A 70843-nucleotide genomic window follows, 5' to 3' on the forward strand; every position below is an offset into this window, starting at 1 on the left:
CAGCCCAGGTTGCAGTGGTCGAAGGCCAAGCTCCTTGGGGCCGTGCCAAGCACCACTTCGACCAATCAAACCTTTGCAGCAAGGGTGTTAGGCACTGTTCTTTGAGGGTTGGTGAAGCAAGATGGCACTACGTTTTTGAAAAGTGGCCCAGAATTTGATGATTGGTGTTTAGGTCACTCTTGAAGCGCAATATTTTGATGGTGCTCCGGTCAATGAAATCTTTATATTTGTTGCACTCGTCAAAGAACTTTGAGATGAAGGATGCCATCAATGAAGATTTAAAGATTCGTGTGGGTTTGAAAAGGGTTTGTGGGATGTGAGCTTGAGACTTTCTGGTTTTGAGAAAGCAAGAATGGCGAGAGGAGGTTCAAAGTTTCTGAAGACGTAAAATGCAAATGAAGGAAATTCAGGTATTTATAGGCATTTGAGAGGAAGGTCAAACGTTTGAGGATTGAAGGCGTTTTGATTTTCAAAATTTGAGGGAAAAATCGACCAGGAAATGGCCAATCATTTCGGATATCTCGGGAATCTCCAAGGATAGGATTGAGGTTCTCGAGGTTTTAGGACGCACGATTACGTGCGGCGGCGGATTTAATGCATTGATGAGGAAAAGACGCTTCGGCGGGCTCACATTTTCAAAGGCCATGATTAAGGGCTGTTAGGGTTATCAGAGAGTCAACACGTGGCAGGACATTGGGAAAAACAAAGATTGTGCAATCCTATTTCATAAATGCGCATGGTGATGGTTACTGAGGCAATTAAGTCTAAAGGCAAAAGGTTATCGAGGCAGTTAAGTCTAAAGGCAAAAGACGTTTTCGCTTCTTCAAGGTCGAGATTCGATCGAGGATTGGTGGTCGACGACCTCAAAAGCAAGGGGGTAATGTTTGGGCCCAAAATAATATTGTTGGGCCGAGTGTAGGTTTATGCTCGGCTCAAAGCTGTTTCAAATATACTATGGGCTGCTTGGTGATCCCAAGCCATTTAACAAGGATGGTCGAGTCCTATCGCAAGAGGGAGTAGTTCGGATGAGCAAAAGGGTCGAATAAGTCCTAGTGCACTTTGGATTCTCGACCAACAATGAATATAGCCTAAAAAAGGGGGTGAGTTCAAAGTCCTAATAAGGGCAGGATTGGTCGAAGTAGAGTTGGAACAGAACAAGAAGTCCCAATCCAAATATGATTTTGACTCGATCTAATGAGGATTTGGTGTTATAAATACAAGACATCATGCAACAATTGGAGGACTTCCAATTCAACACACAACTGCCCTGCGCAAAACCTCTCAAACATCTTGAGATTTTTTATTTTCTTTTTTCCGCCGACACATCTTCAGTTTGGATAAACAACACTGTGAAGGCAACCGACGAACACCTTCAGTTTGGATAAACAACATTGTTGTCGTAGAATTAGCCGACCAAGGAGCACCTTTAGTTTGGATAAACAGCACTGCGTCGAGGCCGATTGGTTACCTATCCAAGTTTCTGTCAAGAACGGTCTCCGAATCCTTATTGGCAGAGGTCATCTTATTAGCCTTCTCGGCGAAGTAAGGTGTTACGAGTTACGACATTCGGCACATTGAATGCCGAGTGATTTTATAATTGGATACTCACAAGTGAGTTTCAGAGTTCGGCATTCTGACGGTCGAACCATATTCACCATCAAGACATACATCACCTTTGAATACTTGTGTCCATATAGTCTGGTGTCGATTCGACATGCTTATACTCTCACGAATATAATCACTGTGATTGAATCTGACGCCGACGATTTGTGAACTTCGCAGAACTAGCAGCTTTGTCTTCAGGCTCGAGAATCCGAAAGCCGAGATTTGTTCCTTCCTCGAACGCAGTCGCAAGATAAAAAAGTCAGCAACGTGCTCAACGCAACATCAACAAATTTTACTCTTCGGCCGACGAGTTGGCACACCCCGCATTCAACCGAATGACGTAGTTAGCTTATTAGTTACTCGGCCTGTGCGCCACGTAGGCTTTGTAATTTTTAGGATCAACAATAATACATTTCGGTATTGACATTTAGGTACATTAATTCAATATAATACATTTCAATAAATAAATTTAGGTTCATTGTAATATATGTAGGTACAAACATTTCGGTTTTGTCATTTTTGTACACTTATGCATTTACATATTTGTGTGTCACTAATTTCTTTTAATATTTTCTCATTAATGTTCATTTATAATTGAAAGAACCAATATGTGCATATCAATAAAATTAAAATTTTAATGTGGAGACATTAAATAAAAATACACATTAAATAACAAAAATAGAATATAAATTTTAATAAAAGTACACTTTAAGAGATTAAATTGAATGTGTAATCTAGCACCAATTTTTTTTTTTTTTTTTTTTAAATTCTAATATTTTACAAGGACTAATGTTCAAAACCCTTTTATAAAATTAGGCACAGAGATTGTGACATATGCCCTAGCTTCCAATTAGCTAGTATAAATAAAGAAAAAGTCACAACATTTTCAAGCCAAGCAAGCACATAATCACTCTAATGGAGCAGAGGAAACACCGAAGAGTGATGCTCTTCCCCTTGCCTTGTCCTGCATCACATATAAACCCAATGCTGCAACTGGCCAACATTCTACACACCAAGGGTTTCTCCATAACCATTATCCACACCAACTTCAACTCTCACAAGTTCAACCCGTCAGCCCATCCACACTTCATGTTTATCTCAATCCCTGACAGCTTATCTGAATCCGAGGCGGCCGCCAATAACATGGTCCATCTTTTTTCTCTTCTGAATGTCAAATGTGTTGAACCGTTCCGCGAACGCTTGGCTAGCTTCTTATCTGCTGACGCTAACTCGTTATCTGCTGACGCTAACTCAGAGGAGCCTATTGCTTACTTAATTTCTGATGCTATCTTTCACTTCACAAAACCTATTGCTGAGAGCCTCAAGCTCCCAAGGCATGTGCTAAAGACAGCGGGTCCCACTTGCATTGCTGTTTATACTGCATTTCCTCTTCTGCGTGAAAAGGGTTACCTTCCCATACAAGGTACAACCCTACAAGCAATTTCATTCTTAACATTGCATATCACTCAATTCAAAAAATTTATGTGTAGCACAGTCACATGATATTACTAATTCATGTATACTAATTCGACAACTAATATTTAGTTATTGCTTTCCAAATAGACTCTCGACTAGAAGAGCTGGTGAAGTAGATTCTCGACTAGAAGAGCTGGTGAAGGAGCTTCCACCTCTCAAATTCAAAGACCTTCCAGTGGTCAAAGGGTACGATGCCGATAAAAATTTTGAGTTCGTTGTTCACGTGTCAAGTAAAACTCAGGCCTCAGATGGACTGATTTTCAATACTTTTGAAGACCTTGAAGAAACTTCACTGGCCAAAATAAGTCACGGATATCTACGAATACTTCGATTTTCTTAAAAGAAAACTAATGAAAAGGGTTTGAAAACTTTGAGTTTTAATGATAAGGACAAAATAAAGGGTAAAGTTACCAGGATTGACTTTTTAGTGTAAAAATGTGGTTTTTCATTAAAGTGAGCAGTACCGCATGTTTTTCGTTAAAACTCCATTTTCCCAATAGGCCCATTTCACAAGTATTCCCCTTCCCCTTCTTCAAATAGCCTATTGTCACAAGACCAAAGTTGCATTCAGGGCTAAACACTCAAGCACCAAAGTCAGTTGTTTATGTGAGTTTTGGGACCGTTGCCAAAATGGAAGAAGCTCAATTTTTGGAGATAGCTAGGGGACTATGCAATAGCAACCAACCCTTCTTGTGGGTGGTTCGACCTAATTTAGTCCGTGGATCGAATTGCCTCAAACAATTACATAGTGGGTTTGTCGAGACTTTGAACGAGAGGTAACACATTATGAAATGGGCGTCACAAAAAGAAATGATGGCCCATCTAGCAGCTGGAGCCTTTTGGACCCACAATGGTTGGAATTCTACATTTGAGAGTGTTTGTGAGGGGGTCCCCATGATTTGTACGCCAAGTTTCGCTGATCAAATGGTTCTTGCAAGATATGCGAGTGAAGTTTGGAAGGTCGGGTCGCAGTTGGAAGATGGGATTGAGAGAGGTGTGATTGAAAAAACAATTAGGAAAGTAATGGTGGAGAAGGAAGGGGAAGAGATGAGAGACAGAGCCTTGAAGCTAATGGAGAAGGCAAATCTTTGCCTCAAGCAAGGTGGCTCATCAAACCAATCTTTGGATGGGTTGGTTAAACACATTTTATCATTCAAACCATTTGGTGTTCTACAAGAATAACATATAAATAGTGCATCAAAACTGTTTTGTTCCTATTTTTTTTGTTAAACAATAGATTTTGTTAGATTAATCACTGACGGAATTTGAACCCACGTCGTTATGTAAGGGCTCAACACATTTCCACCACTATTTCTATTTTAACTTGACATTTCTAACAACAATTTTTATTTTATTTTTTGTCACAAATTAACATTTATTTAAAAGGAAAACTAATGAAAATGGTTGACAAACTTTGAGTTTTAATGATAAGGACAAAATAAAGGATAAAGAGATTAGTACCAATATTGACTTTTTAATGTAAAAATATAGTTTTTCGTTAAAATAAATAGTACCGTAGGTTTTTCGTTAACACCCTCTTATTTAAAAACGAAAAAAGGGGTTCCACAGGGCAATCCAAAAAAGGCAAAAACCCAACGGAGATTGTGGAAATCCAAGTAGGCCCAGCTCAATAAGCAAAAAGAAATGAACAAACTAAGAATATATATATATATATATATATATATATATATATGTATGTATGTATACGTTTTTTCTTTTTTTGACAACGATAGCATTAATAGGTCAAATTATTACTTGTTAAAATGTGAAGAAAATCGGTAGTGATTGAACCAGTATGATAATGCATTATCAGGAATGAGGATCATCTTTGGATTTACTTTGTGAGAATCTAGGGGATTATTTAATCGTGTCTGTTTATCGTAAATCTTGTGGTCAATTTTTGTAAAGTACTATTTATGTTTAATTTTAAATAAAATATTTAAAATAATTTCTGACCATATGATATATGATGAATAGATTCAATTAAAGAGTCATTGATTCCTAAAAAAGGGATCCGGTGAGTATGCTCATTCCATTATCAGAATTACTTTTTGCAAATGGGATCCAAGATTTCCTGTACTATCTTATTTGCGAGTCTTAAAAGTAGTGAGCCTGTAGTTCAGAACCAAATGAACAAAGCTAATTGAAAAATACAAGAGTTCCTGCTCTTACGTAATAACGAAATTTTTTTCAATGTGATCGGAACATGACGTGGTACATCACGTCTCACTATATAAATAGTGAGGTATGTGTATTAAAAAATTAATAATTTAAAAAAAATACAATTTTCCAACATTTATATCCGTTTTCCGGTCACAATGAAAAATTTCTCTCCAATAACAGCTTAACTAGTATCTGAGTTGTTTGTTCAGCTTATCAAGTTGTTATTGGGTGAGAGCTCCTGCTTTTTTTTTAAAAAAAAAAGTAACCAAGCTTTATTCATTCCAAATTCATATGCTATGCAAACAACAAACAATCTCGATTCAAAAATGGAGCAAAGCAAAGGCAGGAGACTGATCCTTTGCCCCCTGCCATTGCAAGGGCATATAAACCCTATGCTGGAACTGGCCAACATTCTCCATTCCAAGGGCTTCTCCATAGCCATCATCCACACCAACTTCAACTCCCTTAATCTTTCAACCCGAAACCACACTTCTCCTACCATTCAATCCCTGTTGACTTGACAGAAACCGAGGCCTCCATCAAGGATCTCACCGTTGTTCTGTCTATTCTAAATGCTAAATGCTTGATCTCCGACCCTTTCTTCGACTTCACTCGATCGGTTGCGGAGAGCTTTAAGCTGCCGACGATCCTATTAAGGACCGGGGGTGCCGCCTCCTTGGCTGTTTATGCTGCACTTCCACTACTCAAGGAAAAGGGTTACCCACCAATATCAGGTAAAATCTCAAGCCAACAAAACCCTGTTATTACATGTGTTTTAATTTCATCATTGCACATCTATATAATATGAATAGAATGAGGACACTATATCGAGACTAATGACTCGTTTAGAATTCTTTCTATTAGGGTTCGGTTCGGTTCAAAATGGTTCGGTTTTTTGCCAAAACCGAAACCGAACCGAAATTTCGATTCGGTTCGGTTCGATTCATTTTTTTTTCGGTTTTTTTCGGTTCGGTTTTGGTTTTTTTCGGTTTTTTATTTTTATTTTTAAATGATGTAAATGGAAGGAACCTACCTATCAACCTCCCAGTTCTCATATATTAGAGAATTGAGAGCCTCAAAATCCTGAATGTATTCAAGTAATTCAACTACTTGTGATCAAGCAGAACGAATTCAAATTTTCAAAAGTTAAGCAAATACATAAACATATATTCTTCAAGGAAATGTACATCTCCAGGATTCAAAATTCAAAAACTTTAAAATTTACAAAATCATGAAATAACTCAACAAATTAACTGATCGATGCAAATCGGAAAAAAAAAAGCAATTGGGCTCTTCTGAATACCATAATCGGACTTCAATAGCACATGCCCAGTGCCCACATTCAAATTCACAGTTAAGTCCACAATAGATCTAGAAAATTCCAAAACATATTCAGAGAAAAATACAAACTTTTTCACCTTAAATTACATAAATTTCAAATGGGTAACCATACAATTAAAAACCTATGAACTGACAAATAAATAAAACCACAACCTTTGTTGCAGCAATATCGCCATGATCGTCGCAAGCTCTTTCAATTCCTCTTTTCGTCCGATCTCGAAAAGGACGAGGGAAAATCATGGTTTGGAAGAAGGAATCCGCAAGGAGGACAGGAGAAGACTGGAGATAGGGTGATTTGGAGGAAGAGAGGAAGGAGAGGGAGAGGGAGGGAAAGAGAGAGAGAGAGAGGAAGCAAAGGCAAAGAGGAAGCAGCGGACGAAACAGAGAGGTGTTTGAGATCTGAAATGAAATGGGAGTGAGACGGCTAGGGTTTGTAAAGTTAAGAAATTTTATAAAGCATTAAACATAAGAAACCTATAAATAAATTACTGGTACAATTATAACAACACAAAGCCTACAGTCAAGTTGGCTTGCAACAACCAACCCCAACCCGCAAGGAAAGGGTTCAAACCCTGACGGCAACATGTATTTTTTAGTATTTATATATGATTTTTTTTCGGTTCCGTTCTGTCCGGTTCGGTTTCCAAACCTAAAAAACTTTAACCGAACCAGCCAAATTCGGTTCGGTTCGGTTTTTTTTTAGCCTCAGTTTGGTTTGGTTTTCGGTTTTTTTCGGTTTTCAGTTTTTTGAACTCACCCCTACTTTCTATAAGTAATATTGTTGTTTTTTTTTCGTAAGAGATTATAAAATGCTTTGTTATAAACATGTCTAAAATTTTATTAAAAACTCAAGTGCTTCTTGGCAAAAACTTCAAAGTGATTCTTCTTCTTCTTTAGAAATAACTACAGATCCAAAAATGTTTTGGTAACTGCAAAACACTTTTAACTTTTCTAGAAGCGATCCCAAATTGGTACATAAACAACTTATGCAGATGTGGAGTAGAGCAATGCTAATCTTACCATCTATTTATGTTATCTCTCTAATAGAGGTAGAACGTACCAACACATGTGGTCTCATCTCTATTAGAGAGATGATACAAATGATGGTATAAATAGATGGACCATCTATTTCTGTCATCTCTCTAATAGAGGTAGAACGTACCAACACATGTGGTCTCATCTCTATTAGAGAGATGATACAAATGATGGTATAAATAGATGGACCATCTATTTCTGTCATCTCTCTAATAGAGGTAGAACGTACCAACACATGTTGTCTCATCTCTATTAGAGAGATGACACAAATGATGATATAAATAGATGGATCATCTATTTGTGTCATCTCTCTAATAGAGGTAGAACGTATCAACATATGTGGTCTCATCTCTATTAGAGAGATGATATAAATGATGGTATAAATAGATGGTAAACGTAGTATTTTTGTTTGGATTAAAATAACTATCCAGGTTAGCATGTTTAGAGCATCTCCAATGAGGGACTCTATATAGAGCTAGAAAAGTAGTGGATATAGCTCAATTTAGAGCTTCAAGAAATCTTTAAGACTGACACATCCCGACTTGGACCCCCACCACATCCCGGGCTTGACTTTACCATAGCACAATATTGTCTGCCCAGGTGATGAAGCCAGCACATCTCAATTCGGAGTCCTAGTGGACAATCCGGGTCAGGATGTGTCGAAGAATCTAAAAATGAATCTCTCACAGTAAGGGGCTATATACCTTTCTAGCTCTATACGAGGCTAAATACCTTTCAGGCTCTATATAGGCTATATATTTATTTATGTAATAATTTGATTACGCTGTAAATTTATTGTTATCTTAACTTTTCTTAAGTTGGTTTTTGAACGTGTTATATTAAATATTTTTATGAACTTTTCAACCTAAAAAAATTTCAAATTTTGACAAAGTTAGATTTCATCACCTATGCACCGTTAGATTTGGTCTTCTTATCTTAATCTCATCCGTTGGTTTATGTTTGATTTAAGTTTCATCACTTTTCTTTTTATGAACTTTTCAATCTAGAAGATTAAGCAAAAAGCACAACATTTTTTTCTTAATTAATAACACACAGAATATAATCGTTGTTTGTTTATATTTTCTTGATTAATGAAAGAGTTGAAAATAAATTCTTAAAATCAGTTTTTGGATTTATAAATGGACCCCATTTCTAAACTAAAAAACAGAAAAGAAACCAAGACTGAGCTCTCAATTTGGTGTGGGTTCTCTTGCTTTTTGGTGCCGGATGTAGCTTTTTTTTTTTTTTCTTTGGCTACCCAAAGAATGAAATTGTTAGCCCTTGTGACAAAAGTAGCCTCATTTTCTAGCTCATTGGAGGTGAAATTTTTTATTAAAGCTACAAATATAGTAGCCTCAAGAAGAATCAAACCCCCGTTGATGATCCTCTTATCCTGTGATCTCCCTCCTCATAAATTAACATTTTAGAATATGCACTATCTTGTTAAAAGACAAAATATATGTACTTACTAGAAAACTTGTGTTTGGCTTTCTATTTTGACAGAATATATATATATATATATATATATATATATAGAGAGAGAGAGAGAGAGAGAGAGAGAGAGAGAGAGAGAGAGAGAGAGAGATAGCCCTTAAGGGAAGGAATCCCTGTTGTTCAAAAAAAGTGAGGACATCATCTTAATCATTAGATTTGGCTTTAATGTAATCTCGTGGTTGAGATTCTGTGGTTTGTGATTTAATCTCAACCACATAATTTCATTAAAGTCAAATCTAATGGTCAAGAGGGTTGTAGACATCAAAATTTCGGTGAAATGAATGTTGACCAATAATTAAAATTTCAACGCTCACGTGTCATATAAATTTTACATGTAGCGTGTGACTCAACGAAAAATCGAAATAAATTGGAAAAGTCATCAAATGGGACACGTGTCAATACCTGGCAGAAATGATTTATTTCATCTGATTATTTAAATCCAAAAATCAAGTTTTGGAATTCTATAAATAGGAAGCCAAGGCATTCATTTTGGGGGAAGAAAGGAAGAAAAAAAAAAGGAAAGAAAGAAAGAAAGGAATTTACATTACACCAAAACTTTGAAGCTTTGAAACTCTAAAGCTCTCAAACAAATCTCGAAGGACCAAGAAAGCTATCTTCGTTCTTCGTCAAATCTTCCTTCAAGATCAAGCCCCGACGGCCCTTGAAGAGAAGTGTTCATCATTCATCATCCGTTCATCCTAAGATCAAGCCCCAACGGCCCTTTGGATCAACAACCTCTACAAATTCACACATCCAATCGTTCTTCAAGATTAAGCCCAAAAGCCTTGAAGATCCGTTCATCCATCAACCTTCAAGATCAAGCCCAAAAGCCCTTGAAGAAATCCACACAACCATTATTCAAGATCAAGCCCCGACGGCCCTTGAAGAAAGTGTTCATCGTTCATCATCCGTTCATTCAAGATCAAGCCCAAAAGCCCTTGAAGAAATCCACACAACCATTATTCAAGATCAAGCCCCAATGGCCCTTTGGATCAACAATCTCAACAAACCTATACACCCATTCTTCAAGATCAAGCCCAACGCCCCTTGAAGATCCATTCATCAACTGTTCATCCTTAGATCAAGCCCTGACGGCCTTTTGGATCAACAGCTCATCCACAAACCCACACCCTACGAAGATAGAATCAGAGGATCAAATTACAAAGAGATTGTAACCCCAAAATCATTAAACACAAAAAAATATATTTTGTACACAGTATTCTCGTTTCTTGTTGCAGGAATTTTTCGTGTTTACAAGGATGTCCACATAATTTCATTAAAGTCAAATTTAAAGGGCCTATATATATATATATATATATATATATATATATATATATATATTTTATTATTATTATTTTATTTATATTTATAGACAATTAGTCTTTGTATTAATCTTTTTTACATAATATTACCAACTCGCGTATTATATAAAGAACGTACCAAGATTTAGACAATTTATTTTTGACCTTTTATTTTGACAATAATTAGATTCTCGGCTAGAAAAACCAGTGACAGAGCTTTCACCTCTCAAAGTTAAAGACCTATCAATGATGACGAATTGCGACCCTGAGGTTTTTTATCAAGTGATCACCAACATGGCAAATGAACCCAAGGCTTCTTATGGACTAATTTTCAATACTTTTGAAGATCTTGAAGGACATGCACTTGCCACAATTCGCCAAGAATATTACCCCAATGTTCCAATTTTCTCACTAGGTCCATTTCACAAGTGTGGTCCCACAACCTGTTCTTCTTCAAGTAGTTTATTAGCACAAGACCTATGAAATCTCATTCCTATATTTCACTGTTATAATCTACGTATTTATATTATTGAGATTTTATATTATTTGTTGAGAAATTATATTAATTTATTTGAATTTAGATTTTAATTAAACTAGTTATGAAGTTTGAAGTTTGGAAATTAATTATCTAAAATTTGTTGACCTTTCGAGGTGACAAGTAACGTTTTCGAATGGATCTTGAAACCACGAGCTCATCAACGAAAACCGTTTGTGAGTCCGAATTATAACGGTATAGATACGGACATTTGAAGTTGCGTTACTAAACTATAGATTTTAAATTTATTTTAAACTCACACCTTGTGGGAAAGAGACCAATCATATTTATGTTAGTTAAGGGACCAATCAGCTCAAAGGGAGAGGGAACCAATCAAAAAGGGGAACAAGGAGGGAAAGGAGAAAGGTGAGGAAACACCCAACCAACCTTGACCCGATTTCAAACCCCGAACCCAACATCTTTGTGGTATTATATTTCTCAATTTCTAACCCACTCTTACAAACAGAAGCCACAAAGTCCACGATTTTCCGGCGGTTTTCTCATTTTTTTCGTTGAATCAGACAATGATTACCGTCGACCACCACCACCAAAAGACTTCCCTCAACCTCAACAACAAAGCCCATGCATTGGATGGGGCGTCGGAGTTTGTTTTGACATCGAATCAAGAACACCAAATTCTAGGGTTTCGGTAGTTCATGGGCAATTTGAGTGTTTCCCGGCCAAACTGGCCTTAGTCATGGGTATGAAACTTTCTCTTCTCATTGAGATCTACATTTTGTGAAATTTGGTAATTTTTAGAGTTAGTGGGAAAATTGGGTTTCTGTTCGTAGGAAATCGCCACTCGCGGCGGCACGTGGCTAGTAGGTTGACAATGCCTTTCTAAGTTCAATTAGATGTCCTGATTTTGTATTTAATATTCGTATGACGTGGTTTGATCATTTGAACCTAATTTCAATATGAGACATTACTTGATCAAAATATGAATCGACGATCCGACCGTTGGATCGTCACAAATCGTCACCAAACTTTAATATGTAATATTTAAGGATCATAGAAACTTACGGACCGGGGATCCGACGTACAGATCTTCCCAAATTGAACTTTTAAGTTTATAAAATTTCAAAGGTCCGGACTATGTGCCTTGGTGGACTTGGTGGAAAGGATCCGGAGATGATCCTTTCCCGTCTGCACCATGTGTATGCTTTTAGCAATGGATTTTTCAAAGATTAACCACACTTTTTTTAAAAACCATATATATTGTGGATATTATTAATATGATGTTGATATTGAAATATCTATTTTTGTCTTCAATACACTCCTCAATTCTAGCTGTTAGATTAAATGAATTGAAGAATCAATAAATAAAAATTAACAAGTATTTGTGAGAAGTAAAATAAGTACGTAAATAGCACTACCTTATTGGTAATGTTGATGCTTCAACCTTGTAGTTGTTCATAAGCAGATAGGCCTACTTAAGAATATTATATTTTTATAAAACGTCTTGAGAAAATCTGTAACTTTTGATCATTAAGTTTTTAACAATTTATTTTTTATTTTTTTTTATAAATAAAGTTAATATTCAGTGAAAAGAGACGTATATCAGCTGATTGTGTTAAAAATCCAAAATATTAAAATCTCTCTAAACTTATATTATCTTTGCACTTGAGTTCCTAAATTTGATTGTAATTCCTATGATATTTGTTTGTATCAGACAAAACCCATTTTCCCGATATCGGTAAAATATCAGCCGATATTGCTGGTTTTTTAATCCATGTTGACATGAAAATATTTCTCTGTCTATGGAAGCAAAGTCATATTCAATTTGTCATTTTCGTGTTGGGAAAACTTGGATTAAACAATATAACTAATCAAGTTTGCTGGTTGATAATATGACATCGTGAGTTCATTTCTAAGAAAATTTTATTTTTTTATTCTAACAAAGTATGGATATTTATTTTTTAATTTTTAATAAATAATAACATTAATTAATTAAATTGTTAAAATACATAAAACCGATTACGGAGAGCCAACTTCAGCCGAACCAAAATTTCCTCCTTTTATCTTATCCACGAGTCTTAAAAGTCGTGAGCGTGTGAGTCAAGAAAAAATCAACATCAGTGACCCATCAGTCAGAAAAGATTTTACGAGTTGCGTGAGTAAATTTGAAACGGCTGCTCTATAGGAAGGGAAGAGGTCATCTCCTGAGCATAAGATGAGAATCTCTTGACTACAAAATTTGGGTTATTTAATTTTAATCTAACGGTTGTAATTATTATAATTTTTTTAAGAAACTTTCTATTTAGAGCTGTTGGATTAAAATTGAACGGTTCGAATTTCGTGATTAGGAGGATCCCCATCCTATGCTTAGGAGAGGATTCTCTTCCTATATGAAGCATCGTCAAACACCGGAAATTAGTGTATTCTATAAAAAAATATGTCGTCAGTTCGTCCTTGCATTAGGATATATTACCAAATTCATATGCTACGCAGTCACACAAAACCATCTCGATTCAAAAATGGAGAAGAGCAAGGGCAGGAGACTGATCCTTCGCCCACTGCCATTCCAATGGCATATAAACCCTATGCTGGAACTGGCCAACATTCTTCATTCCAAATCAAAATAATTTCTGACCTCATAAATACGATATATGATAAATAGACATAATTAAAAAAATCACCGGAATCCTTCCATTATCAGAATTACTTTATGCAAATGGGATCCAAGATTTCCTCCACTATCTTATTTGCGTGTCTTAAAAGTCGGGAGCCTGTTGTTCATAAAAGAAAAAAAATCAAACATCAGCGACCCATTCAATCAGAAAAAGTTTTAGGAGTTGCGTGCGTAAATTTGAGACAGCTGCTCTAGTTTATATAAAAAAATTGTCTTCAGTTCGTTTTTTAAGGATAATACCAAATTCATCTGTAGATTAAAAAAAAAAAATGCAAATTCATATGCTATGCAAACAAACAATCTCGATTAAAAAATGGAGCAAAGCAGAGGCAGGAGACTGATCCTTTGCCCACTGCCATTCCAGGGGCATATAAACCCTATGCTGGAACTGGCCAACATTCTCCATTCCAAAGGCTTCTCCATAGCCATCATCCACACCAACTTCAACTCCCTCAATCCTTCAACCCGAAACCCACACTTCACCTACCATTCAATCCCTGTTGACTTGACAGAAACCGAGGCCTCCATCAAGGATCTTACCGTCGTTCTTTCTATTCTAAATGCTAAATGTGTTGAGCCTTTCAGAGAATGTTTGGCCGAGTTGTTATCCGATGGCATTAATTCGGAGAACCCCATTGCATGCTTGATCTCCGACCCTCTCTTCAACTTCACTCGATCGGTTGCGGAGAGCTTTAAGCTGCCGACGATCATATTAAGGACCGGGTGTGCCGCTTCCTTCGCTGTTTACATAACATTTCCACTTCTCAAGAAAAAAGGATTACTTACGAATGCAGGTACAATCTCAAGCCAACAAAACCCTATTATCAAATGTCATTTTATCTCATCATTGTTACCAATCCACATAATATGAGTAGAATGATAATAGTACAACCGTACCGAGACTGATGACTCGTTTAAAATTCTTTCTGTAAGTAGCATTTTTGTTTTTTGTTTATAAGAGATTATGCAATATAATATGTGCTTTTATTATAAGAGAAACTAATGAAAATGGTTTGAAAACTTTGAGTTTTAACGATAATGAAAAAATAAAGGGTATAGTGAATAGTACCAGAATTGACTTTTTAGTGTAAAAATATGTTTTTTCGTTAAAGTAAACAGTACCGGGAGTTTTTCGTTAAAGTTCCCTTTATTATAAACATGTTCCAAATTCTATCAAAAATGCTGCTTGAAAAAAACACTTGAGAAATCATTTTTTTCTTCTTTAGAAACAACTCTATAGATCCAAAATGTTTTTGTTTACCAAAAGCACTTTTAATTCTTCTAGAAGTGAATCCAAATTGGTACTTAAACAACTTATGTGGAATTGAATTAAGATAATTAGCCAGGTTAAGCATGTTTATCCCTTGCTCTCCCTCCTCATAAATTAACATTTTAGAATGTGTAAATGACCAAATATATATACCTATAGAAAGCTTATAGTTGGCTTTCTATTTTGACAATAAACGTATACTTGCTACAAGTGTTTTAATTGCCTAAATATATAATGAATGGATCCTGACTCTATGTATTATTTATTAGTGCACATAATTGAGTAAGGATATCTAGTGCTAGTCATAATTTCCTTGTAGCGGTTACAATTGCCGAAATATTATTGTCTTTTTATTAATTCATTTTTATATAATAATATCACTTCACGTATTATAATAAGGAACGTACGAAGATTTACACAATTTATATTTGACTTTTTATTTTCACAAAACTTAGGTTCTCGACTAGAAGAGCCAGTGATCGAGCTATCACCTATCAAAGCTAGAGACCTACCCACGATGCCCAATTGTGACGCTGAGGATTTATATCAACTAATAACCAACATGGTAAATGAATCCAAGGCTTCTTACGGACTCATTTTCAATACTTTTGAAGATCTTGAAGGACATGCACTTGCCACAATTCGCCAAGAATATCACCCCAATATTCCAATTTTCTCACTAGGTCCATTTCACAAGTGTGGCCCCGCAACCTCTTCTTCTTCAAGTAGTTTATTAGCACAAGACCAAAGTTGCATTTCGTGGCTAAACGCTCAAGCGCCAAAATCGGTTGTTTATGTTAGCTTTGGGAGCATGGCCAAGATTGATCAAGCTCAATTTTTGGAGATTGCATGGGGGTTGGCCAACAGTGGCCAGCCTTTTTTGTGGGTGGTTCGACCTGAATTAGTTCAAGGGTCGGACTGGCTTGAAACGTTGCCTGACGGGTTTTTAAAAGCTTTGAACAAGAGGGCTCATGTAGTGAAATGGGCTCCACAAAAAGAAGTGTTGGCTCACCCAGCAGTTGGAGCCTTTTGGACTCACTGTGGTTGGAATTCTACATTGGAGGGTATTTGTGAAGGGGTCCCTATGATTTGTACACCATGCTTTGGTGATCAAATGGTGAATGCAAGATATGTGAGCGATGTTTGGAAGGTAGGGATGCAGTTGGAGCATGGGATTGAGAGAGGTGAGGTTGAAAGAACAATTAGAAGACTAATGGTGGAGGAAGAAGGGGAAGAGATCAAAGACAGAGCCTTAAAGTTGATGGAGGCGGCAAATCTTTGCCATAAAGAAGGTGGCTCTTCATACCAATTCTTGGATGGCTTGGTTCAATATGCTTTGTCGTTATAAATCGTTTGTTTCTAAAACTCAGCATTATTCAATAAAATAAAAATGTATTGTTGGCTTGCAGCCTTGCACCATGTGTATTAATATTGTTGATATTTCGATAATTTTAAAATTGCTAATATGCAGACATCATGCCGAGTTAACAAATATTAGATTTTTTTTATAAGATGTCTTAAGAAAATCTGTAACTTTTGATTAATAAGGTTTTCTTTTGCATATTTTTTAAATAAAGTTAATCTTCATTAGACGTGGAAAGAGACGTATAGCAGCTGATTGCGTTAAAGATACCAAAAATTTAAAATTTATCCAAACTTTTAATATCTTTGTATTTGAGGTATAAATGTAAAGATATAAAGGGTTGAGATGTTGTCATGTGTCAGAAGATGGAGCAGGCAGTTAGTCTCTGATCGTATTAATTAGCTTACTGCTGGTTTGGTATTTCTATGCTTTAAAAAAAATTATTTATGCTGTGCTGTGAGAATAAACAGCTGTGAAATAAAGTAGCAGAGTATTTGGTAAACTTTTTTTGTAAAAATGCTTTTGAAAAAAAAAAGTTGTATTATAGTGTTTGATAAACTTTTATGTAAAACAAATATGAAAAAAGTTGGTTTTTCAAAGCTGGGTTTTGCAGCTTTATGTTTTTGCCTTTTTTTTGTTGTAACACAAGCAAGATGACTAAACCAAAACAATCACACAAAGATATGAACAACGGAAACTCACTTTATTAATTAATAAAGGATTACAAAAGAACTCACATTAATCTTCACAATAGTTCTCTTGCCTCTCAAGTCTCTCAAATTCACACACCCTAACGTTAAGGTTTACACATATTTATACTAGACAACCTAGCCACAAACCTAATCCTAAACTAAGTTAGAATCCAAACACCACCTGGAAACTTGCGTCCAAGTTTCCTATACTCATTACAACTAGGATTCCTACTTTAGTTAGGAATACAATTCCAATTTTATACCAAATCCAACAATCTCCACCTTGGTAAGAAATTCCATTAGAGACTTCATCTGCTTCCGTCGCTCCACCATTGCCAAGTTTCAAATTTGTCTAACATGCACCAAATCCAAGCAATGCTTGAACTTTGATACACCAACTACCTTTGTTAACATATCAGCAGGATTATCAGCCGTAGCAATCTTCTTAACATGAATCTCACCTTCAGCTATAATCTCTCGAACAAAATGATATCACACATCTATATGATTGGTCCTCGCATGATGTACTTGATACTTTGCCAAGTAAATGGCACTTTGACTATCACAATACACATCCAACTTGTGTTGATTTACACCCAAATCTTCTATCAAACCAAGTGTCCAAATGGCCTCCTTAATAGCCTCAGCCATCGCCATATATTCAGCTTTTGTGGTTGATAAAGCAACGGTTGGTTGTAGTATTGATCTCCAACATATAGAACCTTTCGCCATAGTGAATACATACCCTGTGGTAGACCTTCTTTTGTCTAAATCACTAGCAAAATCAGAGTCCACATAACCAATGGAGAACTTATCAATTTCTCCGTCATTCTATTCAAAACAAATTCCTGTATTCCTTGTTCCATGAAGATATCTCAGTATCCATTTAGCAGCATCCCAATGCATTTTTCCAGGATTATGCATAAACCTACTTACAATTCCCACTGCATGAGCAATATCGGGCCGAGTACATACCATAGCGTACATCAACCCTCCAACCAAACTGGAATAAGGAACATCTTTCATCCTAGCTTTTTCTTCATCACGCTTAGGGCATAGTTGAGTGCTCAACTTAAAATGAGGAGCAAGAGGTGTACTCACAGATTTGGTTTCCTCACTAATGCCAAACTTGTGTAGCAGTTTTTCCAAGTACTGTTTCTGCAATAAATACACCAAACCCTCATTCCTGTTTCGAGTGATCTTCATCCCCAAAATCTTCCTTGCTTCACCAAGATCTTTCATCTCAAACTCTTTCTGCATCTGACCTTTGAGCTTTGTAATTTCGGTTATATCACTAGAGGCAATAAGCATATCATCCACATAAATTAATAAGTAGACATATGTACCTTCACTTAATTTCTTGTGTTACACGCAATGGTCGTAATGACTTCTAGTGTAGTCCTGATCCTTCATAAACTTATCAAACCTCAAATACCATTGCCTCGGTGATTGCTTTAAACCATATAGTGACTTGTTGAGCTTGCAGACTAGACCCTTTTTTCCTTGTTCTTCATAACCTTCAGGTTGCCTTATGTAAATCTCTTTAGACAGATTTCCATGTAAAAAAGCAGTTTTTACATCTAACTGGACTAACTCAAGATCAAATTGTGCCACTAATGCAAGTAGAATTCGGATGGACGAGTGTTTCACTACAGGAGAAAAGATTTCGTTATAATCTACTCCTTCCTTCTGAGCATAACCTTTAGCCACTAGTCTGGCTTTGAACCTTACTGGACTTGCATGATCTATTCCATCTTTCTTTGCATATACCCACTTGCACCCAATGGCCTTCCTTCCTTTAGGCAACTCCACCAATTCTCAGGTTTTATTCTTCTTGAGTGACAACATCTCGTCATCCATAGCTTCATGCCAATACTTTGCTTCTCCACTACTCGCTGCTTCAGTAAAACTTGTAGGGATATCAACTTCGATTACTGGTAACGCGTATGCCATACATGCAACACAATCTTTGAATCTGGCAGGAAGCACAACATCTCTTTTTCCTCTCCTCTTGGCAATAAACTCTTCTTGAATATCGTCAACCACAACTTCTTCGTCTTGTCTTTCTTCTTGGTCGTCCTTATTTTGTTCGTCATTCTCAATGCTTGATTTTTGAGAATTATCTGTTGATAGCTCCACCTCATGGACAACATTCCTGTCCTCTCTAAGTTTCATATGGGATTCATTAAACGTCACATCTCTACTCACTACTACCTTCTTGAGTTCTGTGTTCCACAACCTGAATCCCTTGACGCCACTATTGAACCCTAAAAAGATAGCTTTCCTTGCTCTTGGATCCAGTTTGTTTTCTTTCACGTGGTAGTAGCATCACACCCAAAACCCTTAGTCTTTCATAGTCTTAAGCTATTTTTCCTGACCATAACTCTATTGGAGTCTTACCATTTAAAGCTGCAGAAGGTAGACGATTCAAAATATGGCATGCATAATTTAATGCTTCTGCCCAAAATCTCTTATGCAATTTTTCTTGTGAAAGCATACATCTCACCTTTTCCAGCAATGTTCGATTCAACCTCTCTACAATGCCATTTTGTTGGGGAGTTTCTCTAACACTAAAGTGACGAGTAATACCTTCCTTTTTGCATATCTTGAAGAAGGGATCAGAAGTATATTCCCCGCCATTATCACTTCTTAAGACTTTCAACTTCTTGCCAGTTTTCTTTTCAACCATGTTTTTCCATTCAAAAAAAAAATTCAACACCTCCATCGTATAAATCCATGATCTCTGTGAGCAATCATCAATAAAGGACACAAACCATCTCTTCCCTCCTAAAGATTCAATCTTTGCAGGTCCCCAGACATCTGAGTGTACATACTCCAAAATACCCTCAGTTTGATGTATTGCAGTGCCAAATTTTACCTTTATTTGTTTGCCAAGAATGCAGTGTTCACAAAAATCTATTTTTCCACTTTTGGCTCCCTTTAAAATCCCTTGTTTAATCAACCCTTGCAGTGTTTTGTTTCCCACATGCCCCAACCTCATATGCCATAGAGAAGATGTATCCTCTTGATCACCTTCTACCACCATAGCCACCTGTTTTTCCATGGTTTTGCCCTCCAACAAGTAAAGCAAACCTCTTCTTGGAGCCTTCATTATCACTAACGCCCCTCTAGCTACCTTAAGTATATTATTCTCAGAATAAAATTTGCAACCTTGGGATTCAAGGGTGCCTAAGGAAATTAAATTCTTCTTGAGGTCTGGTCAAGGGTGCCTAAGGAAATTAAATTCTTCTTGAGGTCTGGAACATATCTTACTCCTTGTAACTCTCGAACTACACCATCATGATGCTTAATCATAACACTGCCAATCCTTTGCGTTGAACATGGATTATCGTCACCCATATACACAGTTCCGGTGATACTTTTGAAAGATGAGAACCAATGACGTTGGTAAGTCATATAATGAGTGCATCCAGTGTCAAGCACCCATTGATTTACATAGTCTATGTTTTCCGCTGCTGTTAGGGCACAAACAAAATCCTCATCATCAGCTTCAACAATGTTTGCCTCTAAATCCTCATATTTCCTTTCCTTGTTTTTAGCCTTGATTTTAGGACAATCCTTCTTCCAATGTCCCTTCTCATGGCAAAAAGCGCACTCATCTTTATCTAAGAATTTTCTGTTGCTTGAGTTACCTCTTGTGCGAGACTTGCTTTTCTTCCTATTTGCAGACTTTCTTTCTTTTGATCTTCCTCTCACCATTAGTGCTTCAGAGTTGTTCCTCTCTTGTCTATCAAGATTTCGAACTTCATGATTCATCACAGCAGTTGGGATCTCATCAAATTTAATAGTTTCTCTACCATAAATCCATGTCATAACAAATGATTCATAGGATTCAAGCAAAGAATTCATCAAGATCAACGCTTTGTCTTCATCCTTGATCGTCTCTTCTAAATTCAACAATTCAGCAATCATTTTGTTAAACTCCTCGAGATGATCAATCATCTTCGTTCCTTCCTTATATTGGAAACGATAAAGCTTACTCTTAAGATAAAGTCTATTTTCTGCACTCTTTTTCAAATATTTGGACTCCAGTGTATCCCATAGTTCTTTGGCCGATGAAATATTCATCACACCATACTTTTGTGCCTTGCCAAGACATAACCGAATTGTGGAACATGCATGTGCATTCAGCCGCTGCCATTCCTCCTTTTTCATCGACATAGGCATATCTTCAAGTACTACAAGTAGTCCTTGTTGTATCAACCCATCTTTAACTTCGCACTGCCACATAGTGAAGTTATTAGTCCCGACAAACTTCTCAATCTCGAACGTAGCACTTTGCACCGATGTTTTGGTAACCTCAGTGCCCCCATCATCTCTACTCTTGCTAGAGTCTTCAGGTTTTGTCATTGTTTTGGCTTAATCACTGAACCAAGCTCTTGATACCACTTGTTGTAACACAAGCAAGATGACTAAACCAAAACAATCACACAAAGATATGAACAACGGAAACTCACTTTATTAATTAATAAAGGATTACAAAAGAACTCACATTAATCTTCACAATAGTTCTCTTGCCTCTCAAGTCTCTCAAATTCACACACCCTAACATTAAGGTTTATACATATTTATACTAAACAACCTAGCCACAAACCTAATCCTAAACTAAGTTAGAATCCAAACACCACCTGGAAACTTGCGTCCAAGTTTCCTATACTCATTACAACTAGGATTCCTACTTTAGTTAGGAATACAAATTCCAATTTTATACCAAATCCAACATTTTTTTCATCTAAAACTGTAAAAAAAATTTGAAACTGAATGTTTTTTTTTTTTATAATCATTTTATCAAAATCACATCAATATCAAATTAGCGCCTCGTATGTAAGTAAATGGAAGCTATATAAGCTGTTGTAATGAACTCATTTGTACAGTGAATGCAATATGCAGAAACAATTGATTCCTTCTCTCTCTAAGTTCTCTCTCTAATATTCTCTAAAGGATTCGTCTTTTGCAAGATGTACATGGTATCTATGCCATGGATGGAGCTCTCTTGATTTTGGCTGAGCTTCTTCCATCCCGATCTCTCTACTGCTTCCGCATTCTCTCTTTCTCTGGTATCTCTCAACTCTATCTTCGATCTTGTTTATTCTTTGGAACTTGTGCGATTCTATCTGGAAATTGTGATCTTCTTCTTAAGCTTTGTGCATCTTAACTGTTCGATGCAATGTCTGAATGACTTGATCTTTCTCTAAGGCTGTGATTCTGCATTTCAATCTCTGTTAATTGATTGTTCTACGAATTTCTTTCAGAATCTGTTTCTCAGTATCTTTAACACATCAAAGATGTTCGGGATCATTTGTCAGCTGCTGGTGTCCCCTTTGAAGATGATGATATTGTGATTTTAGCACTTAAAGGTCTGCCTTCTGAGTAAAATACTTTTCGAACGGTAATCAGAGGCAGAGATAATGTCATCTCCCTCAAGGAATTCAGGTCTCAACTTCGCGAACAAGAGGCTACACTTGATACCACTTCTAGTCCAGGCACATTCTTACCTGCAATGCTAGCTAATGATTCTTCTTCGAAAGGAAAAATGTTTTTGCTTAATGAAGGTTCAAAGTTCAAACAATTTTTGTTTGATAAGGGCATAATTCATCACAAATCGTGTCCTTATACACCTGAACAGAATGGTCTCGCTGAAAGAAAGCATAGACACATTCTTCAAATAGCAGTCACTCTTTTGCAAACTGCTAAATTGTCCTCCCAATTCTGGTTTCATGCTTGTGCTATTTCAGTCTATCTTATTAATAGAATGCACTGCCAAATTTTAAAAATGACGTCTCCTTATACATATATGTTTGGCAAGCCTCATGTGTTATCTCATTTAAAAGTATTTGGATGTGCATGCTTTCCATTTCTCAGACCCTATAATTCTACAAAACTTCAACAAAAAACAACAGTGTGTCTTTTTAGGGTATGCAGGGCAATATAAGCGATATTTGTGTCTTAATCCAGTTTCAGGGAGAATTTTTTGTCTCACGGCATGTTCTTTATGATGATTCTGTTTTTCCCTATACATCTTTATGTCCTCTTCCTCACACACACATACATTTTAACTTTTATTTTTTTTTTGGCAAAAATCTTATCATTTTTTAATTGGAGTATATTTCTTTAAATAATTAGAGTTTTTAATGTTTTAAAATGAATTTTTAATGCTAAGATAACGAAATAGATTACATTGGCTAACGGTATAAAATCCAAAGACTACACTAAAACACATGGATTAAATTGACTAAAGAGTTAAAACACAAAGATCATTTAGGCCATCTCCAACCAAAGGGTTCAGATGGTTGAAAATAGTCCGAAAATTGTATCCAACCGAGGGGTAGGCCAGAGGGCTTGTGGGCCCCATGGAATCTGAAAGGGCCAAAGGGCTAGTCGCATGCAGTAAGCCAGGGGCTAGCCAGAAATTCCAGCAATTCTGTCGGATATAACCAACAGGAAGAATGCTTAAACAAAAATTTGAAAGCTATTGCCATTTACCGTTGGATTTAAATTTTTGGGCCCTTTTTTTTTTTTTTTTTTTTTTTTTTTTTTAGTTCTTAAAAATTCTATTTTTTTTTTTCCTATAAATACCTAAACCATTCATTCACCATTCCTCACAAAATTTTCACCATTCCTACACCATTTCAATTCTCATATAAGTTGTTGTAGTTTTTCAATTTAAATAATAAATTATGTTTAACCCTTGGTTGGAGATGTTTTTTGTGACAGAGCTAAAACGAGCGTTATGACCCTTTGGCCCTTGGTTGGAGGTGGAGCCAAATATGGTTCTGTACTGTTAATTAAAATATTAATATTTTAAAGAACCAAAAGGTTAAAACGAGCGATCTGGCTAACCCTCAATTAGAAATGGCTTTAGACATTTAAACCTACTATAAACAGTAAACCATTGGGCTTAGCAAAGATACTTACAATAAAGTACCTTGGTCTTAGCAAAGATACTTACAATTACGTAATGAATCCCTTAATCTATGGATTATCAGCATGATTTATCGTGTAAACACTTCATCACTTCCCCTCCAATCGAAATATAGTCGTGGGTTGTGCTTGCAATTGTCGGTTAGGGGCGTACGGCCACCTATACGATAACAATTAATAATGGATTAAGATTCTCTTCCCTCATTTTTCTATCCCCTTTCATCATCTCTTTTCACATTTTTTATTTAGTTTTTATTTTTCTATAAAAAAAAATTAATATAAGATGTTGACGCTGCTTAATCGTGACCGTTTAAATAGGAGGGGAGGAAAGGGAAGAGGAAAAAAAAGGGAGAGAATCTTACTCCACTATGTGGGGTTAGCTGTATAAATCTTAAAATGACATTGGAATCGATTTTGTGCAAAGTTTTTCGTTTGCTCCAAGTATTCTACGTCATTTCTTAAAATTTCTTTCCAAATCTTCATCTACCTTTCTATTTTTGTTATATTGATAAAAAAACGGTATGAATGATCCCTTCTACAATTAATCTTATGTTACCGAAGTCATAATCTCATTATGAACCACCTAATGCACGCTACCAAATTAAATATGAGACAACAACTTCTCAGTCCTGCATGAAAACTACAATAATATTAAAGGACCACAACTTCTCAGTCCTGCATGAAAATTACAATAATATTAAAGGACCTAAGAGCATCTTCAAAGATGTGAAAAGGTAAATGTTAAATGTTGATTTGATGGCTGACGTGGTAATGTCAAAATTTTTTTTTTTCCAATCGATATATATTTTTTTTTGGGTTATAAATTATTATTATTATAATTTTTTTTTTTTGTTATAAATGACATCTTCTTTAAAGATGATCTAATATTGATATATTTTATCGTTTTGTGTTGTACGTAGTTTTGCTTGACTAATCTTATGCTACTCGTGCTAGTGTTTTTATTATATATATATATACACAGACAGTGACATATGGGGTTTGTCTTGTATCACCTCAGTGTTGATCACACTGAAAAATCTCTCATGAAGTAGGATTTTCTTCCTTCTATTTTTATTCCCCTTTCTCTCCTCTTCTCACACTTTGCTCTTTGTCTTATTATCTCCACACAAAAAAAAAAAAAATATATATATATATATATATATAATATTATCATGATATAATCGTAACAATTCAAGTAAGAGACAAGGGAAAAATGAGAGAATCGTCCTCCTTGCCTTATAGGTACAGAGGTAGATATAAGTGATTAACTACTAAGGAGAAACGAAGAGAGTTACAAACTTACAACAATGGAGGAAAGGAAGGGCAGGAGATTGGTACTATTCCCACTGCCCTTGCAAGGCCATATAAACCCTATGCTAGAGCTGGCCAATATTCTGCACTTGAAAGGCTTCTCCATAACCATCATACACACCCACTTCAACTCCCTCAACCCTTCAACCTATCCCCATTTCACCTTCCACTCCATCCCCGACGGCTTATCCGAATCCGAGGCCGCCACGAAGGATCTTGTTCTCCTTCTTTCTCTACTGAATGCTAAATGTATTGAGCCTTTTAGGGAGTGTTTGGTTAGGTTGTTATCGGATGCATCGGAGGAGCCAGTTGCTTGCTTGATCTCTGATGTTATCCATTTCTTCACTGAATCTGTTGCTGACAGCCTTAAGATCCCAAGGATTGTGTTGAGGACGGGGGGTGCTTCTTCTTTTGCTGTTTTTGCCGCCTTTTCGCTTCTGAGGGAAAAGGGGTACCTCCCTATTCAAGGTTTGGTTTTCTTGCTTTTCCTTCTTTCTTGGTAATTGGTTGGTAAGATGCAGATTTAATGGTAAAATTTGTACCACCTTAAAATTGCCTCAGGCCTAAGGTTGATATGGTAGAACCTGATGCGGCCAAGTTAACTAGAAACAGTGTGAGCGCTCTTCTTTCCACACTAGAAAAAACTGATCTAGTAAAACCCATGAGTCCGACAAAAAATTTCATCATTATATGCTATTAGCCTTTTACATGTTGCGTGAACTAATCAGTTAGGCCGGTTATTCATGACAGTGTACATACTCACTTGCATCCAAACTCAGATGTCTCTCCTTGTAGATTAGAGTAGTTTAAAACATTGCACCTTGTCAAAAGAAATCTAATCATAACTTATTTACCATAACAATAGGACAACTAATTTTCCTTTTCAACTGTGTTCTTCACAAATAATCCCCTCAAATCTACCGTTCATGGGCAAAGCCACTTAAAGCCCTGTTTTGAAGGAAAATAACTAGTGAACTCATTTGTTATTGCACCCACTTGTTATACTATAAGTGAAGGATGCTTCTGTAGTTTGAATCTTTAAATGTTTCTCACTAACATCATCATATCGCACGAACTAATTAAGTATTTTTAATTTGTCTTAAGAGTCTCGACTAGAAGAGCCGGTGATAGAGTTTCCACCTATCAAAGTCAAAGACCTTCCATTGATCAACAGGTGCATCACAGAGGAGTATAGCAAACTAGTTTCTGGCCTGTCAAACGGAGCCAAAGCTTCATGTGGAGTTATCTTCAACACTTTTGAAGACCTTGAAGAACATGCACTGGCCAGAATAAACCAAGAACTCCCCAACATTCCAATTTTCCCAATAGGCCCGTTTCACAAGTTTTACCCTACATCTTCTTCAAGTGACTTATTCTCAATAGACCACAGTTGCATTTCGTGGCTAGACACTCAAGCACCAAAATCTGTTGTCTATATTAGTTTTGGGAGCATTGCTGCAATGAAGGAAGCTGAATTTTCAGAGATAGCTTGGGGGCTAGCCAACAGCAATCAGCCCTTCTTGTGGGTGGTTCGGCCCGGGTTAGTCCAAGCATCAGAGCCGTTTCCGAGCGGGTTTCTCGAGACTTTGAATGGGAGGGGTCACATTGTCAAATGGGCACCTCAGAAGGAGGTGCTCGCCCATCCAGCAATTGGAGCGTTTTGGACTCACAACGGCTGGAACTCGACACTGGAGAGTGTTTGTGAGGGGGTCCCTATGATTTGTATGCCATGTTTTACTGATCAAATGGTGAATGCAAGATTTGCAAGTGATGGTTGGAAGGTAGGGTTACAGTTAGAGAATGGGACGGAGAGAGGTGAGATTGAAAGAACAATTAGAAAGCTAGTGGTGGAAAAAGAAGGGGAAGAGATCAGAGAAAGAGCCTTAATACTAAAGGAGAAAGCTAATCTGTGCTTCAAACAAGGTGGCTCGTCGTACCAATCCTTGGATGGCTTGGTCAAACACATTTTATTGTTAGAATCAGTTGTCTTTCAATCTCAGAGTCATTAATGGGGAGAATCTATCTTTTAACCGGTTCAATGTCATTTTGTATCACATGGAGAAAAATACATAAATAAATAAAAAGAGATAAAATCAAGAATAACTAAAATCTCTGCAAGGAAATCCTAACTCGGTCTTTGGAGTTGTATGTTGAAAATCAGATTACATGTAACGAACGGATGAACAAACGGATTACAAAATTAGAATATTATGAAAAACGAAGGAATACTCCAAATTCGTCGAAATGGTTACATAACTCGAATGGACTACATTATGAGTGACTTGTTATTGTATGGGGTTACAAAATATTTATTATATATATATATATAACTAATATAATCCTCGTACGCAAGGAAACGAAACCCTAATACTAACGGGCTAGGCCCAAAAAATCAAACATTAAAATAAATCGAAATACTAATATTTTCAAATACTAATATTTTCCAACACTCACATCAAACTTATTGTGGTACACAACATGAGTTCGCCAACAGACAGATATGGATATAAATTTCCTTATGCTAACTTCCGATGCTAATTCTCTTACGAAAGTTAGTGCAACTGCAAGATTCTGGTGGCAATGCCAATGCAAGATTTTGACGCTAGTGCTAGTGCAAAATTCTAATGCCAATACCAGTGCAAGTGCCATTGCCAATTCCAATACCAATACTAGTGCAAACTTCCCTAAAGCTAAGTGCGAACTTCCAAACAAAAGAAAACGTTTATTCACCATGTACAGAACGTCATTCAAGTGGTCAACATTCCACATTCGAACAATCATTGTGTTAGAAAAGCAACAACAAACTTCGAACAATTCAAGCAAATGAGCAACCAAATCATTCAAACAAACTAACAGCATGCGTGTGGGCCTTAGGTCATCTCCAACGATCCGGCCAAAAGGTCATAGGGCTAAAAATAGCCCGAAATGACACAAAAACGGTCTCCAACCCAGGGTTAGGCCAAAGGGCTCGTGGGCCCCACGGGGACAAAAAAAGGAAAACAGGCCAACCAGCTGGCCCAAGGAAGCCAGCCAAGTAGCCCAGGGTTGGCCCAAAGGGTGAATCCAACGACTACTAACGTGTAGCCTCGGGCTAGCCCAAGAGGTGAATCCAACGACTACTAACGTCGGCTAGCTGTTAAATTTGAATATTTTTTTTTCTTTACAACTTTTTTTAAACAAAAATTAAAAATTCTAATTGTTTTCCTGTAACTACCTAAACCATTAAACAACAGTAAATAACATTGAGTAACATTAAACAAAATTAAATAACATTAAACTTAAACAACATTAAAAAAAAAATTTAATAACCTAAAACAACATTAAGTAAAATTATTGACACGTGGCACTCGAAATCCGAGACGTAAATTTATTGAGATTCCAATTCGAAAAATTATTGACATTCCGTCTTGAAAAATTATTGTGGTAGTTTAATTTAAGTAACCATATTAATTCAATTAAAATAATAAATTATATTTAGCCCTATGATCCTTTAGTCTCCTCGGCTGGAGATGATTTTTTGTCACAGGGTTATGGTTGGTCTAAGGCCCTCTGGCCCCTCAGTTGGAGATGGTAAGAAATATGGCCAGCATTGTTCATTAAAATATTAATTTCTTAAAAGGGTATAAGGCTAAAACGAGTCATCTAACCCTGCTTCAATTGGAGATGGCCTTAAAGATTCAAAAAACGCCAACCTTTTCTCCTTGCTAGTGTGGGTCTCAAAACCTCAAAAACAAACAACTATTTTTCTATTTTCATTGTCTTTTTCCTCCTTTCTTCCTCCCCTCATCTTTCTTTTTGTCTTTGAAAAATGCAAGAGAGATTAAATGTGTGGAGTAAATTTTGTAAAGTTAAGTACCATGAAAATTGATGATTGAACTATTACTCAAGTGTTGATTAATGTGCTTATTTCTTATTGATGGGTGACACATCATTTAGTTTACAAGTTTAATCCCAAACATTACTCTTTTTCTTTTTCCTTTTTTTTTTCTTTCCTCTTTTTTTTTTCTTTTTTCCTCTTCGTTGCCTTTCCTTTTCTGTTTACAAGTGCAGCATCAAAGCAACTCCAGTGCAAAACGAGTGAGGTGGAAAGGGTGCAGATGTAGTGCGGGAAATAGTGTGGTGATGCAGCTGGTGACGTGCATATCAGAGTGGCGACGATGCGGAAGTTCATCCGATTGAAATGGTGGTAGAACGAATTTGGGTACAAGCAGACGGAGAGAGTGCAGAGGGTGAGGACAAACTCGATCCGAGTTTGTGGTTTTTGGGTTGAGCACCAGCGGTTGTGGGGCAGCGGATACAGGCGACAAGCAGATTGATACCAAACAAAAGAAGCTCAATACCACGCTGACACCAAGTTGAAAATTTGAGTAGACATAACGTATTCGTCATTGGCATTTAGATTTTAAAGTGGATAGAGTGATAAGACAATTGGGTGGCTTAACACCACTCTAATTTTATGTTTAATTTCATATATGATTTTTAACTAATCTCATCATGTCACATGTCATTATCTAGAATAATAATTTTGCGGTTAGATCGTTAACTAATTCTATAGCATCATGTATCATGTTCCTGTAATTTTTATTTTTTTAATACTTTTCTAACCAAATTAATATGGACTATTAGATTTTTTTTTTCCTTTTTCTTTTTTGCAATCTAACAACTCATATTGTGCCACGTGGGCCCACCAGTAAAAAGATAATTTTTTGAATTTTTCTTTTTCTTTTTTTTTTTGGAAAAAATATGGGCCATAGGATACATAGCCGTTGGCTTTTTGCAAATCTAATGGCAGTTAGGGTGAGTGCGCCAACGTGGCCCCAACGCCTGGGTTTTGGGCAATTGACTCACCATCACGCGCACGTGAAGCATACGCACATGACGTAAAAAAAAAAAAAAAAACTATAATGTGGTTGACGTCAGCCTGATATCTCATTAACTCAGGCGCAAACACAAACAACTCTTACTCGATTGCGTGGTCAAGAATTGATGGGCGCATGAATAGCCCGACTTTTTGAACTGGGGTGGAGAGGGTGTTTTGTGTTTTGGGGGATTCAATTGCCAATTTCCTCGGCAATTGGAATGGGGTAGAGCTCTAAATGATAATGCAACTAGGTAAAGACATATTATCTTAGTATTTGCTTATACTTAGCTCACATATCCTTTCAATTGCTTATACTTTGCTCACACACACATTCCTTTTTCTCGTATTTCTATTTAACTTTATCTCTTGATTTCTTCAATTAAAAAGCTAAAAATAAGCAAAAGTGTATTACTAAGACTCACTCTAATTCTTAGAATAAAACTCAAAATTTAGCTTCTAAACTCATCCCAACTCACTCAAACCTTTGAGCCAAAATTGAGTTTTGCGTTAAAACTTATTTTTGGAGCAAATTTAACACAAGAAATCGGCTTGAGTAAAAAATATTGGCCCACTGTGGGCGTAGACACGCTGAGAAAAAGAGAGAGCGTGCTAGTTGACGCGCTAAAAACATGGCAACACGCCAAAAAGCAAGAAAATGGGACAGCTTTGAGGGGAAGTGAGGCCCAACTTGATGGGTTGTCGGCCACCCATATGCAATCCCATCTCTTATATTTCTATCAGATGACATAGATTATTGAGTCGTTGGATCACCAACAGTCTAGATTCAAAAGTATATAATTTTAAATTTTGAATTTACAAATACATTAAATCCAACGAGTGAGATTGAATATGATCAAATCTAACGATCCAAAATTAAATCAACAACTAGGTGCAATGCCTTGTTTCGTCGGTTTAGTGATTTTTCAATATTTATCGGAATCTAAATTTTTTTAGGTTAAAATGTTTACAAAATTAATTATGATAGTGTAACAATCAATTCCTAATTTTACAACTTTATAAATTTTAAAAATGTGAATTGATGAAAATGCCCTAGAGGCGAGATTATTGACTTCCATTGACCATTATTTCGTGACTCGTATGAGCCATTATTTTACCGTATTCTCGAAGTTCTTGATGATACGAACACGTACGCGCAGGCGGAATGGAAATCGAAGTTACGTTGGAGGCTTTACAGAACTACAAATCCGAATAATACTTTTGTAAAAATTACTATTTATTATTTCTCATAATTATTATATTATTATTTTAACAATTATTGTTGAGATATTTTATTAATTTAATATTATTTTTGGCCCGTGGGGCCCACACATCACAAACTCACCACTCACTCTCTACCGCGTGTTCCCCTCTCCCTCACTTAATCTCTCTTGTTTTCCCTTAGCTCTCTGTCTTTCAGACACCCTCATGTCCTCTCCATGGAACCTAGCAAGAACCGAGACCACCGGCCCTCCAACTTCAGTGAGAGTTAAAGACACCCAAGCCACCAACTCCTACTCTGTTTCCTTGTCCAAACACTAAAACCAGAAATGAAGCTTGCTGTGCTCAATGGCCATTGTCACTATTCATAATAACCTTCAGCAAATCCTTCACGATTCGAGTTACGATAAACCTAGAAATCGACGTCAATCATCTTTGATCACTGTTTTGTATATGATTCTTGCCTTATTTGAGAGAAATGTTGAAGTTTTGATGCAAATCAATTCGAGGAAAACTTTCCCCAGTTTTCTGGTGAGAATTCGACGGCTTTGAGCCATTTTCCGACCAACTTCGGCCACAGCTGGGCCTTGAATGGATATAATTTGAATCCTTATCTCCCTAGCTTCATTTTGGTTTTTTTAATTTTTTATTGTAGTTGAGTTTTGAACCTGTTATAGCCATTTGAAGTTTTCCGGCCATCATTTGTAATTCTGGCATTCTTTTTCATTTAGCCCCTGCGGGTTCAACCCGCGAGCCCAAACGAGTCAACCCAACCCGATAGGAAAAAAAAAAATCCAAACCCAGATTCAAACCTGGATTTGACACGAGCCCAAACCCGAGGATCCGACCCGACCTACTTCCCAAAACCAGATATGGAATATTCCTGGGATATTCTCTATGTTGACTTTTTTTAATGTTCTTGGAAACCCTCCTAGGCTAATTTCGATGCCTTGAGTCCATTTTTGACATCCATTTAGTGAAATTTTGAAGTTTTAACGTAGTTGATCGGCTTGGTGACTTAGTTGACTTTTTAGGATTGACCATTGACTTTTTGTTGACTTTTTACGAAAATTGTCCGGGACCCTTCTACGCGTATTTCGACTCCCTGATTCCAAATCCACACTCTGTTTTCCCAACTTTAATTGTTTTAGTTGAGTTTTACTGACAGAACCCAATATTATGCATAGGTGTGATCACTATCGGAGACACCGGCCTTCTTAGTTCGAACTGTTGCGACCTTGCAAGTATCTGTGAGTGGGTCTTTTCTTTTATATAGTATATATAGTATATTTCTTTAGTTTCCATATGTACTTAATAATGAATTTTCTACGTGATACCATAATTAAATTAACGTTTATAAGAAATGTCATATTGATGAGAATTAGGAAATTATTATAAATCCTACGTGATGCACAAGTATGTGTACTATTATGGGATGCTTTAATTATATTTACAACCATGAATAATACCATATTGACTAGAACTATTGGATTTCTGTGGCAGGACCATATTCACGTTATCTGTTCATAGTTGCTACATTGGTGTTTGTACTTGCTCGAGCTAAGGCCAGACTTCATGTGTATGTTCACATTGCATCGTACGCTCACCTTGGATCCATTATAGGTGCCAGTCATGTCCTAGATTGTTATAGCTAATTAGGACTCGTATGTGAGCGCATAGCACCAGTCTTCACATGATTGTAGTATTATAGCGTAAATCATTATTACACCCAGTCTTGTTTATGTCACAATATCTCTGCATGAACTCGTGTGTCAGCATATGTCGATGAGCACTCGATATGATATGTTTATTTCTACGAGATATTGTGATTACTAGAAGTTATATGCTTATTTACAAATTATTGTGAAGTATTGCATTTTTGAGGTATTGATGGCTACGGAGTATTTTCATACTATAAGTAGTATGTTATAATTGGAAACTATACTTGTCTCACGACGAGGGGTTATACGTTTTCAAAAAGGTTTCTACAAAACTTTATTTTTAGGACCACTTACCCTTGCTTTTCGCCTTTCCAAGATTTAGTGGCAGTGTTCGTGTCAACAATGATTTCTAGCAAACGTTGATATCATAGACTACTCTCGATGGTATAGCTCTTATTCTAATTTTACTGTACTCTACTTGTGCTCTGACATCCCGTGTGAAATGGGTTCATTCTCACTCACAAGCGCACTCTTATATTTAGGCACTTTTAGGGTCAAATTTATTCATTTTTTCCACATCACTACACTTTATGGCTTCGTCAACTTCTTGGTGTCGGCTGGCATAGCTCGATCCGGAGTCTAAGTGGACATCCCGGGTCAAAGTGTCAGATAGTCTACATAGTTTTTATTTAGAAAAAAATTACCTAAATTTATTCTCTAATAATTTCAGACTAAAAATTTAATCCAAAATTGATTGGAGCAGAAAAGTTTTTGAGTTAAAGCCTAAATTTTATGGCTGAAATTTTTTAGATTTTAACCCAAAAAAATGTATGGATATTAGGGGTGGGCACTTTGGAACCGAAAACTAAAACCGAAACACGAACCAAATTGAACCACACCGAATAGTTTGGTTTTAACCGCAATGTAGGAAAACGGTTTGGTTTCAATATTGGCTTTTGAAAACCAAACTGGACCACAAATATATGAAGAACCTTTAATTGAATAACCATATTAGATGTTATGTTTTAATTAGGTGTTTGTTACACTCCATACATTTAATTATGTTTCCTGCTTAGTGCTACTCTCGGTCTCATTTGGCATTGGGGACAAAACATTTTCATAAGGGGTGTGATATCCACACACTCCATTTTACTTCTCACACATCCTTTTAATATTTCGATCGTCAGATCGGATGAATTGAAGAAGATCAACGGACAGAAATTAACAAGAGGTGTGTGAGAAGTAATTTGGGGTGTGTGGATAGCACATCCCTTTCATAATATCGGTTCTTGTGTATGCATGTAAATCAGATTCAGATATGTATGTTTTTTGTCCTCAATTGCTCTGTTTGGGCGATTATTACTTTTTTTAGACGCCGATGGCGGGTTCTGGATAAGGTAGTAAAGGCTTCAATAATAGTTTTTCTGGGTGATGAATGTGAAATGGTAATAGATATTGACTATTGTACATTAATTTGTAAAAATTGGTTTATTTTGGTTGAAAATATTTTGGTACAAAATGATAGAAGTGTATCAATTTGTTTCATTGTTATTTACTCAAACTCTATCTGATTTGGTTAAGCCTTTTATGATACTTGCAGACTTTGCCTATTTGATTTGGTTTGGTGTGTAATCAAGGGGCAGAGGAATCCTTACGACACTTTGTTGTGGTGGGGAGTGACAAGAGTCTAATTAGTAGTTAGCAGTAACACCTCTCTCTTAGGGTGTGTATGCTTTGTTTAATATTTTTTGTGAGAGAGGGGAGAGAGAGAGAAGACAAAGAGAAAAATTTTCATTTTGTATGTAAGTGGTTTGAAAACCGAACCGAAACTGTTTGAAACGGCACCAAATCGAACCAAACGATTTGGTTTTATTTTGATTTTAGCTTCAAAATCGCACCGAATCGAACCGTAAAAAATTATAGTTTCGATTTCGATTTCACTCAAAATCGCATAATCCAACCGTGCCCACCCTAGTAGATATTGCTTCCCATAAACAAAACCGTTCAATTTCAATGGTGGCAATTCCAACTTGCCTCGAGTCGGAGTCGCATTCAATGTCCAATGGATTTTTTAACTAACAATTATTTTTGTGGGCTCAAAAGGAACTAACCCAATTTATTCATGGACCTGAGAAAAGAGCACTAGCTGCCGTTCTTGAAATTATTATTATTTTTTTTTCAAAAAAAAAAAAAAAAAAAAAGGCGTTTCAGGAAGTCAATGGAAGCTCGTAGAACTCTCTGTTTTTCGCTCTTTTCTGGATTAGTATGGAACTTTCCGTAATTCTCAAAGATCCACGAAAACGCCTGAATCTTCTTTGGAAACCTATAAATACACCCAGTCCGTACTCAGCCTCGTCAGATAAAGATCGTCCAAAGCGTCTAAAATACTTCTAAGTTTACACCCAGCAAAAAACCCAGCACCATGGCTCTCAGTCTCTTTGGAAACGGCCGACGAAGCAACGTCTTCGACCCCTTCTCTCTCGACATCTGGGACCCGTTCGAGGGCTTCAGCACTCTGGCCAACATCCCCTCCTCCGCACGGGAAACAACCGCCATCGCCAACACCCGCATCGACTGGAAGGAGACCCCGGAGGCCCACATTTTCAAGGCGGACCTCCCGGGGATAAAAAAGGAGGAGGTGAAAGTTGAGGTGGAGGATGGGAGGGTCCTGCAGATCAGCGGCGAGAGGAGCCGGGAGCAGGAGGATAAGAACGACAAGTGGCACAGGGTGGAGAGGAGCAGCGGCAAGTTCATAAGGAGGTTCAGGCTGCCGGAGAACGCGAAGATTGATCAGGTGAAGGCGGCGATGGAGAATGGGGTGCTGACTGTGACTGTGCCGAAAGAGGAGGAGAAGAAGCCTGAGGTGAAGGCCATTGACATCTCCGGCTAAACTAGATTCGCATAACCTCGGCTGCTTTTGGGCTTAATTTAAATGTTGTAATGTTAAATAACGGTTTGTTGTGGTCTTAATTTCTGTCTTTCGCATTTCCGAGTCTGTGTGTACTTGAGATGAGTGATATGTTGCGTCAGTTTTCATGTATGGTTTCTTGTTCTGAAATGTTATAAACCTCCACAAAAGTTTGAGTGCGTTCTTATTGAAAGACCGAGTCGTAAATCCTCTTCCAATACAAACTCTTCAGTTTGTTTACTTGGTCAGCATTTTGATTGGTTAGACTTTCTGTTATTATTATTCGATTTTTTTCAAAGTTGTTGTAATTAGTATTCACCGTGTGTTCAGTTGATGGTTTATCTTTGAATTTTGAAGTGCACTCTACGTTGTTGAGGGCACGCAATACAACGAAGAAAAACCTTGTGCCATATTTACATTCTTGCAAAATCGGTTTAGTGGAAACGTAGTTCTATACAAATTCTAGTTCTTTATGGTATACCCACCAAAACCACCCACCTGCATTTCCTGCTGCCAAGATGGCGTCTTCCATGACTACCGTCGTCAGTATTAAGCTGGATAAGACTATCCCTTGTGGTTAGCTCGGATCGTTCCAATCCTGAAGAGTCGTGATCTTATGGGTTACGTCGATGGTGTATGCCCCCCCAAACACCTTGTTGGGAGCAATTCTGTCAATCCCGCCTACAACATGTGGATGCAGCAAGACCAAATGATAATCAGTTGGATAAATGGCTCTCATTGCCTCAGTTCTTTCGATTGTGGCAAGCAAACGATGGGAAGCACTGGAGCAAAGGTATGCATCCTCATCCCAGAATCGAATTCTTTTCCTCCGCAATAAACTACTCCAAAGTAAGAAATGTGAGTTATCTGTCACTGATTATCTTGATAAGATGAATGTGATTGCTGACAATTTGGCTTTAGCTCCTATGGACGATGATGAACTTGTCCAAATCATTTTGAACAACATTGGTTCTGCGTTTGAAATGATTGTCAATGCTGCTCAGGCACATGATACACCTATCACGTACCTAACTCTTGAAGCTCTTTCACTAGTTGAATCGCCCCCGGTGAATGCTTTTGTAGGGGCGAGAGGACGTGGTGGACGTTCTCGTGATACTGGGCGCGGTGGTTTTCCATCCAATCGTGGAGGTGTCAATCCACGAGTCTCTGGTTCTCGCAACAACAACAATTACCAGCGTGTTCCTGGTGGTAATGGTGATCCATTTGGGTCTGGAGACAGTCGTATTACCTGCTAGATATGTGGAAAGGAAGGGCATCTAACTCTTGATTGTTACCAACACATGAACGCCGCGTATGAAGGTCGTATTCCCACCAAGCGCCTAAGTGCAATGGCTTCTTCACCGATCATTTTGAATCGCCAAAAGAATGGCTCATGGTTGCTCGATATAGGAGATATTCAGAAGTTGGTGAATCCCAAAGAGTACAATGGTAATGAAAACATTGGAGGTGTAGGTAATGACACTGGCATTTCTATTGCTCACTCTGGTTCGAATCAAATAAATACTATTTCTTGCTCATTCAACCTTAATAATATTTTGCACTGTCCATCTGCTTTAACAAACATAATATACGCTCATAGATTTACCCTAAATAACCATTGTTACCTTCTAATTTTTCCATACCATTTTGTTGTTAAGGACCTCACGACCCGGATGATGCTTTTCCAAGGGAGGTGTGAGAATGGCTTATACCTATTTCAAAGTGGCAGTGGAATATCCAAGCATCCTTTGGTTGCATTCGTAGGAGTTCGTGTCTCAGTACAAAAATGGCACTCTCGTTGAGGCCATCCTGCCCTTCAAATAATCAAGTTTTTAGTTTCAAATAATCAAGTGCCAGTTCATGGCACTAATGATGTAAAGTTTTGTCAGTCATGTCCATAGATTTCTAAATTGTCATTTAGTACCTCCAAGTCTATTTCTAAATTTCCATTAGAACTTTTGCATTCCGATGTTTGGTGTTTTCCTGTGGTTTCAGTTGAAGGATATAAATATTATTTGCTTTTTGTGGATGATTTTTTATGATATTCATGGATTTTTCCCTTTAAGCAAAATTCTCAAGTCTTTGAAATGTTTGTCATGTTTAAAAAGAAAGTGGAAAATACGTTTACTTGTACTATTGAAACTCTTCAATGTTATGAGAGAGGAGAATATAAGAGTCAAGCTTTTCCTTAATTTCTTGCACTACATGAAATTTCTCAAATATTTTCGTGCCCTAAACACCCTGAACAAAACAGTCTCGCTGAACGAAAACATCGTCATATTATTGAAACGGGTTTAGTCATGTTGTCTCATGCTCATGTTCCTAATAAATTTTTGTTCGATGCGTTTCAAACATCCACTTTATTTATAAAATAGACTTCTAACTCGTGTTCTCTCAAATATTTCACCATTTGTAGAGGAAGCCTAACTATAAGATGTTTAAAGTGTTTGGTAGTTGTCATTTTCCATGGTTGAAACCATATAATAATAATAAACTTGAGTCCAAATCAAAGTCTTGTGTGTTTTTAGGACATTCACTTAACCATCAAGGATATAAATGTTTGGATTTATCCATGAGACGATTTATTTGTCCCGCCATGTCCTATTCGATGAGGACTCTTTTCCTTTCCAGGAACTCACACCTATTGAGGATTGCATGGATAAAATAGGTTTGATCTCTTCACATGATTTGTTTTTTAGTTTCCCATCTTCTCAACCTGCCTCTCATGAGATCATTAACCCCATTGAACCCATGCCAAATCCCATAGTTCCACAAACAAATCATGTTGTACATAAAATCCTAGGATAGCCTGCCATAGTGCCTTCCAATCCTATGAACAATAGACCACCTTTAGAATCCATAAATGAGCAAAAAGTAGCGTCGTCCATGCAACAAAATGAACCAGTGAGTGCATCAACTAGTTCCATTGCTACACAAACTCCAATTCATCCCATGATAACTCATAGCAGAGGCAATGTTCAAAAACCCAATCCTAAGTATGCATTGCATATGACTTATGATCAAAAATGCTTGAACCAACTTGTTTTACTCAAGCAGTGAAGCATCAAGAATCGAGGGATGCAATGGTGAAAGAGTTCAATGCCTTACAAAGATGTGAAACCTGGAGGTTGATGCCTTATCATTCTTCCATGAACTTGCTTCCTAATAAATGGGTTTACAAGATCAAACAGTGTGTTGATGGCTCAATTGAATGTCATAAACCAAGGTTAGTAGCTAATGATTTTCACCAACAGTAATGGATTGACTACAATGAAACATTCAGTCCAATTGTCAAACATAGTACCATTCGGTTGGTTCTCAATCTTGCAATTTCGAATAAGTGGTTGGTCCGTCAACTGGATGTTCAGAATGCGTATTTGCATGGCTATCTTGCAGAGGATGTTTACATGAGGTAGCCATCAGATTTTATTGATCAACAGTTTCCCAATCATGTATGCAAGTTGCAAAGGAGTTTATATGGTTTGAAACAAGCACCTCATGCTTGGTTCCAACATTTTTTTGGATTTTTTGCTACAACTAGGCTTCCAGGAGTCGAGATGTGATTATTCTTTATTTGTGTTTAATCATTGTGGAGTCTACTTGATTTTATTAATCTATGTGGACGATATATTAATAACGGGAAGCAGTCAAGTTCAAATGAAGAATTTAATCACGAAGCTTGGCACCTTGTTTTCTATGAAGGATTTGGGGCCCTACATTACTTTTTGGGAGTTGGAAGTTACTTATTTCAAGAATGATATGCATCTCAATCGAACAAAATATGCTCTTGATTTGTTGAAGAAAACCAAGTTCACTGATGTAAAGCCTATTTCAACTCCAATACCTTCTGGACATAAGTTGAGTGCTCATGATGGAGACCCTCATCCTGATCCACAAACGTATATGAGTATTGTGGGTGCTTTGCAATATTTTCACGATCACGTGTCCTGACTTGTCTTATGTTGTTAACTAGGTTTGCCAATTCATGCATTCACGAAAGAACACTCACTCGACAACTGTAAAATGCATAATGAGGTATTTGAAGGCCACTTATGATCATGGGTTGGTGTATAAGCCTGGTAGTATGCAACTTAGTGCCTTTTCTGATGCGGATTATGTTGGAGATCTAGATACCAGGCATTCTACGGGTGGCTTCTATATTTATTTGGGGTTTAATTTGGTTTCATAGAGTTCAAAGAAGCAAAAGACAGTGTCTCGTTCTAGTACTGAGGCTGAGTATAGACAATTAGCGTATAAAGTTGCAGAGTTATCATGGTTGTGATCCTTATTCAAGGATTTGCAACTACAGGTTGGTCGGCCAAAGATATGGTGTGACAATATTTCTTCAATTTCCTTGGCTTCCAATATTGTTTTTCACTCACGCACAAAACATTTGGAGGTAGATTACCATTATGTTAGGGAAAAAGTGGTTCGTGGTGAACTTCTCATGAATTACATATGTTCTCAAGACCAAATTGCAGATTTGTTTACTAAAGGGTTGTCCTTTATACATTTCAAACTTCTTGTGTTCAAGCTTCCAGTCGTTCCTCGGTCTGTTAGCTTGTGGTGGGCTGAAAGACTGAGTCATGAATCCTCTTCCAACACAAACTATTGAGTTTGTTTACTTGGTAAGCAATTCTGATTGGGTAGCTTTTCTATTATTATTATTTGATTTTTCAAAGTTGTTGTAGTTAGTTTCCACCGTGTGTTCAAGTGATGGTTTGTTATTTTTGAATTTTGAATTATACCTTGTAAATAGGATTTTGAAAGTCCTAATGCAATCTAAAGTTGATTATAAATAGATTGCACCCTATGTTGTTGAGGGTATGCAATACAGTGAAGAAAAACCTTGTGTGATATTTACTTTCTTGCAAAACCAGTTCTCTATAAAACCTAGTTCTCTATAAATCCTAGTTCTTTACTTATTTCAAAAATTTTAACGGATAATTTAAGCAAGAAATATTTACAAACTTGCGTAGCGTCACGACTTGGATACAATGCTAATTGAATCCAGTAAGATACAATGCGTTTTGAATCGTAAATCTCGAGTTCTATATTGTATAGCTCTCGAGTTTGTGTCCCCCCGGCGTTTTAGTGATTGTGCCACCTTTCAAGGGTCATGACTGTTTGCTGGTCTAACTTTGTTCGGTGATGGTTGCAGACCTATGGTCGGTTCTGTGATCAAATCGCTTTCCATGGCCAAATATGTGAGACACCTTGTTGTGGTCGTGGCAGGTGCAATCCGGTTGCAGACGTTCGAGATTAGTGCGCCATGCGTTGTCGTTGCGGAGATGAGCAGACCGTAATTTATCTCTTTAGTTGTATTTTGTGTTTTTTGTGCGCCTTTTTGGATTTTGATGTGTCACCACTGATCTAGTGTGGTTAATTTATACGGTCAGTTTTCGCATTTCCTTGCGCATTGTAGTTGTTGTATAAGCGATTAATTTTGTTTGTTTGTTTTGCGCTTATTCTCATCAAATCAAGAATGCTTAGTTGATACTTTTTTTGTAAATTACTATTATCGTTGTATTAATAAATTGTCGCCATCACTTCTTTAAAAGAACCAAGACATTAAACTAATTATTGTATATACCCTGCTCATTTTAATAATTAGGAAGGCTAAGATATAAGGGAGCGTGCATTTATTTACTAAATTATTGGCAGAGGCCAATTTGCTTCCTTCGACAAAAAAATATAATTTCCTTCCTTACGCCATTTCAACTAGACAAAAAAGCCTCATCAAATCTTTGCTAGTTTATTTTTCCTAGGCATTTGCCGAAGTCTTTTGAGAGAGAGATTTTTCAATGTGATCAATACATAAGGTGGTACATTACGTGTCATTATACAAATGGTGAGACATGTGTGCTACATAGTTAATAATTTAAAAAATAAAATTTATCACCACTTCTATAAAAACATGTGATGTTATGTATTCCCGTTACAATGAAAAATTTCTCCCTTTGGTGGAGTTTTGCCTACGTAGCACACAAATTGGACTTGTCTTAACATTTCTAGGCAAAAACACATAAGTTCGGCGTTTAAACATCTCTGCTTAACTTTAGGATTTTGTTCTCTTATTTTTTTAATTGAAATGCTAGAAATGTCTGAAGTGTGTAAGAAGAGGAGAACGCAAGGTCTTTAGTGACCTATTCTTGTGAGTCATCCTCACTAATCCAACGAAATGGAAGATTGGCCAAAGTGAACAGAAGGGTAAGCAGGGGCTTGAGGAATAATGCGTATACTGCTAACTATTGTGAGACTTAGGCAACTCTTTCACCTTTATCTGCATGAACGAACAATATGTATAATTAAGCAATATCTGAAATATGTAAGGCAAGAAAAAATTTGGAGTTCATGCATAATTGGTGGATGTTTTCATGTTGTCAGGACATAAAATATCCATTCCATATTTTAAAATAACCTTGATGAAAACAGTAAAAGCTTTTTCAGTGTTAGTTGCAAAAAATCCTTCCGTTCCTTGGCGCAAAACGTGTTGTAGTATGAATTCAGTGAGAGAAGAAAGAGAGGGAGCAGCCAGAGAAAAGAGAATGGAGAGAATGGCCTGAGGAATTATATAGACCCAAACAGAGTAGTTGGGTTCGTTTTCTGGATCCAACAGAGAAAACCCAAATTTTACAAGGAAAACTAATAAAAATAATTTGAAAACTTTGAGTTTTAATAATAATAAAAAATAAAAGGTAAAGTAAATAATACCATAATTGATTTTTTAATATAAAAATATGATTTTTCATTAAAATAAACAGTATCGAAAACTATTCGTTAAAACTTCCAATTTTCTAAGTACTAATTATGTTTTGGGCCGAAAAAGAAAAAGAAAAGCACTTTCAGGAAGTTGATGGAATTGGAATCTGACGGAACTCTCTGTTATTTACTTCTTCTTTTTTTTTCTCTTTCTTCTGGATAATTGCAGAAGTCTCTGCAACTCTCGGAGAAATCTTGTATGCTATCCTATATATACATATATACACCCCACCCTGATCAGATAGAATCGTCTAAAGCAACCAAAGCAAAAATACGTCACTCAAATCCTTCAAATTTGATACCCAGCAGCAACCCAGCATCCAATGGCTCTCAGTCTCTATGGCAACGGCCGACGAAGCAGCGTCTTCGACCCCTTCTCTCTCGACATCTGGGACCCGTTTGAGGGCTTCGGCACTCTGGCCAACTTCCCCTCCTCCGCCCGTGAAACCACGGCCATCGCCAACACCCGCGTCGACTGGAAGGAGACCCCGGAGGCCCACATCTTCAAGGCGGACCTCCCGGGGATCAAAAAGGAGGAGGTGAAAGTGGAGGTGGAGGACGGGAGGGTCCTGCAGATCAGCGGCGAGAGGAGCAGGGAGCAGGAGGATAAGAACGACAAGTGGCACAGGGTGGAGAGGAGCAGCGGCAAGTTTATAAGGAGGTTCAGGCTGCCGGAGAACGCGAAGATTGATCAGGTGAAGGCGGCGATGGAGAATGGGGTGCTGACCGTGACTGTGCCGAAGGAGGAGGAGAAGAAGCCTGAGGTCAAGGCCATTGAAATCTCCGGCTAAACTAAGCTCGCATATGTTAAACCTCGGCTACTTTTGGGCTTAATGTCGTGATTAAGTTAAATAATCATGGTTTGTTTTTTGTTGTGGTGTTAATTTCTGCGCTTTGTATTTCCAAGTCTGTGTGTGTGAGACGAGTGATATGGTGTGTCAAACTTAATGTATGGGTTCTTCCTCTAAAATATTATATACCTTTATCAAAATTGCGTACATTTTAAATTTGTATTTTTTGAATTTATTTTCTTACAATTAGGAGATTTATTTGAATATATATTTACGAGGTTTATTCGAATATGAAATTTAATCCTGAAAATACAGCACCGAGTCCCTTTTTTCACTTCCCAAAGCCTTCGTATATTTCTTTGTTTTCACCATTCAAGGCCGACATATATTTCAAAATAAAGAAAATTTCTATCGGAGCAGGTGCTATTTGAGAACATTTATCCGATTTAAATTTGCGAGCTATTATAAATTATTTGTTGGTAATATGAAAAGAATTAGGAGAAGAAGCGCCCACGGGTAATAAATGAGAAGACCGAAAAGTTAGGAGGGATTTTTTATTAGGCGCATACGCTTGCAAAATTACATATCAACTTACATTTATTCCATTATGAAAATACCGGTTAATACAAAAAAAAGAAAAAAAAAAAAGGGAACCGATCAAACACATACATGACGCATAAGCTGAACTTATTTTATTTAATTTCGGTAATTAACTGTTAATAGACACAGAAAACTTAAATAACTAATTAATCAACCAGAGATCTCAATGGACCTGACATCCACCTTCTTGGCGTTCACCTTAGGCACAGTGATAGTCAGCACTCCGTTTTCCATCCCCGCCCTCACCTCCTCCACGCTCGCGTTCTCCGGCAGCCGAAACCTCCTCGTGAACGTCCCGCTGCTGCGCTCCACCCGGTGCCACGTGTCCGTCTTCTCCTCCTGCTCCCTCTTCCTCTCCCCGCTGATCTGGAGGATCCGGCCGTCCTCCACCTCAACCTTCACCTCCTCCTTCCTCAGTCCCGGCACGTCCGCCTTGAACACGTGCGCCGTCGCCGTCTCCTTCCAGTCGATGTGCGCGTGGGCGAACGACTCTGTTTCCGACCGGGACGACAGGTCCGCGAGTGAGCGGAACGGGTGGTGGACCTGGTGGTCCCACAGATCGAGTGAAAACGGGTCGAACACGCCCGATCGGCGCCCGAATGGGTTCGGAATCAGCGACATCGTTCGAGAATCTTCTGATCAATCAGGCAATTTGCAATTTGATTTTTCGGATAAGGGGCGGTTTCGAATTTGGGCGAATTTCATAAGTCAGTGATTAGATTTCTAGAGAGTTCGATTACGCGGCACGTTCTCCGCTTTCATCGCACGAAACATACGGGCCGTTACATGTTGGCAACTTTGTAAATATTACGAGGTAAAAAACTCTATTCATCAAGGCCCAATGGCCCAAGCCCATGCCCACTTATCTCATTTTTATTGAAAGTATGACGTGCAACATTAATATCTCATTTCGTTTTGGGGAAAAAGTTAGACACATTAGAAAAATTCAGTAAGAAGCCTAATTGTAATTGGAAGCCCAATCACTATATATTCGTAGTAAATCAAGCTCAAATTTATGCGTAGAGTCCAAAACGAGGGATACGCAAATTCATAATTCGAACATACGAGCATTTGAAAAATTCACACTTACATATACAAAACTACACGTATTCATCATGTCAGGATCTACCAAAACAAGCTTACAATATTATGCATTAAAATTTTAATTCGAATCACGCCGACTTACTTTTCACACAACACTATTAAGTGGGCCCAAGTCACATAACAGGGTTTGTCAAAAGAGTTGTGGTGTGAACGATTATAAAAGTTCGTTGGGTTTACGTGGAAGTCAAGCTTGTGGAGATTTTAGCCTGCTTGGAAGCACCAAAATTTTAGGCCCACAACTTTAGTTTCATGGGTTAAGGCTATGAGAGATAATTCCCTATCGATTTCTTTACAAACCAACTAAAATACTTCAAACCTAACCGAATTCAGAAACTTAATTCGCCTAGATTTATGCGTTGACAGAGTATGATCTTCGGATGTGCACCTCGTTGTAACGTGCTAGATGAACCTTACCATTTTAAGACAGAAATGAAATCAAAGAAGAAAATAGAGGAGGATAGCCAAAAATGAAACTTTGTTGTGGGACTTGGTGTAAGAAAGAAGGAATTCTGGGCAAAATGGTTAACCTAGCCTTCACGAGGCTACTAACTCTCTACAATACTACCTCAAAGAGGCATGATGTACCTACAACAATGGAAAAGAGAAAGGAAGACTTAACAAAACAAGAAGAAGTGAGAAACCTAAGGGATTCTCCGGTTAGGATTTTGAGGAATTCCCCCGTTGATCAATTGAAGCCTTCAGCACGCTTGAATGGGGGGATGGACCAAGCAGGCCAAACAATCTCTAAGTGCTGGAAAACCCTAATTCATGAGCTTTAGCCTTTCCTTCATTATGACCTTTGCCATCAGCCTCCTTTACCCTTCAAAATTACCCATATTAGAAACCCTAATTAGGCACTTCAAAACCAACAACCAAGGATATCTCCCTCACGCTAAACTAGGGGCCTTTTAGCTCCCACATCACACATTACTTATGCAAGTTATAATTTGTTGTTATAGTTATTCAGTCATTGCTAATAGGGGTTGTTGGTTTATCTGGAATATCTCCTAAGACATGATTTTCTTTTGAGGTATCTCAAGGCCTGGAGTCCGAAACAAACCAAGGGAGTTAAGCATCCCAAAGCCCAAGTTCTGCTTGATCAAAAAAATCCCTAACAACAGAATGTTTGAAGAGTTGGATAAAGAGTCACTAAATCTAGAGTCTCTAGCACATTTTCTAAATTTGAAGAATCATTCGACAATTTTGTAGGAGCAGAAAAAATCAAATGTAGGTACTTCAAATTTAGTTTTGTGAGTTCTCTTGGAGATGCTCTTATCTAACTACCAAACATCAAAACTACATAACAAACAATAATTGTAAGATTCGCTCAGTTTTTTATTTAGTGATACTCTTCGTAAAACTATGTACAAAACCAAAAAAATCATGAATTTGCAATTCTTAATCGCTGTTATCGTTGTCTTCTGAATCATATTCAACGTTGAGTGCGGCGACTTTTGAAGCACTAATTCTCCATGAAGCGGATCGAATTTTGTAGGGCAATTTGGAATGTGCACTAGTGACCATGGCACCACATTTGCCTTCCTTTTCTTCTTTCTTTAAGTCACCGGGAGGCAAGAAGCAGTCCATGGACAAACCCTTTATGTTAAAATCGACTTCCTCGATTTCCCAAGCCTCCTCCATTCGTGTCCTTGAATGGCCTTCCGTGCTGTCACCAAACCTAAACAACGATACACATGTCTTGCCCCCATGCGCAATGCTGATGCCTTCGACATTCCGGTAGTCTTGGATGTAGGACTCCATTGTGGTCTCCCAAAAGATGCTGTGGTCGCTGCCGGCGGATTTGATTTGGAGGAGGTGGGAGTCCTCTAGTTGGACAAGGAGGCCAGTTTTTTGGCTGAAGTAACCCCAAACTGTGTGCCTTATTATCTCAACGTTGGAGCTGCTTCTTGCTTTTAGGGTTGAGGGTTCGGCTTCTAGTTTTAGTATGAAGCAGTCTTCGTCCTTGATTGCTTTCTCTCCAATGCAAACTGAGTTGCTGAATAAGTTAGCTGTTGACCTTGGATCAAGACCCTGTTTAGTACAAAAAATAGTATGCTTATTTTGTGTATTAAGGTATTTAGTTGTCCCCTTCTTTTTTTTTTTTTTATAAAGAAAATGACTTTTGAAAACAAGAAAAGATAAAAAAAGGGCTATGTAGTTAGGTAAAGAGTGGTAAGAGACGTGCAGTTTTGGCCCACATGTGGGCCATAGAATTATGCTATGGGCTAATTGGATGGGGACAGACCGACTTAGAAGTCGGTCTTCTCAAACGCAAAGTCAAAAAAAACCAAACTAGAGTGTGGAATCCATAAAGCACACAAATCACCATTAAAATTAGTGAAAAAAGTCCCCAAACACGCGCTTTTGCTAGAACTAATGAATTACCTAAAGAATCAAATGTTATAGATCGTAAGACTCACATGCATTAACAATAGATAATAATTTAATTATGTCTGGTAAAAATACTTATTTGTAATTCATAATCGTTAATCGATATCAGACTTAAATGTATCAATGATCTACAATTAAGTTATGGAAGCCTGAGTGGTAATTAATTTTGTTCAAATGGTGAAAATAAAAGAACAACCAATTTTATTTTAAAAGAAAAAAACTACCCGGAAAGGGAGAGGTGGGAGGGGTTAGTACCTGAAGGAGACGCCGGAGAGGACGAGGCGGGCCTCGAGAGGCATGAGAGTGGTGCCATGGCGTTTGGCGCCAAGCCACCTTTCCATCACTCCCTGCACTGATCTTGCAACCAGACACCACCAATTCCAAGCACCAAAGCTCTGGTCTTTTCTGCCACAGCACAAACCCACCCATCTCGCCGCCGCCGCCAACTGATCTCAACAAGCTCTTAACCTTCAACTTGTTCTTACCACCATTCAGGCTCCTCTCTCCAGTACAAAACTCTGACGCCGCCATCTTCACCTTCCCCATTGCATACATGCTGTCTACTGAATTCAAAGCGTTCTCTCCTCCCACTGCAGCTATGTATTGCTTCATTATGTACTTAGCCATCGAAGATTCCTACAAATCATAAAACACAAAAATAATTAAGGAACTTCATATGTGACCAAAATTATTTATATGCAACAAAACTTCATGTGACTTGTCATCATACTGTCTTACAAGTTATAACATAAGGTGTTTATGTCGTCAGACTGAGAATCTGAATCATTAATAGTATTCGTTATTTTCTGAAAGTGCGATCCAATTTCGGTCTAGCAACATAAGCATTAATAATTAGGTATAAGTGACTTACAATGGGTTGATCTTTCATGGCGTGGCTAATGGGTTGCTGATCGTTGGGAATTGGTAATGGAATCAGAGGGGCTCCAATGACTCCAAGCAAGAGCTGGACTTCGGCCTTTTTGCTTCCAAAAACGGCGTTGACTGATTGTGATCGGTCGTTGTTTGAGGGTTTCACCCACGACTTCATGTTGTACCATGAAATGGTGGCGTTCTTGTGATTGCCTGAAACATACATCTCTTCGGGGATTGGGACCTCGAGGACGGTTTCAAGGCCGTCTTCACGGTCCAGATTGGGACAAAGCTTCCTCATGACGATGACAAGAAAGAGCAGAGCAGATTAAGTGGCGAAAGAGAGTTTAGGAGGAGGGAGGAGGGTGCGGGATTGGATAATATTATATGGGATGGGAGTATTGGGTTATTGGTGGAGAGAGCTATTCCATGTAGGACAAGGAATACTAAGAGGAATTAAGGTGGCTGTGAGTTGAGTCTTGGATTCAAAGGGTCCTGTAGGGAGGGGTCTTTGCAGTCTGCAGCTGTTAAACATTACCAACCGACCAATGGCTCTCACTCTAACGTGGTTTGCTTTGTCCATATCGTGTTTGCACGCTCACTCTCTCTCTCTCTCTCTCTCTCTCTCTCTCTCTCTGAAACTTGGTTTGTTCTGATTTTATAATTGATATAGATGGGCATCCAATGGAGTAAAACTTCTCATCTAAACTCAAAGAGTGTTGAATTAAAAATGGGTTAAAAGGAAAGTAGTGTTAAAGCCATTAAAGGTAGAGTTATTCATGTGTGTGACCTTAATTTCAACTACCAACCAGGTTTAATTTTTTTGGAGTTGGATTAAGACGACTTTTCGACGGTTAAAGTCAGTGAATTTATAAAATTTTTATTAAAGCAATAAGTGTTTTTTCGTCAAGGATTTTAGGAATGGAGAAAAGGAAACAAAGAAATCATGGAACTTAGGAATGGAATGAGAACCTACTTGATCCAATTTATGATTTTGAGGAATAGAGAATAAGAACTTAGTAGATACAATTCCTGACTTTGATTAGAATATCATTATATAAAAAATTTACGGATTCTGCAGTCATATTTACATGCAATTTTTTTAAGAAAAGCAATATTGGAAAAGAAAGAATCGAATATAGGCTATCAAGCGTAAGACGGTTCTTATCATTTGAACTATACCTTTTGAATCCATGTATTTTTACTTTTTTATTTTTCTTTTGACAAATAACAAGATAATTTATACTAAATTTATCTAAACTACGAAAGAGAAATTCGAACAGGGACCGTATATTTTTATATTCCCCTATATGTTAGTAAACGAGCAAAAATCGGACGTGAATGATTCTCTCATACAGTAAACAAAGCTCATTCACGAATCACAATACACCCAAAAAGAAAAAAGAGAGAAAAGATAAAGCAAAAGGGGTATATAGCTCCAATAACTGCGGCATACACTTCGCATGCATGTATTGTCCCCATCCATATAACTGTGGCATACACTTTGCTGCCTTTAACCGCAGCATATAATCTGACGCAAAAAACTTTTTACGCATTAAAACGGATAAGAACATAATCATCATCCAGATTATCATTGGATGCTTGTGCCGGAGCATGCGACCGACATTTTGATTGAGTCAACACTCGATCCAACTTTGTCTCTCAATTCCAATATTTTTGCTGCATGCTGCTGCTTGTTGCTGCTGCATTGCATTAGCTGTATCTGTACGTGATTAATTGTTTTATTTTATGTTTTTAGTTAATTAGTTTGCTTTGTTTCCCTAATTGAGCAATTTGTCTTTTGCAAGACAAGAAACTGGAAGATACAAAGCTCCTGGATTAAAACCCTAAATTAATTGACACGCGTTGCTAATGGCTGCTCTCAATCATGTCCAGCACGTTCCTATGAAATCTTGAAAATATTGTTTTTTTTGTTTTTTTGTTGTTTATTTATTTGGATTAACTTTTATGATCGATTGGAGCGGCAACGAGGTAACAAAGTATTGTTGTCACAGACATGCTTAGGGAGATGAGAAAACTGACCTACCAAAGATCTGCAACGCTGTCTTGCATTCTTTTTAGTGATATGCATATCTAACCAACAATAAAAAAAAACATTAAAAAACAAAGCGTGAGGCATCTCTAAGAGATTATATTAGATGAGTTCATTATCTGAACTAAATGAATATTCCTTCTTATACATTTTCTATTTAATTATCCATATTAATTTTTTTTAATACAAACATATTGAGGTGATCATTTTGACAAGTCACACAATGAGTCAACAATAATTTAATATTAAATTTGGCATTGGAAGTATTTATTTATTTATTTATTTTTAATTCAAACGATGGTTCTACGATTCTAAGATAGACTAAGAAAATGAAGGGTGTAACTTTGAACCCATAATGTGGTTTTTGTTTCTCACTTCACCCCTTGCTACTAGGGGTACTTCTACTATCAAGTTATTGAGCCATTTGATTATTATTCTTTTCCTGTTAGTAAAAGCAAATTGATATTTTAAGAAAAACGAAAGGAGAACGAAGAAAATTTTGAAGGAAAATTTCAATGATTTAGACGTGGATTGTTACAGAAAACGAAGAAAAAAAAAAGCCTAAGGTTTACTTTCCTGCTGGACCACGTGATGAGGTGAGAAATAAAGACCAATCTCTAAATAACACTAATTAATGGGCAGTATTTAGATATTATCATGACTAATCTGTTATCAAAATGCACACCCTAACACCCTTCAGGAACCTGTATCTAACCGTATATACCCCTTTGAAATCTCATTTACTTTTGGAAGTTTTAACGAAACATTTCCGGCATTGTTCACTTTTAAAGAAAATAGCATTTTTACTCTAAAAAGTCACTTATAGTACTATTTACTTACAACACATTTTTATCTTTTTTATTAAAACTCAAAATTTTCAAATCATTTTCATTAGTTTTCCTTTTAATTTTCTTAAAATCATTCATTCTTTCTAACTAATTGATTGGTGAAAGGTCTTTGAAAAACACCACCTCGATAAGTTTCTTCGTACACTGAGAATGCAGCTGTCAGTGTTTGCTTTTCTGTATAGAAGTTGTTATCCAGCTTGGAGAACGGGGCAATCTAATACTGGATCTACGGTGAGTGAATAACTTTTATTATATGTGTGTCTCGTAATCATAACGTTTCATGTCAATAATAAAATAGCAGTTTGTATTGTAATATTAAGTATACGTCACGATGTCTGGTGTACTATTGTCATGAATGTTTTTGCTCTAGAGTGCACTTACTATTAACCCCTTAAACTATAATAGGCACTCAATGCAACTTAAGAGCATAGCAGGCGTCACCACCAGTGCAGAGCATCATAATAACAAACAAATAATTACTTCAATTTGTTTTCTTTTCCAATTTTTGGCGTTAGGAAATTATGATGGAGGCAGATTGTCTGCCCTGTGCACTTCTCATCCCCTTTTAATTGTGCGGTCACGGTTAAATCACGTCAACATTTTATATTCCTATTGCTTTTTATCTTATTATCTTTATAAAAAAATCAATATAAAATGTTAATGTAGTTTAACCGTGACCACACAAAATAAGAAAGAATGGGAATGGCACCTAAACAGAAAGGCAAACAATCTGCCTCCAATTATGATTGATTCGTCCACCTAAAAAAAGAAAAAACAAAAAACAAAGAGAACAAAACTGAATGATCGAAAAATAATATTAAATTATATATCAATCATAAGAAATCCCTACCCTAATAATAAGAGTTGGTGATTATTTTGGAGTGAGTTCCCACCTGCACGAGCTGTGTCTGTGGCCTATTAAGATTGTGATCGCCAATCACGGCACCTTCCACGCAGCAACTCGTGCATGGACCTCAAACCCTGACTTTCCCCCAACAACTGATATATTGAATTTGGTTGCAACTTCATGGCGTGTTTGCTTCGACTTGGGAAGTCATGAATGAGAAGACTTAAGAATAAACGAGAAAAAGAATGGGAATATGATCGACTATACTCCTCTAATCGATCTATGGAATTCACATATATTTATGTATATGTGCTAGTTAGGACGGACAAGCAAACACTCTTAACAGCTGGAGCTGCAAGCTTCTTAAATGGTCTCGAAAACTTTAAGCAATGATATCTCATGAAGCATGCCAAGCTTCTGCACTAGTATCCTTACCAACTTTTTTGTCAAACTCTTTACCAAATTTCAGGGTCATTGATAGAAACATCTGAGCAGTAATCATTGAGCTTGAATGTCAAACCATATTATATACATTTGACATTGTCGATGGTCAGTTCCAATGGCCAATTGCAAGAACACTACTCAGTATCAGCAAATACATTGCTTGCAGAGTCAATGGAACTCAATATCCAAATTTGAGTAGAAATGCCCCTGGATTCCCTGATATCAGTCAAACTTTCACCCAGTTCCAATAACTTTTGCCTCCAAGAGTTAAAACTCATACCTTGTAGGATAAGAAATCTCCAAACTAGTTTGTTATGATCGGGAATGTTCTATTTAATACATGCTACCCAAAAAAGAAAAACCGGATTGGACGCAGACTCCAAATACACCCCATGGTAGAAGAGAAACTTCGGTATGATTGCCTGACTAGGGCAACTCTCATACCAATGAGATCAGCATGGGGTAAGATGAGGCCAAAATGCAAAGAGTCTCTTGCTTTTAGAAGAGCTTCCCTTCGGATGACCTAATCCAAAAGCCCCTCTACAGAGTCTTACCTGCTTATACAACAATATAACATAGTGAAGCATCTGCCACAAATCTTTAAATATAATTGGTTATGTTTATCTAATAATGCATCTTGAGTTACTAGAAGAAACTACTCTGGTGATGCAAATTTAATTCAAGTTTAAACTTTTAATAGTGGAAATATAAATTACACGACCTGCTGAAGCTAAGGCTACTAATATATGAACAAGTAGGCAGAGAGAAACAGCTAACTCCAACATAGTTTTTGGAGGCACAGGTACAAGGAAGGTACTGCTGAGTGCTTGTTTGCTACCTCTCTATCATCACCAATGGAAATGGGCAACCCTCTACACGAGTTTTTCATGAGGGCACATTGAAGTGAAACAGCCACGAGATGACAAACGCAAAGACCATACAAGCTAGCAAGAAGTTCAGGAAGCGGTGACCCTGCCAGAAGTTTCGGCTCTCTGCTGTCTGCACAGGGGCACCTCCTGCTGTTGTTGCCAGTGCAGCTTCATCATGCCACTGCTCCGCCAACTCAGCTTCACTCAAACCAGAAACATTACGTGCGGTTGATCCACAGATCTCACAGGTTCTGCAATCATATATATTCAGTACGAAAATTGAGCAATAATAACGTAGACATGAAGATGGAAAGGATACCCCAAAGAAGCATGTGAAACTCTACTCTTTTGTTTGGTTACAGGTTAGGCAATCGGAACTAAAAATATGGCATTGGATAGAAGATATTTCTTATTCCGAAGGCAGAACTGAAGAAAGAAGCAGGTGTAAAGAACACCTGTCATTCAGCATCCCTCCTGGGAGCTCTAACAAACTTTTTAGTTAGGGCACAGTTATTAGCGTGAAACGCCATTCCCTGTATTCATATAAGAAGGTTTAGATTAGAAGTTGTCACAAATCTCATGCCACAGCTGGAAACCCAATGTCCAGTTTTTCAGAAGTACAATGGGTTTATAAATGAATACATCAAATGGAACCACTTCACTTCTAACTAAGGTGTGGTAAAAAGCACACACATCTCCTTGCTCTATGCTTGGGTTAGAGTTACAAAACCTGCGTGTAAGACTGGGATCTTACCTAAAACAAATAACCTACACGTTTGATTTCCTATGGAAACAAAAATAAAAAACCTATTTGCATAAACGCACAAACATTTTAATCCAATCACAAGGGAAAGATACAACTAGCCGGGACCAAATCAAGGTCAAGATACAACTAAGATTTTTTCGATAATGGTTTTAGGATGTGAGAAAAGTTTGACAAGTTGAACCGAATAAGATTTTTACTTTTACATGAAACTTTAAAATCTTTATCTTTTCAGGTATGTACTTGTTTTTACCGTCTCAGTCAGATTGACATTGGCTTCTGCCATATTTCCATTTTAAAAACATACCAAGCATAAAGAATCTATGAGATCACCAGAATTCGGTAAGCAATGCACCTCACAGCTCTGCTGAAAAGCTTGTCAACTTATAGCAAGGCGTTAATAGATGAAAGGAACAAAGTCTTAAACGAGAAAGCAGACGGAACTACGCAAGCAATTTCAATTTCAGTTATTTTCCTACCTTTTTTCCTTTAACACAAGTACAAGGACACGAGGCAATTTAAAGGTTTTTGTCTAATGGGAGTAGGAAAGGTAGAAACCTTCAAAGTTCAAACATTACAAAACACTGAGAGTAGCTTAAGGAGAACAAAGGAATATAAGCATGTGTTACTTAGAAGCAACGGGCAATGTAAACCTGAGCGAAATAATGATATTCATTCTATAACAGCTTGTGCTCTGATGATGCACAAAGGGGTTATTGAGATGATTGTTGTTTATACATACTCGATCTTCTAATGGATTCAAACAAAATCATATAAACCTAGAGACCAAAATGCAGATTCTTTTCCACTTAACTTGTGGTGCTTCTGAAAAGACAAACCCACTTCAGTTGGTAATCACTCACTCTTCATAAGACGGCTTCTTACAACAATTTGAGCCGTCTAAGTCGGTAAATTCACAGTGGGTCCATATCAGGAAAACGAAACTGGGTAAAAGCACTTAATTATTTCTAAAACAACCATCGTGAAGATAAATGTATGTGTAAAACACATGTTCAATACAGGTTTACTAAGTGAGTGATTCAGTTAACATATCGTATCAGAAGAATGTGCAAACAAACCAAATTATTTGACTTTAACAAAGCACACGCCACCAACCGGCTTTGTCCAAGCGGAAAGGCGGAAAAAGCATCGGCAAGGAGTGAGAGAAATGGAAAGTGCAGGCATTCCAACAAGCTAAGAATGGGAGAAGAATCATGTGCACAGTTGGAATTCCATGCAGGGCTGCCGGTGCTTTCAACTTTAGTTATATGCTCTTGGTTTACACCAATATGCTTTTTCCTTAAAGCAGCACACAAACTTATTCTAATTTGAGCTTGCATTATAATGTGCAGACGTCAGTTAGGCGGGTTGGTCAGATGAGTGTGCTCGCCTCTAGCACATTCATTTCCCCGTAAATTAGCGTAGATTAGAATATCGCTTTTACTATTATGTTTATCTCACTAAGTATAACATTTTTTCCTGCATTATCCCCAAATTACATTTCACAGTTTCACAATCCTCAGAGGAACAACATAGCAATTTAACCTAGCATTTCAACGAATCAATGCAAAACACATAAAAGTAAAAACTTTTAACAGCGATGTAATTACCAAAACACAGAAAGATTTAACCTTTTAGATGTAAAAATAAAACTTACTTGTTACCCTTGATCTTGAACCAAGCCTCAGCACACTGCTTGTGGGCAGCAGCCAAATCAGCCTTACAAGAACACCCCAGCTCAATAGGAATCCCAGATTCCTGATTCGTTGCATCCAAGCTCAGATGACAAATCCTGCAATCCCTCTCCACCTTCACCACGTGCATCTTCACCTCCTCCAGATCCACCTCAACCGAACCCTCCGACACAGAGGATTCCCTCTCCACAATCTCAGACCCTGACTCACTGGAGCATCTCCCCTCCTGGTCCTCCGACCCCTGGGAGCCGGAGTCAAAGTAACTACTTCGACCCGTGGCGGCGCTGCGGCGTCCCACTTCCTCCTCCTCCACATCAACAACCACGTGGGATTTGTCTGCGGCTGCCATTTGCAAAACCCAGAGAGAGACTCTTCATGTAATGGCTCTGTGCGGCCGTGATCATCAACGCCCACAGATGTTGAAGAAGCTCTCAACCCAGTAGGCAGTCGGTTTCTTAGATTTTCAGCAACTGGGTCCTGTCGCAGTAGGTAACCCCTCCCTCTCTCTCCTAACTCCCTCTCCGCACTCTCAGCGTCGGTGAGCAAGGAAATATCTTTTATATAGAATAATGGAGGAAAACAGACAGACAGTAAAAATATGCTTGCAGTGAGCAGGTGAAACATAGTAACCTATAAAGCTTTCTAATTTGTGTCCCCAAAACACAGGACTTTTGACCCCGGCTCTGCTTTTTCTGGTTAAATTAACAGGATTAGTGTGTTGTTTAGTTTAGTGATCATAAACAACGAACAATGTGCCCCCACATTGCCTATTTAACTTTGCCTTTTTGGTTTAACAAGTAATGAGGGAGATTAGTGTCTCTGTTTATTTGTTAATCTCTCTGCTTAATTGAGAAGAAAAAGAAAGGGTCTCTTCTCAAAATAACAATTTAAGGATCAACATATCTAAACCGCATAAATTGAATTTGACGGTTTCCCTTAATTCATTTGGTGGGCTTTGTACACACAAACCAACAACTTTGATTTTTTTTTACACACCAATGAACAGTAGAGATGTGTTGATATTTAGGATCCAGACATTAATGTTCGTAGCGGATTCAATTCCGTATAATTGAACGAAATGGAGCTGAAACCATTATTTTTTTGAAACTTTAACAAAATGCTTCCGGTATTATTCACTTTAAAGAAAAACCACATTTTTTAGATTAAAAAGTCAATTTTGATACTATTCACTTTATCCTTTATTTTGTCTTTATTGTTAAAACTCAAAATTTCAAAACATTTTCATTAGGAATGAGGATTCTCTACCCTTCTATTCTCATCTTTTTTCATCTTCTCCTCTCACATATTATTTTTTGTCTTATTATCTCTATAAAAAAAATCAATATAAGATGTTAACGTGATTTAATCATGATTGTTCAAATAGGAGGGTATGAAAGGATACAGAAGAGAAGTGATTGAGGTGACTTTAGAAAAGAAGTGATTGAGGTGACTTTAGAAACTGTTGAGGAGAGAGCACAGGAATTGTTTGCGTGAAAAGTAGATTTCATTTTGTTTTCTTGACTCATAGTGCTTTTCTTTTAGGAGGCAGATTGTCTGTCTTTTTGTTTGGGTGTTTTTTCATCATTTTTTATTTTGTACAGTCATGATTAAGCTACGTAAATATTTTATATTAATTTTTTTTATAAAGATAATAAGATAAAAAATAATAAGAATATAAAATATTGATTTGACTTTCAAAAATAAGAAGGGATGGGAAAGGCATCCAAACACGAGGGCAGACAATCTGCCTCCTTTCTTTTAAGGACCTGGCTTCTCTACTCTTCCACTTCTCATACACTCCCATCCCCTTTTATTTATGCAATCACGATTAAGACATATTAATATTTTATATTATTATTATTTTTTATCTTATTATAAGAAGTGGAAGAGAAAGAGAGTATGAAAAGTGAAAGAGGAGAGAAGCCAGGTCCTTTCTTTAATCTGCTTCTGTTTCACTTGCGTAACTGGCACGATGACCCCAGTCTTTTGTTTTCTGAGGACAGTCCACTTTAACTTTTGAAAGACAGACATGCCCCTGCATTTTCTGATGTTGAAGGGGTGGTTTTGACTTTTCAAAACATTAATCGATTAAAAAAACATAGGTGACGTGAGCACTGTTACCCATGGAACAGCGTTCCATCATCATAATTTTTTAGGGTAAGTTGAAAATTTTCGTTTTAACCTCATGTTCGGCAAAATCCTAAATTAAACTTTTGGTTAAAATGAAAAGAGTTTTAACGAAAAATCTACGATACTGTTTATTTTAACAAAAAAATTATATTTTTACATTAAAAAGTCAATCCTAATACTATTTACTTTACTCTTTATTTTGTCCTTATCGTTAAAACTCAAAGTTTTCAAGTTTTTTTTGTTAGTTTTCCTTAAAATTAAAATATAGGTGTCGTAAGGACGGGCCTGACAAAGCAGACCAATTCGTTAGGTGTAAGGTTTTGTCACAAAAAATTATTAGTTAAAATGTAATTATCGTGTCATATTTCAACAATTTGTAGATCATTTTTAGCAAGTAAATTGTTATTAGCACTCCAAAAATCTTATTCTGCACTCCAAACTTTCTATTTTAGGAAAGAAAAATACACTTGCAAGTAGTGTAAAATGAGATTTTAGAACTGCTAATAACACTTTCCTTTAGCAAAAGAAATAATGGGTTTTGGTATGGGTGTTTTTCAATGTTCACTACATAAGTGCCATCTTGTTAAATGGAGGATATGGGTAAAGCAACTGTTTTGAGTCCAAGATCGACCTATCACGGGGCCAAGTTCCCAATTGTTTTGGCACCATTTTTCATGGGTCATATAGATCAGGCCAGGTCCTAAGCCCGAAATCTTTTTCTTTACTGGAGATGATTTTCTGCACACTCATTTTCTTCTTCATACGCCTCTATTATTTATGATCTTTGAATTAAACAAATTAAAGGAGAAACAAAGGACATAAAGAAAGACGAGTGTACAGAAGGAAAATGTGCGAAAATCATTTCTCTTGTTTATTATTTACAAAAGTAATGATTTTCATAGTTTGTATAGATTTTTCTTCACTCTCGTTTTAACTTCTAGCTCTCCAACCCTGAATGTGAACAAGCTACAAAATAATCGATTTGGAGTGCCAGAAGCTAAAATTGGAGTGCCAAAGTTTTAACGATCAAGTTTTTGGATTTGAGAGAAAATTGCACTTCTAGGAAAGCATTAACTAGTCAACAGCTTCTTTGCTCATGACAAAAGGGGTAGAGAAGTACCTACATATATATCTTGATGTAATGCCCAAGTAAAACGGCTCTTGAACGAGAGAAGTCAAAAGTGAAAAGCCTTGTAAATGAAACTGGAGACTTAACTTAATCTGCAGTAAATTAACCGGTCTGTATACATATTCTCCCGCTAAAACCGAAGCACCCCGAAGACCGAGGAAGACCAGCCATGAGTTCTAGCTCAATCCCTCAACTTCAGTTGGCATTGCAAAAGTTTGTCTAGGCACCTGGGTTGATTGCACTTCGGTCATCATTCCCATCAACTTGTTTCTTCCTTCCTCAAAGCGCATATGGTCATTCATCGGATTGTTTGCTGGCACTCCCATTTGCAAGGTAGTGGCAGCCGCTTGAACGACTCTTTGGCTTGCTACGTTCTCTGGCATACTCATCGTGCTACTCTCAAGGCTACTCTTAATCCATGCAATCTTGTTCAAATCCGTAGCAATGGAGATTAATTCGTGGCTGGAGAAAGGCGGAGGCTCGTCATACTCAACAAACTCTGGCCCCAACAACGAGCCTTGAGAATGCCCCTCAACTCGATCACAGCAACCATGGCTACAGAGCTCAGGAACCATAGGCTCATTACATGCACCTTCAAGGAAGTTGTCGAACCCAAAATCTAGTTTAGTTGTTGGGACCAAAGGGCCATGACTTGGGACTGTCCTTGAAAAAGCTGAAGCATTTGCTGGATCACTTGGACGGTTATAAACACTAAAAGCACTAACACGAGCCACTGGACGACAAAGGGTGGACTGGAGAGTCAGATGGTCTCTTGATTCGGCACGAAGAGTAGAATGCTCTTTTGACTCAGCAGCGCAACAACCCTCCTTTGCTTGACCTTCACAAGTCTTGAATGAACTGATATTCCCAACTGACAAGGTTTCTTCTGAGGATGCCCTTTTTCTGTCAAAGGTGTCACCTTCCATCATTTCCCCAGGTCCCGGATTAAAACTTACTTTATCAAAGCACCTGCGCTTTAGTGTAGAATTCCAATGATTCTTGATTGCGTTATCTGTTCTACCTGGAAGAAGCTTTGCAATTACTGCCCATTTGTTCCCATGGATAGCATGGGCTGAAACTATTATACGATCTTCTTCCCCTGCATTAATTATAACGTTCCAATTGAGAAAACTTCAGCAAAAGCAATGAAGCAAATAAATATGCAACTTTGGATAGAAAGGTATGCCGCAATTTACTCAGCATATTTCTCAAAATGTAATGACAACAAAGGCTATCCATGCAAGGACAAGATTACGAAGTTTGCAAGCAGATAACTTCCCGCTATATTTGATTCACTAACCTGAACCAACAGCAACATTTTAGGAAAAAGAGAACCAGCATGATACTAAATCTTAATGCAATTCCAAACAACAAAAACCGAGGTTCGCCCACAGACATCGCGATCCCTGGGGGCCAAATAAAATAGATTTACCACCTAATTAAAATGATTTGATGCGCCAGCCCTACATATACACGATATCCTTTAAAATCTATCACCAAATTGTGACCAAAACTTCATACACGTTCTTCCATCATGGTGTTACATATCATTCTAAATTCATTCCTTAAACATTGTCCAAAAGTAGCGTATAAAGAAGAATCAAGAGAGCCGACTATACAAATACATACGAAATCACAAATGACCAAACAGATGGATCACGACAAAAACAAGATATGTTAACATTATAGAAACAACGTACGCAAGACTGAAAACCACGCTGAGAAAAAGACCGTGCTAATTGGAGCATTTATGCTACACACTGCACAGTCCAAACACACTACCAGTTCCAATTTCAACAAAATTCGAACAAATTTGCACCACACTAGACCAACCACATAACTATCAAGGTTCCATCTTTAATCTTGAACTCATATTCGACATTAACCAAATGCTAGGCTCCTCGATCAACACACTAGGCTTACGACACACAAACATCAAATCCCACTCCTTTTGCGTGCTACTTAGGACCATCTCGAACGGTCATAATTTTTCGCCAAATGACATATTACATCTTTGATTAAACAAACACAAAACCGAGAATTAGTTCACCGAAATAACAAGAAACCAAGACGACACTTCCGACATATGTAACAAACACGACACCAACAAACAAGAGTTGGCAAACATCTTGAAATTCGAAAACCGAACATTCACAATCCGAACATCCTAATCGAAAATCGGTCGCCTTCAAAATCCGAACATGACAAAAGCAATCCAAACACAAACAAAAACATCAAACAGAAAATGGCGGCGATTAAATTACCAGAAAAGGGTTTACGCTTGACGCAGGGGTCGAGCTGGTTACACCACCTTAGCCGGCACGACTTTCCAGACCGCCCGGGAATTCCGCGGGCGATCAGGCTCCAATTCCTCGCCCCGAAGTTGCTCACGAGCCGGGTCAGCACCGCGTCCTCCTCCGGCGACCACGGTCCCCTCACCTTCCCGCTGCGCACCGCGCCCTCGTTCAACTCGGCGGCGTTGCCGAGTTCAATCAACTCGGCCTCCGTGCCAGGGACGTCGTCGGCTTCTTTGGAGACGCCGTCGTTTGGGACTGTCATTGGTGGTTGGTTTGGTTGGGTGTTTCGGTTTGTTTGTTTGTTTGTTTTTATGAGTACCTACCCAGCGGAGCAAACCTCTGCCTTTATAACTGCAAATAGGAAAGCGATTAATGTGGGGCCCTGGCTTTTTGCGACCGTTTCGGATTCCGGTTTTGCACGGCAGTTTTTTGAAAAATGACCAGCGTGTCCCTCGTGTTGCGATACGTCGTCGTTTTAGTTTTGAAAGTGGAGTCTTCGTGTTGACTTTGTTTGGACTTTGGCTACGAAGGGAGGGAAACGGCATCCGTGAATCCAGTGCATGAATTCGGCAAATTACATTCACGTTCCGCCACCAAGACGACGGCTTGTCTTTTGTCGTAAAACGTAAATGCCCTCTGAAATTTTGGATAATTGCCCTTTTTCAAGCGGCATTGTTCAAGGAGTCTCGAGTCATTTTCGAGAGAATCTCGAGCAATTTTGCATATTTTGTATTTTTCGAAACTAAAGCTATCTTTTCATTTTTAAGCCGTAACTAAATTACTTTAACTCTAAAATGTCAAGGTAAATATAATCTTATTGTTCATGATCAACAAGTTAAAATACTAAAATATCGTTGTATCGGAAAAGACGTTTTGCAAACTACTCGACAATTTAATCATGATCGATTATGTTGAAAAATGAGAACCACCGTCCACTTGTTTCTTATTTTTCTTGTAAAGTCAACAAACGGTCGAAGTGTGCTACATCATGGTATTGGTGTTGTTTTATCAAGAAAGGAAGCACATATGATTTTTTACAAGCTACCTGAGCATGAATTAGAAAACTCCATTGTTGAAAAGCGGAAAGTTAGATAAGGGTGTGGTTGAAAAGATACAAGTGTTGGTTGAATACAAACCATTTTTCAGGCATTTCAAAGCAAGAGCATAAGAAAGGAAAAAACATGAAATTGATGTCATATCTTTTCTTAACACATTTGATGTTATCTATATTAAGGGATCAAAAAGTAAGCTAAATTTGACAATGAACTAGTTATAGTAATTTAGTTCTAATTCATAGTTTACGAGAATCAAATATAATTTCTCTCACAATTGATATTATACCGGACATGTATGTTCTCTAGATCCATGCATTATAATCCTAGAGATCCACCAATCCGGACCATTGAAATTTAATATAACGACTACAAACAGGGGGCCTACTTTAAAAATTATAATAATTTTAATCGTTGGATCAAATTTCAATGGTCCGAATTGATAGATTCTTAGGATTCAGATGCATAGAGCCGGAGAGGATCCATGTCCATATTATACCTACCGTTGACGAATGTTTTGTGTCTTCCTTACCCTCATTATTAAGTCTGTCCAAAACCCGATTAAAGTTGTTGAAATGGCACATGTGGGACCAGCTCTTTTCTTCGTGTTTGTGATACAAAGCAATATTTAGGAAATTAGAGAATTGACCCGTGAATTTTGACTCAAGTTGGAGCTTTGGTCTATGAGTAAAAACTCATTAGTATTATTCTTGAACTTGCCACAATGTGGTGTAATGGTTATTTTCACCGTTCTAAAAATTCTCGTCTAAGCGTTAGGTGGTTAGTTACCACCCCGATTAATGCATAGACATTTGAAAATTTAGAAATGACGCCTAAACTTTTTGAGGCGCCCTCCTAAGCACCCGTCCATACTCGCCTAGGTTACGATTCACTTAGACAGAAAAATAGATCATTTTCATTTTGCATTTTTTTTAATAAATTGTAAGAGAGTTATCGAATACTTAAATGAACACACATTATGTGCTTGTTCTCCAAGTTTTCATTATGTTTCAATACTTCATTATATATATGTCATTCTATTTTTTAATTTATAATGTAATTAGATATATTTTTAAGTATAAACAGACACTTATTTACACGAAATATAGTATATTTACTTAAATCAGCCTAGTCCGCCTAAGCACCCACCTAGGCCCCAGTTCGCTGCCCGACTAGCGTCTAGCATCTTTTAGAACCTTGATCATTTTAGATAACTTCGTTAGGTTTGTATCTCTTATTTTCCCCTTAAATTTTTAGGCTTAATGGTGTGATACCGAAAATGATCATTGCTACAATAGCGATGAGTTTAAGAACCACTTCTCACAAATATTTAATCAGTGATCAAAGGTCCAATTAAGCCAAAATCTAGGGACCAATATTTCAATTTTTCAAGAAATATTAGCAAATTCAGAAATAATTGAAACATCTAACAGTAACAAAAAAAAATAACAGTGACAAAAAAAAATTGACAAATTTAGTGTCTATAAGGAGAACTGAATTTTCTTACTAACAATTAAATGTCTAAATAATTTCACAGTCAATTAAATTTTCATATAAATAATCTATGAATTAAAATTTAAAATATAAATAGTTTGGATTGTTAACCATGCAAATTAGGCCCTACAAATTAACCGGCCACGTTTCTATAGTTGACTCTACGGACCCCTTGAAGATGAGTTGGAGAAGTTAAGGCCTTTAAAATATTTTAGCAACTCAGTCACTCTCTATATATTGTGCACCCACACAATTTGCTTGAATTAATGGGATGTCATGTGATTGTTGTCGCGTTGGCTCTATTTCTGTACACAAATTGCTTGTTCATGTTCATGTTATTGTACCTCAACAATTGAAAGATTGAAAGTCTTGTAGAATATGATGTAAGCGTTCATAATTGCAATTTACTGTATATATTGCTGCCGTACACAGAAGAAATTGAGAGCCTTTCTCTCCTCCAGTGATGTAAGCGTGTGTTCTTTTGATTTTTGAGGTCCTTAATTATGTTCTTATACAGAGACAAAGAGTTAATGATGCGATTAGGATGGCTATGGCTGTTTACAATGTTGCAAATTATAATAGAGCACACTCCTCTTCAATTACTTGTCATATAAATGCAATAAAACGCGGCGAAGCCTCTATATGCAACTTTAAATGAGTCGTTGACTATATTAATCTAGTGACATCCATTGTTACTTTGTTGATAAATTTTTTTTGCTCAAATGGACAATTATCACATTGAAAACTTGACAAAATAATCTCCAATATCTGTATGTGTGGTTTCACTACTACTAGCACAGTGATTTTTTCGTGGTAAAATCTCACACTTATCTTTTACTGTACCAACAAATCATTGGAAGTTTTACAGCCTAATAATTTTTCTTGGTGCCCCTTCTAGAAAATATTGAACTTATTACATAAAATTCTGGAAAATGTATGCGTGTAGAGGTTTAGGTTCAATATTTAACACATTGACGTTAACGTTGGACTTCTTCAAGCCTTCTAATTTGCCCAAGCATTAAGCGCATTAAGGAGTAAATATGCTTAATTTAATGAAAGAATTTCGTTTCATGTGCATTTTTTTTTCTTGTCTTTGGCCTCAGTACAAACATTCTTTCTACATCATTTATCCATAATTTTGCCCCAACCCCAAGAAGTCAAGCGTCTAATCTGACTAAGCCCTTTTTTTTTTTTTTTGGAAACTTGACTAGGCTTGTTTGGATCAGCCTCTCTCAGCAGGCCCCTCAATAATATATCTGGCTCTCTGTTCTTCCTTTCTCACAATCACAACCAAATCATTCAGCTCAGAGGGAAAAAAACCGTGAAAATTATCACAACATGTTGAGCCCCTTCAACTGTGCCACTTTTAATCACCAAGAAGAAGATGATGATGAGCCCATGATTTCAACTTCACCTCCAACTCCAAGAAAATCATCGAGATCGAAAAGCGCTGGCCTGATTTACAGAAGACACAACAAGGACAGCAAAAACCCTTATTCGGACAGCGGCCTCGACAAGTTTTCTGCACTTGTAGCTGACCTAGAAGAGAAAAGGAAGAAGATTTATGCACAAATGGACCCGAAAGACATATCTTTCGTGCGGTTCGTGTTCAAGGACGAGACTGATACAAGTGCTCCGGTTCCAATCGTGATAAAAAAGAAACACAAAAAGGTAGGCAAAACAAAGACAAGTGGTAATCCTGAAGAGAACCGTTCAAACCCTAATTCAGTAGCCTCGGAAAATATTGACCAATCCCACATCGACAAGAAAGACGTGAAGCAGAAGCAACCGGGATCGAAATCCGATCAAGAGAGCAAGAAGGGGAGTTTTTCAGGTTCGAACATGAAGTCGGATGAGTGGAGAAGGCCATCTTATTATTTGCCGGTCGTTGTGATCTTTATTTTGGTGTTGTTGACTTTGTCTGGGCGGCCTTTTGCAATACTGTGTACGTCTATATTCTGGTACGCAATTCCAACGTTGAAAGAGAGTTCGAGTAGTACAAGAAGGCCGGCGGCATCAAAGAAGAAAGATTATATTAGAAGATTGAGTGACAAGAAGATGGTAGCTACTGAGGGAATTTAGTCTCCGAAATGTACCAACGCCGTGGCTGTACCGCTGTCTCGACGTCATGGTCACTTGAAAAGTTTGTGATGATCGATGATTGAGAGAAATTAGACACAATATCACAAGTGGTGGTAAGTGTTCTTAATTACTTTAGCTACAAGCGTGTTAGAGGAGTTTCAAATATTATTTTATGCATTGGTAAATGTAAATGATGTATAATATGAGTTTAGCGTAGAGAATTACCATGTAGGCTTTAGTATGACTTGTGATTGGAATTCATTGGTCTGATGATGATCAAGTTCTGTTGCCTAATAAGATGTAGAGAAATGCATAGTATTCAACCTTTCTCCTCTTAATTTTCATCTTTTATTGACGGCTCTCCTCTTCATGCTAAACAAGCAATTTCCTCCACAAGTTTCTGATATGCATTTGGGAAAATAGTTCATGATAATATTTTAACTTTTCAGTTTGGTTTCTAATAATGAAAATTAATATAAGTAGTCTCTAAGTTTGTTCATTGTAAATCATTTTAATCATTCCGTGAAAAATTTGTCAATATCCTCGTTAAATGATCACGTGACCACCTTTTTAGAAGTATTTTTCTCAAACCAACTTCTTCATTTAATGAGAATATTGACAGATTTTGCACAAAATGACCATTTGTAATGGATAAACTTCAAGATCATTTTTATCAATTTTATTGACACACAACTTTAGCTAAAAAGCTATTTTTTGAAGAGTGTTCCTGATCTGCATACATATCTTGGGAAAATAGCTGTATTGGGCATAAGTTTCAGAAGTTTCATGTTGACCCAAAAAAGAAAAAAGGAATGAAGACTCAAACACCATCTTCGAGAAGGGGAACCTTCCTCTTTTCTCTCCCTGTGAGGGTTCTTCTCTTTGTTTGAGGTTGCTTTTCACTATATTATGTGAGTGATTTTCCGATCGTGCTTCCATTTGGTGCCGCCAATCCCAGCTGCGGTTGGGATCGGTGGGTGGTTTTTTGTTTTTTGCTTTTTCTTTTTCTTTCTTCTCCCCTTCCATCTACTGATGGTCTTTCTCCTTTTTCTCTGGTTCTTTTGCTTTTGTTTTTTCTTTCTTCTCCCCTTCCATCTGCTGATGTTCTTCTCCTTTTCCTCTTTGGCTTTTCCCATCCCCCAACCCCTGTGGGTATCCCTTTTCATGGCCCTTCCGTGCTTTGTTTTTCAGCCATGGTTTCTGTAAAGTTTGTGTGTAAAGTTCTGGTATTGTATCCGACTCAGGTGTTTCCCACACCACCACGTTCTCCTTATTGTTTGCTGTTCGCGACGGTGTTGCTCGGGATTTTCCCAGAGCTTCTTTCCGATGGTTGGCTTCTCTCTCGCCGACTATCTCTTGTTAATGACTGTGTGCAGGTGGCGCCTGTGGAGTTGATGATCGACGGTGGACGGAGGATTGGATGGCTAGCTGCTTCTTGGATTGGCGGTGGAGAGCACAGTGTATGTCTCTCGGATGTTCGCTTTTGTTGGGCTTCACTATTGTTGGGCTCATTTTCTGTATTTTCTTTGTTTTTAGGTTCGTTCTTTGTTTGTTTCTAGAAATAAATTGGACCTTTGTTTTTTGTGTTAGTGTGTGTTTGTTTTAATAAAAGCTCAGCCACTTTCCAAAAAAAAAAAGAAAAAAGAAATTGTTCATCAAAAAAATGAAAAAGAAAAGAAAAAAGAAACAAGGACACAAGTAGACTCTCTTCAATGGCCTCAAATTTGGGGGTTGCATGATCACAGCCCATATTGTCCTACAAACTTTTGGAGGTGTATCAGGCCCTAACTTGTATGAGCCATATTAGTCCATCTCTCTTGCTTTTTGTTAATTAATGTATGATCTTTGCTAGGTAAGATAAAGTAGAGGGATTGGATGAAAGCTAATTGTAATACCATCCTTATCCTGATTTACATCCTTATAGGATAACTATATCTTAAATAAATAAAAAAATTAGGGTGGTTAATCCACTGGTCCAACCCGTGACCTCGAGTCCTCGACTCAAGACCCACGGCACGTTACACCAACTTGAAACAAATATAGTACTCGATGTTTACAAGATTAATAAATTGATAACTATTCTCAATTTTCCTATCAAAAAATGAGTTCTTGTATTATTACAATCTTGTTTTTATATCATTTTGCATGACACGAACTGTGACAACCCGTTCCAAATTTTAAGTTTTTATTTTATTTTAAAAGCGTGAATTTACGAAATTGCCCTAGAGGTAAGGACTTTGACTTCCGTTGACCATCGGCTTGAGAGATGTGGAACTTATTCTTTTAGCATATCCTCGTAGTACTCGTTGGTATGAATGTATAGGCGAAAGCCGTTTGCGAGTCCGGATTATAACGGTATAGTTACAGACGTTCGAAATTGGTTATTCAAGGTTTAGTTTTAATTAAATTAAATCCCCACTCTGTGGGGTGAAGCCAAATCAAAAATGAGGAAAGAAAAAAAAAAAAAAAAAAAAACAAAAGGTTAAGTAGCCTCCCTATCGACCCACACCCACCTCAAGCTCCCATTTTCCAAGGCCGATTCCGGCCAACTCCGGTGGATTTTTTCGATGCCACCAACCATCTTGAAGCTCTCATTCCCCTCTACAAAACTCACCCAAGAACCACCTTGATTAACCATGGTATATGGCGGTTGGAGGCCACGAAAGTTGACGAAAATCAACGGTGCTCCGGCCACTCTTTTCAAATTTTCGGTAAATCGGCAAAGCGATGGCCGATGCCACCACTTGGGCTTTGTAGCCCATCATCCCAGGAGCAAAACCCAACCAACCTTGACCCCGTTGGACCACTGTAGAAGACGAATCGACATCGGGAAGCTTTAGGCACCCGCCAGCTTTGTGGGCAAAATTGACCATCTTCCGTCCACTTTTGGACTTCGTGGCAGGTATGAAAAGTTGCTCCACTCACTAAGATCTTCATTTCTGTGAAGTTTGAGATTTTTGGAAATAGTTGGATTTTCCGGCGAGTCAGGGCAGCCGACCGCCATCCATGGTGGCGCGTACGGCGGCGCGTGGCCAGTGGGCCGCCAATGCTATTTTTTGGCTATGTCGAATGTCTTGAATTCAGTTTTGATATTTGAATGACGTAGGTTGATTGTTGGAACCTAAATTCGTTACGATACGTTACTTGATAAAAATGTGAATCGACAATCCGACCGTTGGATCGTCACCAAACTTGGATACATTATAATACGTAATATTTAAAGATCATAGGATTTTATGGATTGGGAATCCGATGTACGGATCTTCCCGAATTGGATTTGTAAGTTAGTAAAATAAATATTCACGTCCACTTGGTTTTGGGCAATTGGCGGAGATCCAACCATTGGATCGTAATGAAATTTTAATATGTTATTCTAGAAGCATATTGTGGATCTTTGGGAGTTGTGGATTGGAAATCTGATACGCGGATCTTCTGGGTCGAGTTATACAAGGTGTAGAAAGATCGACAGTTGACTTGTGGTCAATGGGTCTCGAACTATTTTAGAATGTCCTTGAGGATGAGTTTTATGTGAATTACATATTCCATTGATAAGAGTTCTGAGATGTGATTCGATAATTGGTCGCAGACGCCAATCATTCGGGACGCCTCGATTCGTGCGCTAAAGAATCATAGCGTGGACTTCAGGTGAGTGGATCTTTTCCTTTTATCGTACATATTATTGATAGTTCCATCAATACTTTTAAATTGATTTAGGTATATTACCTTCATATAATTATTGTGAATGTTTGAAGTACTATATGAACTACGAATGGCTTAATCCCTATTTAGGGTACGTAGGCAATCTAACGAGACGTTAGATGCATCCATAATATATTTGAGACAAAAGCCTTATTTGGGAAATTGAGTAATGCGAAGGAAATTGGTAAAGGCAAGTTTTAGTTTTGTGAATTAGTTAGTTAAATTAGTGTTAATTGGGCTTGTCACGGATAATTATCCCTGAAAATAAGTAGTTCGAGAGTAGGGTGTTATTGATTGTACATTTTACACCGTATTGTATATAATTTAAAATGCTACGACATGGTTGAGTATTTGATTGCATCATGGTATATCCATATGTATATTACTTACACATAATTATTGTGAATGCTTTGAAGTGCAAAGGTGAACGCATAACACCCAGGTAAGTTCAGGTGAGTTTATGGTATTAGTTGAATCGATGGAGTTATAGCATGACTACATTTATGTGTTATGCAACTCCGATATTGTCGTACTGTTTGCCCATGAGTTGTACATGTTATATTAAGATGCATTGAGAGCTCATAAACCTGCACCTCGGTGTTAGTGCTCCCGCCCGTGGCCAGGGCATAGTCCTTCACGTAATATTCACCTCCTGCACCTTACGCTCACCTTAGACTCAAGGTAGGTGCACAGGCCTGTTGTACAGACCACTATAGGTGGTTCCGACTCGTAGGTGACCCGCGATTATTTTCCCAGTCTTCATGTGATCGTAGCACTTGAGCGTACTTATTTACACCCAGTCCTATCGTACAGACCACTAGAGGTGGTTCCGACTGGTGTGCAGGGATGTTTGATGAGCTATAGATTAAGTCATATAGGTCACTATAGGTGACTCCCAACTTATATACTAGCATTGATTGATGAGATATGGATACCTGCACCCCTGTGTTAGTGCTCCCGCCCGTGGTCAGGGCACAGTCTTTCACGTGATGTTCACCTCCCGCACCTTACGCTCACCTTGGACTCAAGGTAGGTGCACATGCCTGTCGTACAGACCACTATAGATGGTTCCGACTCGTAGGTGACCCGCGATTATTCGCCCAGTCTTCACGTGAT

General features: G+C 37.6%; 9 protein-coding genes, 1 long non-coding RNA gene and 1 pseudogene across 10 annotated transcripts; 7 read left to right on the top strand and 4 right to left on the bottom strand.

Moving 5' to 3' along the window:
• The first annotated feature begins 2520 nt into the window (after positions 1-2520).
• On the top strand, positions 2521-4263 carry LOC137733193 (UDP-glycosyltransferase 76F1-like; annotated as a pseudogene).
• Positions 4264-13765: 9502 nt separating this feature from the next.
• Positions 13766-16344, top strand: LOC137735733 (UDP-glycosyltransferase 76B1-like). The gene is made up of 2 exons (XM_068475175.2): positions 13766-14376; positions 15308-16344. The coding sequence occupies exons 1-2, from the start codon at positions 13896-13898 to the stop codon at positions 16198-16200; spliced, it is 1374 nt and encodes a 457-aa protein (XP_068331276.2). The 5' UTR covers positions 13766-13895; the 3' UTR covers positions 16201-16344.
• Positions 16345-21751: 5407 nt separating this feature from the next.
• Positions 21752-22705, top strand: LOC148695947 (uncharacterized). Its single transcript, XR_015964106.1, has 2 exons — positions 21752-21985; positions 22181-22705. It is a non-coding gene; the product is annotated as an uncharacterized LOC148695947 (long non-coding RNA).
• Positions 22706-25023: 2318 nt separating this feature from the next.
• Positions 25024-27199, top strand: LOC137735575 (UDP-glycosyltransferase 76F1). Its single transcript, XM_068475006.2, has 2 exons — positions 25024-25628; positions 26265-27199. Exons 1-2 carry the CDS (start codon positions 25157-25159, stop codon positions 27167-27169), a joined length of 1377 nt encoding a protein of 458 aa, XP_068331107.2. The 5' UTR covers positions 25024-25156; the 3' UTR covers positions 27170-27199.
• A 7868-nt stretch (positions 27200-35067) lies between these two features.
• On the top strand, positions 35068-36001 carry LOC137734739 (18.2 kDa class I heat shock protein-like). Its single transcript, XM_068474013.2, has one exon. It carries the CDS (start codon positions 35323-35325, stop codon positions 35788-35790), a length of 468 nt encoding a protein of 155 aa, XP_068330114.1. The 5' UTR covers positions 35068-35322; the 3' UTR covers positions 35791-36001.
• Positions 36002-42654: 6653 nt separating this feature from the next.
• Positions 42655-43561, top strand: LOC137734767 (16.9 kDa class I heat shock protein 2-like). Its single transcript, XM_068474052.2, has one exon. It carries the CDS (start codon positions 42894-42896, stop codon positions 43359-43361), a length of 468 nt encoding a protein of 155 aa, XP_068330153.2. The 5' UTR covers positions 42655-42893; the 3' UTR covers positions 43362-43561.
• Positions 43562-44031: 470 nt separating this feature from the next.
• LOC137734770 (16.9 kDa class I heat shock protein 2) lies at positions 44032-44731 on the bottom strand. The gene has a single exon (XM_068474056.2). It carries the CDS (start codon positions 44580-44582, stop codon positions 44112-44114), a length of 471 nt encoding a protein of 156 aa, XP_068330157.2. The 5' UTR covers positions 44583-44731; the 3' UTR covers positions 44032-44111.
• Positions 44732-46266: 1535 nt separating this feature from the next.
• Positions 46267-49052, bottom strand: LOC137734153 (uncharacterized). The gene is made up of 3 exons (XM_068473450.2): positions 48328-49052; positions 47712-48092; positions 46267-47096 (listed from the first exon to the last, which is right to left on the bottom strand). The coding sequence occupies exons 1-3, from the start codon at positions 48625-48627 to the stop codon at positions 46464-46466; spliced, it is 1314 nt and encodes a 437-aa protein (XP_068329551.2). The 5' UTR covers positions 48628-49052; the 3' UTR covers positions 46267-46463.
• Positions 49053-53094: 4042 nt separating this feature from the next.
• On the bottom strand, positions 53095-56457 carry LOC137734943 (uncharacterized). Its single transcript, XM_068474279.2, has 2 exons — positions 55808-56457; positions 53095-53638 (listed from the first exon to the last, which is right to left on the bottom strand). The coding sequence occupies exons 1-2, from the start codon at positions 56191-56193 to the stop codon at positions 53404-53406; spliced, it is 621 nt and encodes a 206-aa protein (XP_068330380.1). The 5' UTR covers positions 56194-56457; the 3' UTR covers positions 53095-53403.
• Positions 56458-58822: 2365 nt separating this feature from the next.
• LOC137735563 (transcription factor MYB1) lies at positions 58823-61729 on the bottom strand. Its single transcript, XM_068474987.2, has 2 exons — positions 61368-61729; positions 58823-60202 (listed from the first exon to the last, which is right to left on the bottom strand). The coding sequence occupies exons 1-2, from the start codon at positions 61660-61662 to the stop codon at positions 59280-59282; spliced, it is 1218 nt and encodes a 405-aa protein (XP_068331088.2). The 5' UTR covers positions 61663-61729; the 3' UTR covers positions 58823-59279.
• A 3338-nt stretch (positions 61730-65067) lies between these two features.
• Positions 65068-67617, top strand: LOC137734446 (uncharacterized). The gene has a single exon (XM_088696674.1). The coding sequence runs from the start codon at positions 65285-65287 to the stop codon at positions 66026-66028; it is 744 nt and encodes a 247-aa protein (XP_088552800.1). The 5' UTR covers positions 65068-65284; the 3' UTR covers positions 66029-67617.
• Positions 67618-70843: the final 3226 nt, after the last annotated feature.

Source organism: Pyrus communis, chromosome 7 (assembly GCF_041283825.1).
Source record: "Pyrus communis isolate YQ-2024b chromosome 7, ASM4128382v1, whole genome shotgun sequence".
Lineage (NCBI taxonomy): Eukaryota > Viridiplantae > Streptophyta > Magnoliopsida > Rosales > Rosaceae > Pyrus > Pyrus communis.

Coding starts and splice junctions, on each gene's coding strand:
- LOC137734153 (XM_068473450.2), bottom strand. CDS start 48,627: ATGAGGAAGCTTTGTCCCAATCTGGACCGTGAAGACGGCCTTGAAACC. Junction 48,093..48,327: donor CCATGAAAGATCAACCCATT/GTAAGTCACTTA, acceptor TATGATTTGTAG/GAATCTTCGATGGCTAAGTA. Junction 47,097..47,711: donor CTCTCCGGCGTCTCCTTCAG/GTACTAACCCCT, acceptor TGTACTAAACAG/GGTCTTGATCCAAGGTCAAC.
- LOC137734739 (XM_068474013.2), top strand. CDS start 35,323: ATGGCTCTCAGTCTCTTTGGAAACGGCCGACGAAGCAACGTCTTCGAC.
- LOC137735733 (XM_068475175.2), top strand. CDS start 13,896: ATGGAGCAAAGCAGAGGCAGGAGACTGATCCTTTGCCCACTGCCATTC. Junction 14,377..15,307: donor AGGATTACTTACGAATGCAG/GTACAATCTCAA, acceptor CACAAAACTTAG/GTTCTCGACTAGAAGAGCCA.
- LOC137734767 (XM_068474052.2), top strand. CDS start 42,894: ATGGCTCTCAGTCTCTATGGCAACGGCCGACGAAGCAGCGTCTTCGAC.
- LOC137734446 (XM_088696674.1), top strand. CDS start 65,285: ATGTTGAGCCCCTTCAACTGTGCCACTTTTAATCACCAAGAAGAAGAT.
- LOC137735575 (XM_068475006.2), top strand. CDS start 25,157: ATGGAGGAAAGGAAGGGCAGGAGATTGGTACTATTCCCACTGCCCTTG. Junction 25,629..26,264: donor GGGGTACCTCCCTATTCAAG/GTTTGGTTTTCT, acceptor ATTTGTCTTAAG/AGTCTCGACTAGAAGAGCCG.
- LOC137735563 (XM_068474987.2), bottom strand. CDS start 61,662: ATGACAGTCCCAAACGACGGCGTCTCCAAAGAAGCCGACGACGTCCCT. Junction 60,203..61,367: donor CAAGCGTAAACCCTTTTCTG/GTAATTTAATCG, acceptor TAATTAATGCAG/GGGAAGAAGATCGTATAATA.
- LOC137734943 (XM_068474279.2), bottom strand. CDS start 56,193: ATGGCAGCCGCAGACAAATCCCACGTGGTTGTTGATGTGGAGGAGGAG. Junction 53,639..55,807: donor TTCAAGATCAAGGGTAACAA/GTAAGTTTTATT, acceptor ATATGATTGCAG/AACCTGTGAGATCTGTGGAT.
- LOC137734770 (XM_068474056.2), bottom strand. CDS start 44,582: ATGTCGCTGATTCCGAACCCATTCGGGCGCCGATCGGGCGTGTTCGAC.